This window comes from Hylobates moloch, unplaced genomic scaffold, assembly GCF_009828535.3.
Source record: "Hylobates moloch isolate HMO894 unplaced genomic scaffold, HMol_V3 SCAFFOLD_9, whole genome shotgun sequence".
Taxonomy (NCBI): domain Eukaryota; kingdom Metazoa; phylum Chordata; class Mammalia; order Primates; family Hylobatidae; genus Hylobates; species Hylobates moloch.
In genome coordinates, this window is record NW_026652284.1 from 55,318,232 (window position 1) to 55,390,320 (window position 72,089).

At 35.9% G+C, this 72,089-nt stretch overlaps 1 protein-coding gene across 2 annotated transcripts; it reads left to right on the forward strand.

The window, feature by feature from the left end:
* The first annotated feature begins 3,612 nt into the window (after nt 1-3,612).
* CRISPLD1 (cysteine rich secretory protein LCCL domain containing 1) lies at nt 3,613-54,162 on the forward strand. Of its 2 annotated transcripts, XM_032759880.1 has the most exons (15): nt 3,613-4,028; nt 5,036-5,355; nt 32,075-32,193; nt 32,527-32,659; nt 33,629-33,744; nt 34,457-34,557; nt 36,213-36,353; nt 36,524-36,584; nt 36,690-36,756; nt 36,959-37,089; nt 39,547-39,590; nt 39,684-39,756; nt 45,186-45,261; nt 49,047-49,177; nt 51,820-54,162. In XM_032759880.1, exons 2-15 carry the CDS (start codon nt 5,098-5,100, stop codon nt 51,869-51,871), a joined length of 1,503 nt encoding a protein of 500 aa, XP_032615771.1. In that variant the 5' UTR covers nt 3,613-4,028; nt 5,036-5,097; the 3' UTR covers nt 51,872-54,162. The 2 variants fall into 2 exon arrangements, with proteins under 2 accessions (XP_032615771.1, XP_032615772.1); XM_032759881.2 differs by lacking the exons at nt 3,613-4,028; nt 5,036-5,355; nt 32,075-32,193; nt 33,629-33,744 and having other exon boundaries at nt 32,592-32,659; nt 51,820-52,855.
* The last annotated feature ends 17,927 nt before the right edge of the window (nt 54,163-72,089 follow it).

Sequence of the window (72,089 nt, forward strand, 5' to 3'; positions counted from 1 at the left end):
TCCACCCATCTCGGCCTCCCAAAGTGCTGAGATTACAGTCATGAACCACTGCACCTGGCCAAAGTTTTTTTTAAAATTGGTCATACAGCTATTGCATATACAGCTACATACAACAACAGGAATAAATCTCACAAACATATTGAAATAAAAGAAAATAGACACGAAAGAAGCCAGAAAATGGAATTTTTATAGACCACAGACTCTTTGGCTTCCAGTGTAATGAAAGTTAACACGGGCCAAACAGATTTCCCAGACAAGGCTTTTATTTGGGGCTTGTGCTTGAGTATAAGGGAGACAGCAGAAGCAAAAGAATCCTCCAGCTGACTCCCTGAAAAAGCTGGTGTGGATTTTTTTAATTACGCAGAGCAAGAGAATTGACATCATGTGTAAGAAGTTATGCAGGCTAGGTTGGGCAAACCTTGTGAGGGGTACCGGATGCAGGTCAGCATCTGTGGTTGCGATGGTTATCTTGAGTAATGGGCCATCTGGAGGCCTGGCCAGAGGCAGCAAGGATGCAAATCAATTTTTCAGCATTCCTTCCTCAGATGGGACACTCCACAACCTTGATTCCATATTTGGGTCTTCTAAGGCCCTTTTCTGGACTTAACATTTACCCTATTTGAGTACTTTCTACTTACTGATATGTTTTAAACGCTTTCATGCATTAACTCATCTTAATACAAAAGTAACAGATGAGATAGCTACTATTATTTAAAGAGAAAGGATTCAGGGTTGCACAAATTCCAATGACTAGTGGCACTTCATGAATCTAATTTAGGCAGCTTAATTTAAATTCCACGTTTTAAAACATTGCCCTACACTGATTCTACCTCCTAACACAACAGGAATTCTATTCTTACACCTCCCCAGTAGAGGATGTACTTACCAAAAAAGTGGTGATAGAACAGACATGGAGTCATGAAATTATACAGTGAACAAAATGTCTATATATACCCACTTTTGCAAATTCAGGGATAGGAAAACACGTAAGAATAGATTTAAAGATAACTATGCACATAAGCAGACAATAATAGCCACATGGAAAAAATATGATATTGACAGAAAAATGTATCTTCTTTGTAGAAAGGTATCTGTTAGAATGCTTTGTGGTGCACCTAACTGAATACCCTAATCAGTGTGATGTAAACATTTATTATTTATTTTAGCAAGAAAAATGGAAGATGGGTGTTGCAGTGATTGGTCAACGGCAGGGAGAGTCAGGCCCAGTTGGTCTTTTTGTTTGGCCAGGGTAATGGGTTTCTGCCCTCAGGCTTGTCTGTCTTCTTTGCAAAGTAAGAGCTGCATCTTTCAGTTTCACAGACTTACACACTGGTACCTAAGGAGACATTTTCTCTTTTTGTATCTCTTTTTATCACAGAACAAAATCCTTGCCAACCCTCCTCCTTATCCCCAAGTCTTCCTTTCAACAGCTAGGGTTGCATGACATGCCCATGCTAAATCAGTCACTGGTGGCAGGGATAGATTGTGATGACTGGCTTTGACTGATCAACATTCGCCTCCTGAAGATGCCAGTTTGACAGCATGTGAGAGGGTGGATATCCCCTGTAAATTGGAGGCTATGGGCTTTGAAGGAAGAAAGGGGTGGAAGGCTGGTTGTTGGTAGGCAACCACCAGTGTTTGCCACAAGAAAGTAGTAATGCTAAAAACAACCAGGGCTTTACAAGTAACAGCCTTAGCCACAAACCAAAGTGCCACTTTTACGTGAATTCTGTGTGAAGAAGATATTTTCTTATGTCTACACACAGATTTCTCAACAACAAATAAAAAATGTGAACAGTATCATCTTTGAGTATTTAAGAATATTGTGTTTGATTTTACTGTTCAAAATGGCATTTCCGACATATATACTCAATCAGGAATGACAAGATGTATTATTGAAATGCTAACATGATGAATGTTTAAATCACCTGCAGTACCCAAATTGGAAGCCAAAAGAAATGCTGAGTCAAAGGATGTTTTTTCCTTGTTTAGAGAAAGATTTGGAATTAAAGACTTAAAACAATTTTTATTTTCTTTAATGTAAGCCTTTAGGTGTTGGATTCATACATTGTGTAAGAATGTTTATAACTGAAATATTCAAGAGTTACAAATTCATTTAACTTCACTTCCCTATCATTTTAATTCCCTTCTTCCTAATTTGAATTCTCTTTGCAAATGTTTCAAGTAATATTATTACTTTCAACGGCTCTTTATTCAATATTCAGTATACTTTTCAATGCCACATGAACATTGCAGTATAAAAACATAGTCTTCATCTGCTGTAACAAACGATAGTTCTTTTACCATAAACTTTGGAGGTTTTCTATCAGTTTCTAGGAGGGAAAGCCAGTTTTCTCAACCCTGTGCATGGAAATTATGAATAGTTATTTGAAAAATACAAAGTTAAGAACTTTTTTGTACTCAAAACTGCTATAAAATTGCAAAATTACACTTCTATAAAAGTCTTATGTGCATCAAAACTTTTCACCTTCTGCACCTTTCTAATAAGTGATGCTTCCCTTTTCTTTGTGACAGGAAGCAAGGTCTCACCTTCGGCTGAGGCTTAGAGTTGAGTTTTTAGGTTTGATAGATACGGTGTAGTTGAATGGTGGAAAGAGACAGGCAACAGCTTGGGATGATTTGAGTTACTACCATAATGTTGTACTTTATTTGATCATATGCTAGATACTCTAGCATTTAGAAAGAAGGAAAATTGAGACTATGATTCACCACATTAGGGAAGCAAACATAGATGGATTAAATAATTAAAAATAAAAATAAAAAGCCCCACACTCGGTAGGGTAAGCTGTTGTGAATTTAAAATTAGTAATTTCTTACCCCAGATTACAGCATGAACAGAGGAACGGCCTCTCCTTTCACTACCTATTCTAGCGCTGGTGTTTCAATTCCTGTCAACAATCCCTGATAAATTAATTAATGGAACCCTTTATATCAACTCCTTAAATGTATACATCATCAGAAAAAAAAGTGCTATGGCCACCTTGAGAAGACAATGCCTCATATTTTATGAATAAAGAGGGGGTCTCAACTGTCAGGCCATTCTGAGTCACATATTGACCCCAAATTCTATTGAACATCTTCCCCACCTGGTCCTCATCAAGGATGCGGACCCCTGGGAAAAATAAAAGGAAAAATCTTTCTCCATTTCGTCCCCTATTTCCTCTTTTGTGTCTTCAAGATTGAAGGTGTTAACCCCATCCCCCACCCACTCCATGCTCTCTGGGGCAGCCCCCTCGTCTGTAAGGGCCCTTAAAGGCATTTCAGCATCTCAGCAGAAAGGAACTGATTGGGAGGAGGATCTTTTAATGCAGGAGAGCTGGAGGATTGAGGGGGGTTGGGGCCTTCCTCGCACACATCTCCCACCAGGGGCCAGACCTTCCCGGCTTGGGTCTCGGGAGCCCAAAGCACGCCCACAAAGGCCGAGCGCCCTGGCTTCGCTGCGTTCCGGAGAAGCAAGAGCGGGCTGCTTCTCTCGGATCTGGCGGGCCTCTGGCCAGGGCTGGTTGGAGGTGGGGGTGGGCGAGGAGGGGCGCTCAAGTCACGTGCCCGCGCTGGGGCCGCAATAAATGCTCGCGAGCGCGAGGGAGCGACGGAAGCGCTCGGCGTCTGGTTCTGCGCGCCCCGGCTGTACAGAGCAAGAGCAAGAGGTCGCCGCCAGCCTCCGCCGCCGAGCCTCGCTCGTGTCCCCGCCCCTCGCTCCTGCAGATAATGCTCAGAGACGCTGGGGCGCCCACCCTGGCAAGCTAACGAAGCAGCTCCCTTCCCACCCCAACTGCAGGTCTGATTTTGGACGCTTTGCCTGCCACTTCTTCCAGGTTCAGGGATCCGCAGAGGCGGAGGCTCGCGTATTCCTGCAGTCAGCGCCCACGTCGCCCCCGGACGCGCGGTGCTCAGGCCCTTCCCGAGCGGGGCTCTGCGTCTGCGGTCCCCTGTGAAGGCTCTGGGCGGCTGCAGACGCCGGCCGTCCGGTTTGACTCACCTCTCCCAGGAAACTTCACACTGGAGAGGTAAGGGCGATTCTAAAATGCATCGCTGGGTCGTCAAGCTGCCATCCTTTCCTATCTCCCTTTGCCTTCTTAAACTGTACTTTAAAAAAAAAAAAAAGCCAACTGTACAGAGTGGTTGGGCACGATGGGTGGGTGGGCTACTCAGAAAGCAGCGACGACAGAGATTAGCGGGAGCTGTAGTTCTTGTAAGTGACTTTGTTGGTTTCACCTACTTTCTCTGTCGCGCGCTTTCCATTTGAGTTCAGAGAAAGAACAGTGTGTGCCTTCACACTTGAGAGGAAAAGCTCTCAAGTTGCCGGGGAGCTGCTGGCTTCTTCGGGTGCAGGCCACAGATTAGTCACAGACTTTCCAGGAAATAAAGATTGAGTTCTTGACCTGAGCCTGAATAAGAAGAGACTTACCCCAGGGACCCAAACCATTCATTTGCAGTAGTTCACGGGGCCCCCTAGATGTAGCCATGCATGCGTATATGAATAGCCTTTTGTATTTCTTTGAAACATTCACTTTCAATTTTAGAATGCTGTGGACATTCTGAGTGTGAAACAGAGATGGGCCACTGGAATAAAATAATACCAAATAAAATATTAACAATATTAACTCTCTTCATAGAGAGACATGAACCTCTAGATTGAAATCAAACGTTCTAGGTAGATATAACATCCTTTGCAGGATATATGTAATGTATAGTCACTTAAAGTCTTGCAATTCATGTAGTATTTTCAAGCTTTGACTCTTCTAGGCTACTTTTGCCATTTACTTTTGGCCTCAGGAGTATTATCTTGGATAATACAGTTGTCTATTTTGTGGAAACTTATTTGTGAAAAGTCCTCTGGAAGAAAAAAAATGGGTTGGAGATAAGTTATTTCAAAATGTGAGTGTCCATTTTCTGCTGTTAAATAGACAAATCAAACTGGCACACTTCCTTTGTAACTATTGTTTTGCTCGTGTTATTAGAAAATTCATATCTGCTGGAATTTTCATCTTAATCACATGACATGTCGTTATAGCCAAAAGGAGTGGAAGAGCCTGTCTTGGAGATTTTCCTGGGGAAATCCTGAGGTCATTCATTATGAAGTGTACCGCGCGGGAGTGGCTCAGAGTAACCACAGTGCTGTTCATGGCTAGAGCAATTCCAGCCATGGTGGTTCCTAATGCCACTTTATTGGAGAAACTTTTGGAAAAGTACATGGATGAGGATGGTGAGTGGTGGACAGCCAAACAACGAGGGAAAAGGGCCATCACAGACAATGACATGCAGAGTATTTTGGACCTTCATAATAAATTACGAAGTCAGGTGTATCCAACAGCCTCTAATATGGAGTATATGGTAAGGACATTTTTCAAGTGGTATGTACAAAAGAAATGTTTATTCATGCTTTCAGTCATGCTGTTCTTTAATCATATGTTTTATATGAAGTTAAAAAAAGATTTTCTTTGAGGGTACTTTCCTCTGCATATTCGTCTATTAATGTTCCTTTTGTTTCTAAGAGCTCTTGACATTTCAGTGTAGGACTAAATGCCTTTAGATGCAATGTTCCTAGTAAGTGCTGTAAATTTTACTCTTACCAGGAAGGTTAATATAGTGAAAATGCAAAACAGGTGATATATTTGCTGTTAATTGACTTAGCTGAAAATTTACTTCCTAATTCCTGTAGAACCTTTTTATGAATGGTGGATCTGAAAAATTCAGACTAATAATTGGAAGAAACTTTCTGGATTGCTGAAATATATTGTTCCTGGTGGGTCTTTGTTTCTTATAAACATGTAAATGACATTGTAAAGGATACGTTTTTATGGTTGCTTTATGTTAAAGAGTGCTTTGGCAATGGCTTTTTTCTCCCCTTGGATTTATTATTTGTGAACTTGAAGCATGAAAGTAAGCCTTGGCAAAGGATTAATTTAAAATATTCAGCTTATCCTTAACAACCTTATATTTACTCTGAGTAAATTTGCAACTTTATGGGACAAAATTACTTCAAGACTACTAGCATGTAACTCATGAGTATACTGCCATTTCATACCCTAAACATTTAGAAAACTTTTCAAAAATCTATTATATTCCTTCCATGAATGAGGAATGCACTAGCAAAGCCTGATAATAAATAGTTATTGGTGATGGCAAAACTTATTTAACAAACATTGGAAATGGCATTTTCATTGCAGTTAATTTTCATACATTCTAATTTTTTTCTTCATTTACCTTAGTTTTGGTGGATATTCTTTATTTAGATAATTTTCACAAAGCATGGAAGTTCTAAGTTTGTATTGCCCATTATAAAGTATGGCATTACACTATTTTAACTTTTACCAGAAAAATTATTTTACCCTAAAGAAAGTAGGTGGCAGGCACTCAAGAGAACTAATCAGGGATTAAGAATTGAGACTCAGGAATGAGGCTGTCTGGGTTAAACTTCTGGCACTGACACCCACTAGCTATGTGACATTGGGCACTTGCTAATTTCTCTCTACTTCAGTTTCCTGGTGTCTAGTATTATATACTCACCTCAAAGGATTATTTTGAAGATAAAAGGAGATAACCTGGACAAAGTTTAGCTCATTATCAAACATACTTCAAGATCTCACTAAATGTTACGAAGACATATATAACTAATTTTATGTTTCCTTATATAGTTTAAATATAATATCTAAGGAAATTGTTAGCTCTTCTCAAAATACTGTGCAGGATATGACATCTGTAATGTCTCATATTTCTGCTTCTTGTATAGTGTTTGTCTAAAGTGAAAAATTCTATCACTTCTTCATCTGTGAGACTTCAAAGAGAGTAGCCAGTTCTGGAGCCCTTCCAACTAGGCTACTGTATGCTTATTCCATGTGAATACGTATTCAGTTGCTTTTTACTTAAAATAAGGAAGACTTGGGAGTTCCAACCCACAAAATGAAATATCAGAATATGTGTGTATGTTTTAAGTAGTATGGAAATCATGAAAGAACAGTTCTGTGATTCGTTTTCATGTCTGGCTTCCAAAAAAAAATAATAATAACTGCCTATTGTATGATGTCTGGTCTGGGATGTTTATATGAGTTTCTTTTTAGTTTCACTGGTTTCAGTCTATCCTTGAAATGTAGATTCAGAAACCAGCCAGGGTTTATGTTGTGTTGCCCTTAGATACTATTAGCACTGGAACTGTGTCTTGGCCATTAACTGGGCTGCAGAGAAGTGCATTGCCCAACTGTAATACACATTTTCTAGAGTACACATTTAAGGTGAAGTCTAAAATACTATTTTATTTAAAATACTGTTGATTTAGGCATTTTAAAACAATGTAAATGAGATGTAGATCATTCTTATAAAAATCCAATTTATTCAAATCGTTATTTAAAATGTATTTATTCTGAGAAAACCTTTAAACTGGCTAAAGAGCTATTTTCTGTAAAATCTGCAGTGTCCTATGGTAAGTACTGCTGATTTTGGCCCCTTATACCCTATGTGTCTGTCATTTCGTGTTAAATGTTTGAATAACCAGTTACCTACTGGTGCATATTTTAGTTAACTCTTTGTCCTTAAACCTATGGGAGCCAGGCTATATCCAGACATTATTAATATTACATTTCTACCCGTATTCTTTTACTCATTTAACTTTTAGGGTTAAAAATTGAGTCTGGGCTGGGCGCAGTGGTTCACATCTGTAATTCCAACACTGGGAGGCAGAGGTGGGAGGATCACTTGAGGTCAGGAGTTCCAGACCAGCCTGGCCAACATGGTGAAACCCCGTCTCTACTAAAAATACAAGAAATTAGCCAAGCATGGTGGCATGTGCCGGTAATTCCAGCTACTGGCGAGGTTGAGGCACCAGAATCGCTTGAACCCGGGAGGGGAAGGTTTTAGTGAGCTGAGATCACGCCACTGCACTCCAGCCTGGGTGACAGAGCGAGACACTGCCTTAAAACAAACACAAAAAACTTGAGTCTGGAAAGCCTTATTTTCGTTTAAAGAGCTCATTGGCGTTGAGAATAAAGAAATAGACTCATTTGAAAATTTGCTCAAAAGCAAGGACACAAGAATTCTTTGTTCATGTCTGTGAGTAATGCCAGAGGAGCACAGAACAAATGGAACATTTCTAATTTTGAGAGCTAATCAGTGGGTGAGATGAGGTACATATTGTTTCTGAAGGTGGTCAGAAACATGAATCGTAGGAAAGAGTTGGGGGTATACGTCAATTAGACAAAGAGGAGGAGAAAAATGCAGGGTGGCAGGAATTGGCAGGCTGGTTGTGGGGAACTGGAAGCAGAGTAAGTTCATGGAAGCAGATTAGTTGATGAAAGCACAGACCTTGTGGCAGAGTCAGGAAGGGGAGAAATAAGTTATTGGTGATAGAAACCAGTAATCCTAAGGAAGGAGATTACCTACATTTAATTTGGGGTAAATGGAGAAACTGGAACTTTTAGGTCATTCAGTGATACTGTTGTTGAAGTGGCAGTAGGTTTTGGAGGAAAAAATATTGGCTTTGGATCTAGATTTCAGCAGGTTCACATTTTGCTTCTGCTGCTTATTGGCACATGAACCCTGATAGTTAGCAACCATTCAAGGCGTTGTTCTTCTCATTGGCAAAATAAATGAAAGAATATAAACCTTATATGTTTATTGGCCATTTTTATGTGTTTTTTTATTTGAAAAATATCTGTACATGTCCTTTGCACACTTGTTAGTGGGGTTTTTTTTTTCTCATTGAGTTGAGTTCCTTGTAGATTCCAGATGCTAGTCCTTTGTCAGATGCGCAGTTTACAAATATTCTCTTCCATTCTATAGGTTGTCTGTTTACTCTGTGATTATTTCTTGCTGTGCAGAAGCTTTTTAGTTTAAGCACCATTGGTCTGTTTTTGTGTTAGTTGCATTTGCTTTTGAGGTCTTTGTCATAAATTCTTTGCCTGGGCCAATGTCTAGAGTTTTCCCTGGGTTTTCTTGTACAATTTTTCTAGTTTCAGGTCTTACATGTAAGTCTTTAATTCATAAATCATGCAATATCGCTCAGCCATAAAAAAGAAGGAAGTCATGTCTTTCGCAGCAATGTGAATGGGACGGGAGATCCTTATCTTAAGAGAAATAACTCAGAAACAGAAAGTCAAATCTCCTATGTTCTCACTTACATGCGGGAGCTTAAATACTATGTGCACATGGACATAGGAAGTGGACTGATAAACACAGGAAACTTGGAAAGGTGGGAAGGGTGGCAAAAGATGAGAAATTATGTAATGTGTATATTACATTATGTAATATATGTAATTATGTAATGCGTATATTGTACATTATTTGGGTGGTAGTTACACTAAAAGTCCAGACTTCATCACTACACAATATATCAATGTAACAAAACCACACTTATACGCTTTAAGTGTATTAAAAAAAAAAAAGGAAACAAACCTGATAGGTTGTAGTGAGATAAGACATGTGCTACTGTGGAATAGCTTTGCTTTCTTCAAGCGTTTGCCTTATGAGTTTTAAGATCCCATTGCTTGGTTCTTCCATATTCCCATGCTCTTGTTTCCCACACATCTCTGAAAAGTTTGTTTCCCAAGTTTTCACTTCTGTCTTTTTCCCTTTCTGGAGGGACTTCTCTACTCCTTTGACTTTAAATATCCTATATTTGTGGCTCCATATTCTGTATCTCCAGCTGACAGCCCTGTCTTTGAGCTTCATTTGAGCTTCATTTTTATATTTCCTACTGCCCATTGGACCATCTCCATGTAATATTACTCCACAATGTAATACTGCACACTGCAAGTGTCAAAAAAAAAAAAAAAAACTGCCTTATCCTTTTCCTCCAACCTCATCTGCCAACCTCTTTGTTGTTGATGAATATCACTAACATCTTCTCAGTACTTTCTAAGAAACATACAAAAAAAAAAATCCAGAAAATTGGGCACATCCTTAACTTTTTACCACACATTTCCATATATCATACATACACAAACATCAATACACCATTACTTGCCAAATTGTGTAGATTCTGTCTTCAAATGTCTTTTGAATCCCTCTCTTCTATTTCATTCTAATCTTTGCTCTTTTTTTTTTTTAGAGACGGAGTCTCACTCTGTCAACCAGGCTGGAGTGCAGTGGCACGATCTCGGCTCACTGCAAGCTCCGCCTCCCGGGTTTGCGCCATTCTCCTGCCTCAGCCTCCCTAGTAGCTGGGACTGCAGGCGCCCGCCACCACACCTGGCTAATTTTTGTATTTTTTTTTAGTAGAGACGGGGTTTCACCGCGTTAGCCAGGATGGTCTTGATCTCCTGACCTTGTGATCCGCCCGCCTTGGCCTCCCAAAGTGCTGGGATTACAGGCGTGAGCCACCGCGCCCGGCCTTCTTTGCTCTTTTTATACCTACATTGGTACCACAGCTTCCCACCTAGCAGACTATACCAATCTGTTCCTATTTTTTTTTTTTTTTTTGAGATGGAATCTCACTCTGCCAGCAAGGCTGAAGGGCAGTGGCACAATCTCAGCTCAGTGCAACCTCCACCTCCAAAGTTTAAGCGATTCTCCTGCCTTAGCCTCCCAAGTACCTAAGATTACAGGCGTGCACCACCATTCCCAGCTAATTTTTATATTTTTAATAGAGATGGAGTTTCACCATGTTGGGCAGGCTGGTCTCAAACTCCTGGTCTCCTTGGTCTCCCACAGTGCTGGCATTACAGACGTGAGCCACCATGCCAGTCTTTGTACCTACTTTATTTCTAATTTAGCTCACTCTCCTCACCATTAGTAAAGGTGACTTTTCCCTCAAACCAATCTGTGCTGGTTGCTTAGTTGCGCAAAAGTTCTGTTGACTTCTGGCTGCTCACAATTTAAAGCCCACCATGATTAGCTTATAAAGGGAAGCATGTTGTCCAGTCTGCCCCAGAGTGGTCAACTCCGTTGTGTTTATTTGAACCTGTGCTCACATTGAATTACTCAATGTTCTTGAAGATAGGCATAACTCCTCATGCCCTTGTGCTAGGCTGGAGTGCAATGGTACTGTCTTGGCTCACTGCAATGTCCACCTCCCAGGCTCAAGAGATTCTCCTGCCTCAGCTTCCCGAGTAGCTGGAATGGCAGGCATGTGTCACTTCGCCCAGCTAATCTTTGTATTTTTGGTAAAGATGGGGTTTCACTGTGTTGGCTAGGCTGGTCTCGAACTCCTGACCTCAGGTGATCCACCTGCCTCAGCCTCCCAAAGTGCTGGACAGGTGTGAGCCCCCGCGCCCGGCCACAAACTCTTACTTTTCCCTTAAAACTCAGCTTAAACCTTGTCTTTCCTATAAAGCTCCCTCTGCTCTCGCCATTCCACTGCTGCATTCCTACTTATTTAAGCCTATTTATAGTATTAAAGCCTATTTTTTTTGCAGTGAAATATCATATTTGTTTTCCTTTCTAAGACTGAATTGCTAGAAGGGTAAGTATCATACCTTATTTATCTTTATAACTGAGCTTGGTGAATAGAAGGGCTACTCAGTAAACATTTGTTGATTGAGTATTGTCGAATGCTCAATAAATACTTTTTGAATGAGGGGATAGATGGATGAATAGGTAAGATTACATGAAACAAATATGGAGGACAGGTAAGACGGAGAAATTAAAATAATAAAAGTTCTGGAAGATAGGATATCACCAAAACCAGAGATATCGATGTGGGAAATTGGAAACACTTGAGAACAAGGTATAAATGCTTCAAATAATTCGGGATTTTTCCTCTAGTTTTTCAAATTTTCATGAGCTGCTAAAAATTGTCCTATAACATAGAGCTACTAAACTATTAGTAAAGGTATTGAAATGTTGTGGAATTTAAATAATAAAACAGATTAATGAGTATTTACCCCTTGTTACATATTTTTAACATAGAGTCTCTAAAACATTATAGATAAAATTCAAAATAGTTTGCTACTATACAAAGTGTACCTAAGTGTAGAATGTACTTCAGCAACCAGGGAGGGCACCTGACCTAAAAAGGACACATAGGTCAACTATGTAAACTGTTTCTTGCTGTTATTACTGTTTCCCTGTTTTTATGAGAAGTGTTGGCAGACACTGTACTGGGGGGTTGATTGCTATGCATGCCTCCTCTCCCCTCATGTATTGGAGAGGCTATGGGCAGAACCTTCTCATGACTCTTTTCTAACTGTAAGATGAAACACATCTGAATACCTCTCCTTTCGCTAGGCAACCGGAACCTAGGGGCCAAATTGCTGGTGGTACTTTCAGTCCTGGGTGTATGTTGATGCAAACAATGTCTTGGTTTCAATTGGTTACTTATGTTCTTTCTAAAGCCATGCTTATAATTAGAAATTATGGTTTTTTTTTTTTCCTTCTGTGCTTCAGTACAGAAGATAACTCCAGAAACTGGACATGGGACAACCTAGTTTGTTGAACAGGTTGATGCTAATCTGGAATATGCAAAAGTGATCTTTAGCTTGTGAATTGCTTCATTTACTCTTATAAATTCATATTTTCTAACATTATTTGCTATCAGCGGTATATGTCCAGAATAAATGTAGATAAAGAAATGATGGCTTTATAACTTATTTACCCGTAACTTGTTTCCTAATCTCGGTACAAGTGCCAGGAATTCATTGCAATGAATATTTTATTGCAATTAGTGTTTAATGGCAATTAAGGTTATTGCAATTCTTGATTCCTAAAATAATAGTTTTCTCTCTGTACACTGCTGCTTGACTGGTCATTTTCAAAAATTAAATATTTTTTATCTCTGTGACATATAGTATCTACACATACCTAAAGGTATATGAAATTTCTGTTTACTTAAAGAATATCATTATTACTTAAGATTACTAAAGTTCCCTTATTCTGAATTTAAAATAGCTTATTTAATTTTCCTAAGGGGTTTTTGCTTTAATAGTATTATTGAGATACAATAAAGTTGTTTTAAGTGTCATTTTCTACAGAATTTTAAAGTTTACAAAACCTTAATTTGAATATTTTTAAGACTTCGACCTTTAAAATGAATTTATTTTTCTTTTTGAAAATTGCACCATAGATGGCAATACCTATAGAAAGAAAAGTGACATTACAACCCAGTTCTATTCTCCGTTAAATGTTAGCAACATATCTAGGGGCTTAGAAAGACAAGAGAAGAAAAGTAGTTTCAATAGGAGAATGGAACATCCAGAGCCTGAGATATGCCACAAAATTTTGGAATTGTACTTTTATTCATTCCTTTATTCAGCATGTATTGGGAGTTTACTAAATGCCAGGCACTATCTAGGGTCCTAGTAGTAAACAGAACAAACATTCTTCCTTGCATGGAATTGATGTGAGTCTCCAAACAGCCAGGGTGCCCATGTGGCAGACAGAGGGAGCGTGAGAAGTGTGGTAGGAGATGAGGTTACAAATTTAACTGGGGAAGGATGCAGATCATCGTAAAGACTTTCTTTTAGTTGAGTGATAAGAAGCCATTTGAGGCATTTCGACATATGAATAGCATGATCTTACTTACATTTACTCAGGATCATTCCGGCTTTGTTGAGAACATACTTTAGGCAGTGCGAAGAGGACTTTAGGTGGTGGGAGGAGCACAGCTGTGAACAGGAAGACAAGGCAATTGCAGTAATCGTACAACAGTTGATGGTGGCTAGGAGTGGGGTGGCAGCCATGAAGTTAGTAAGAAATGGAAAGAGTATGAATATAACTCCCTATGTGATCATAAAATTAATCTTGAAAAATTCAAGGAGGCCTTGTTGCAAAATGAATGAAATTGACTTGGCTGGCCAGGCAGCCAGTAGGCTGGGATTTCCTGCATTTGACGCAAGATCTAAATCCATCCAAGCCTTGGCTGTCGTGTTTTGAAAACTGATGGCAGTTTCCACTCTGGTTTGAATATCAGTGGAGAAGATTCTGGATCCTTCAACTTGCAAGGACTTCTGGAATGGTTGCAGAGATTCCAGAAACCACTGGTTACCCATTTTACCCACACAATTTCAAGAGATTAGAGGAGGTGGAGCCCAACCTCTGTCTCTTCCCTTCCTGGGATAGATAACGCCTGCTGTTTCCTCACCTAGTCTGCCTTCCCTCTCAAAACGCAATCTCCTTCCTCCCTCCTTAAAAACAGAAAATGAGAACTTTTACATGAGAAATAGAACAGGAAATTGTCCAGTTTCTGCCCAGCAATCATTATTAATTGCACTATCATGGGGAATGTCTTTGGGATTTTATTTCGTTTTGGAGGGAGTGCAGATAGATTTTGCATATGGGGTATAGCTGTACAGTTTGTGCCATTGGAACTTGGAAGCACTGTAGTTGTTATTTTTTCTAAGATGGGGAAGAATATGGATAGACCAGCTTTAGGTAGAGAAAGCTGGGGCTCAGTGTGAGACATATTAAAATTGAGATTTAGCTTAGATATCCAAATGAATGTGTCAAGTATGTCATTAGATACAAGGCAGTTAATATATGGAGGCCAATCTTGAACATGAAATTAGGACCCACCACCATTTAGATAGTATTTAAACTCCTGAGGAGAGATGAGATCATCAAGGGAGTGAGTATAGATAGAGATGTTCAAGACATGAGTTATTGACACACTTCAAAGTGTAAAGGCAGGGAAGGTGAGAAGGAAAAACACAAAGAAAATTGAGAATTAGGAAGAAAACTAGAAGAACATGATGACCTGGAATTCAGATGAGAAGCAGAAAGGGTGATCAGCTCTGTCAAATGCTGCTTATAAAGCTCAAGTAAAATACAGATATGACAATTTTATAACGTATTTGACAATATAGAGGCTACTGAAATCTGATAATACAGTTTGGATGAAGTCATAGTGGTCCAAGACTGGTTCAAGAATGGGATCAGAAAAATTAATTCATTACTTATTTATCAAACATGCAACATCTCCTGTGGGTCAGGTAGTACCCACAGTCCTTTGTTTTGAGTCAGGGTCTCTGTCCCCTAGGATGGAGTGCAGTGGCACGATCACAGCACACTGCAGCCTTGACCTCCAGGGCTCAAGCCATCCTTCTACTTCAGCCTCCTGAGTAGCTGAGACTACAGCAATGTGCCACTAGGCCCAGCTAATACATAGTCTTATCTCTCTTCCAACCTGAAGTTTTCTACTTAGTTTTAGAAGAGATAATTCAATTAGGGAACATATCTCAATTAATAAATTGATAAATAGGAAAATGTAATTTCTTTGCATAATTTTTGCAAATTATGCCTTATTTAAAATGAATGCCTTTATTTAAAAATGGAAATATTAATTAATCATATAATCCCAATTAAGAATTACATTTAGTTCAGGAAAATTCTCTGTTTGCTATTGTTCAGGCTGTGCTCTCTCACTTATTCCTTATGGGAATTTATACACCAAATTATTGCATATGCTTTAAAACTTAAATTCTCTTATTTTTAATGATTTTTACTAACGCGAAGCCAAGTGTTTATAAAAATGGCAATGGGCCATTGCTTTATATATACATATATATACACACACACACACACACATACACACACGTGTTATATATATATACATACACATACATCATGGATGTTTATACATATATGCATATATAATACATGTATATGTATGATATTTAGTTTACAGAAAGAAAAATGTGAAAATTCAAGTGGTAATGAATTATCTGGTGAAGATATTACAGTATTTATGTCTAACCATGTTCTTACTTTCCTAAATATTTGTTGCCTTCATAATTTTTAAAAGCTACTTGTAAGGCTTTTATAATGATTAAAGTGATTTGTTGTTATTGATAAATTTATGTTTAAAAAGGCATTTAAATCAACAAATATTGATTGAGCACTTATGTGACAGACACACTGTTCTTAATGCTGAGGAATGCATTAGTGTATAAAAAGTTTGAAAAGTTAATGAAAATAAGCAGAGTGAGGTGATAGAGAATGAGGGAGGTGGAGCTAATCATATTGGGTAGTTGGAGAAGGCTTTCCTGAATTGGTGAATTAGAAGGAGTCAGCTAAGGAAAGATACAGAGACCCATCATTCTAGGCAGGAGAAATACTAGGCACAAAGTCTTTAAGTTAGGAATAAGGTTGGAATTTAACGAAGAAGGACTGTGCGACTGAATTTTATTCCATAACAGGGTAAGTATTAGAAAATAAGGTAGACATATAAGCATGAGCCAGAATCTTTTTTTTTTTTTTTTGAGACAGGATCTTGCTCTGTCACCCAGGCTATAGTGCAGTGGCGCAATCGTGGCTCACTGCAGCATCAAACTTCTGGGCCCAAGCAATCCTCCACCTCAGCCTCCCGAGTAGCTGAGACTACAGGCACATACCACCACACCCAGCTAATTTTTAAATTTTTTGTAGAGATTGGCCTTGCTGTGTTTCCGAGGCTGGTCTTGAACTCATGGGCTCAAGTGATCCTCCTGCCTCGGCCTCCTGAAGTGCAGGGATTATAGGCGAGAGCCACTATGCCTGGCCCCGGAATCCTTTTTGGCCTTTTAGGTGAATAAAAATTTGTTTTATTTTGAATGAAATGGAAAAGCACTGGACAGTTTCTCACAAGGGACTGACTTGCTCTTATTTCCAGTTTCAAAAAATTACTCTGTCTACCTTATAGGGAATCATCTGAAGGAGGAGAAAGGCTGAATGCAGAGTTAAGAGGCTGTTGCTATATTCTGTGTGAGAGATGGTGGTTACTTGGATCAGGGTGATAGGGGTAAAGATGGAGAAGGTGAGTGGTTCCACGGTATGTTTTGATGGGATTCCCGATGGGTTTTGCTGAAAATAATGTGAAGGGTGAAGGATAAGGAGGAATCTGGGATGTTCTTAGGTTTTTACAAAGCTCTTTGGTGGATAGTTGAAGCATTTGCTGACACAGGAGGAGAAACAGACAGGAGAAAGTGAAGATGAAATCGGTAGTTTCTTTTTGGCTGAAGTTTGTTTGAGATGCATGTCATCCTTAGTTATGTTTAGTGGTCAGTCGAGTGGTGGGACACAGGTAAAAAATATGGAAATAATGTAGCTATTAGGAACTCTCTGAACTGACTGAATAATAACACCCAAGAAGAAGATTTTTTATAGACAAGGGTTGAATGCCTTAGACTGAGCTGCGGGGCATGCAGCTATATAGAGGTCGAGCAGAAAGAAGTTAGCTGAGAACCAGTGGTCAGCAAGGTAAGAGGAAAGGATAGGATAGGCTGGTGTCCCAGAAGCCGGCAGGAGAGTTCAACAGGAAAAAGTTAACCTTTTTCACTATTGCTGAGAATGAGATGAAGAAGGAAAGTCTGCAATGGTTTTGTCAATATCGAGGTCACTGATGACCTTTCTGAGAGTAATTTCAGTGGTGGGGAATGCTCAGAAGTCTTGTTAAGCAAATAAGAGAATGGGAGGCAAGGAAGTAGAGAAGTAACTATCTCGAGATGATGTTGCTGTGAAGAGATCAGAAAAATGGGATAAAGCTAGAGGGACATAAGGGAAAGCTTTTGCTTTTTTAGAGATGTTTACAGGTTGCTGGGAATAAATAGGCTGAGAAAGCACTTGGCATAGGAGAAGAAAATATAACTTATTCTAACAGGAAAAGCTGAGGTTGTTCGTATTGAAGCAGGTAGTTCAGAGCATTTAATGAAGAAAACAGAAGGGAATTATGTGAAATCTTCTCTTTTGCCCAGACGCAGTGAACTATCAAGATCATCAGCTGAGTTGAGAGGGCAGGAAAGAAGGGGGTCTGAGGATAGGACATTATGAAAAATAGTTTTGGAGAAATTGCCTTAAGGATATTTGTGGAATCAAAATGTGTGGGAAGTTTTTAAGTGCTTTAAATTAACCTGTTTTACCATGCTTTAAAGTTCTTAGGTTTAGGTCAGCGCCGTGGCTCATACCTGTAATACTAGCACTTGGTTGCTGTGGTGGGTGGATCACCTGAGGTCAGGAGTTCGAGACCAGTCTGTCCAACATGGTGAAACGCCATCTCTATTAAAAATAGAAAAATTAGCCAAGTGTGGTGGTGCATGCCTGTAGTCTCAGCTACTTGGAAGGCTGAGGCAAGAGAATTGCTTGAACCTGGGAGACGGAGGTTTTAGTGAGCCAAGATCGTGCCACTGCACTCCTGCCTGGGCAACAGAGAGACTCCATCTCAAAAAGAAAAAAAAAAAAAGTAAAGTTTGGAGGTTTAATAGCAGTGAAGAAGTTTACTATATTATTTCAAGGTATTGCCAAGAATCAGAGATTTAAAGTAATAATTTCTTCTCTGATTTGCCATTGGTCGCACCACTCTGTCCAGCCACTTTACTTGGTGTCTCCTGCTTGCCCTTTGGAGACATTTGACTAGGCAACATCTGGAGACTAGAAAGAGATAATCAGACATGTTAGTAACGGATTAACTTTTTAAGTATTCAGATGTTAGATAATAAGGATCAAGTACAGATACATACCAAATAGGATGTTTGGGGCTCATATTGCAGATTGAATGCTAAATACAGATGGTTATACAGGAATCTAAATTATGAAAATTATGGAACTGTTGACCCAAATATGTAACTTGGATTACTGGGTTATTAAACTGGCTAAAAATAAGAACCTGAAACTGATCTGGCGAAGGTTACTTTTTTCTTCTTTTGACTTGTTAACAGAATCAATAAGGTGTGGACTTGTTAACAGAATCAATAAGGTGTGATTAAGTCAACTACTTACACATACATACATACATAAAAGACAGCAGATTTTCTATATTGGCAGCTCATAAACCTCAAAGGCAAACATTTGAACAAGGACACAGTCTATTTAATAAGCCATGCATGCTTTATATTTTTAGTTTTAAGCCAAAAAATATTTTGAAATCGGCAGGATATTAAAGATAGAAAGCATATGTTTGTCATGGCAAAGCAAGTAGGTATGATTTTGGGGGGTAGAAATAAGGGGTGCTTTAGTCAAATACTACTCAAACTTTAATGTGCCTATGAATCCCCTGGGAATCTTGTTAAAATACATATTTTGATTCAGTAGTTCTGGGAACCCCAATATTCTGTATTTCTAACAAGACCCCAGGTGATGTGGTGGCCACTGTTCTAGCAACCTTGTTTTAAGTAGAAGGCTTTAGCCTTCCTGGAGGAAGTGGGGGTTTAAATTGGGACATGAATAATTGTAAAATACAGGTTCTTTATTTTCTCCCTCCTCAACTGTCACATTCTCCTCCCTTTCTATAAAGTAGTAAGTGTAACTATTAAGGCAGGAAAATGGAATTTCGTTTTCATTTTCTTTTTTTTTTTTTTACAAAGTACTTATAATACACAATGTTGGAGAAGTTTGAACAATAAGATTCTCTCCTCTAAGGCCAAATGTTGAAGTCAATCTAATTGGAGGAGAAATGGGAAATGAATCTCATAACTAGTTAATGACAAAATTCTGCTGGATAGTGAAAGTGAAAAACAGCCACTTACAGAATAAACCTTAAAGGCCATATGAGTAAGAAGGGAGGAAGTAGAATTTCAGTTGAGTAACTATGAGGGGTTGGAAGGCAGCAACTAGATACAAGGATAATGAGCTATTAGGCGAGACCAGGAGTGAACGTGGGAGTTATTGTTTCTAGAATGTCCCCTGTATGTTGTTGCAACTCAAACAATATAAAGTAACCACCAGAACGCTGGACAATCCAGTAAAGGTGCTGCTGGTAATAAAACATAAAACTATATCTTACGCTTGGCCAAGACGTGTCAAATCTGTATCTGAAATAATGAATGAATGAGATCAGATGTTGTCCAGAGAAGGAAAATCCAATGATAAAAGTGTTGAGGGAGGGGCAGCTCTTGAAGGAAGATGGAATAAGAACCTGGAAACTCCTGTGTGGAAAGAAAAGGCCAAGAGGTCTGCTAAATCAAGAGTACTGTGAATAAGTGAGTACAACCTGAACAAATACAAAGCAGTGCTATTTCACATGAACATCTACCGTGTTATTCCATATGCCTTGAGATTTTTGATGCTGAACAGATCTTGCCAAGCCTGCTGCCATTTGCAGATGTGAGAATGCCGATTACCCTCCTTGTTTTCTTTGTAATGAATTTCTACTTTCTGCTTCCTTTAAGACTCACTTAGAGCCTAACCTGCTTTTGTCTAAACCCTCCATACAGAGTTAGGTGCCCCCAGACCCAGTTCCCTGGCTTCCATAGCCTCATTTACATGCCTCTGCTTGCAGTGTTTACATCCTTGTCCCTTTCTCTAGCCTCACATTCCTTTGTAGGAAGGGACTGTGCCATGGTAATCTTTGCATTCCCCAGTTGTGTGGGTGACACATGCCCTAAGCTCAGTTTATGTTAGCCGGAAGGAAAACAAAATGGGATGAATGAAAAAAAATGAAAAGATGACGAGATTTTCAACAACAATTTAAAGTGGACAGAATGAAAAGGATTTAATTCTGTCTTAACAAAATAGTTTTATTAGAAAATTGCAAAAACATTCTTTTTAGTGAAAGCTTTTCACTAAAATGTTTTACATAATTACATATCATTGTAAGTTTGATGTGATATGTAAAATACTGTTTTACATATCCTGAAGTACTCTATTGAAAAATATAACATTATGTAAAACATAATAAAAATATAAAGTTATGTAAAACAATTTTATATATTTTAAACATAAATTATTTTATGCAAAACAATTTTACATAAAACAGAATTTTATGTAAAACAAAATTTTGTGTTTTTAAGTAGAATACTTTTTGGCTTAGGGCAAACTTACTCATTTTGGGTTAGTGCAAACTCATTCTTTAATAAACATGACAGGTGGCTAAATTATCACTGGATTTCATTGACTTTCTGAGTTGCGCTGGGTTACTGACATCTCTGTCTCATGATTTGGGGGTGGCCAGAACCCCTCTGAAGTTCAGGATAGGATCTTCCAGGAGATACAGTGATCAGAATGCCAAGACTCTTGATGAACTGTTTTCAAGATGTAAGTCACAGTGTGGTAAGAAGTACAAATTAATATACTTTAAACTGCATGTAAATCATGAAGAATTTCAGAATAAAGCAGTGACCAGTAAAGCTTCTTAAAAGAGGTATGTTTTGAAGTAGTATTTGGTAGAAGTTACCGTCCTTGTGTGGAAGGGAATATGGTGAGACCCTTATCAGTAAGGGATTGTTGTGAAAATATGTGTCCAGCTGATTCAATAGGGAGGAAATGGCAGTCACAATCTGTGTGAATTGATCACAGCCTCAATTATGGAGATATTTAGGCTTGGTCAGATTTTCCCAAATGGTGGAAACAACCTTGTTCTGTCAAGTGTGAATCATGGCAGACTTGAGCAGCATAGCACTATTCCATTTTCTTATCTGCTTACTTATGATGAAACATTTTATTTGAGGTAATATGACAGTGTTAGTCTGATTTTTTAAAGCGAAACATTTATTACAAATTATTTCCAAACTTTGAGTTTCTTGACCTTTCTTGACCTCAAAAATGTTTTACATATATATATGTATGTTAGTGAAACCTGAACTTCAGGGGTACTTGGAGGCTTCAGTTGGAAATGAATCTCAGAAAGATTTGTTTTTAACAAAGGTCTTAAATTACTTAATTGTTAAGAATTTACAGCAAAGCTAGGAGTAACATGCTCCAGCCTTTGTTTTGTAATTCATGTTGTCTTAAATATGAATTATAAGATTATTTACTCTCTCATTGGAACTTTAGATAGCAGTGATTATCTTATTTTTCAATCATTCAAAATTTTGAATTTTAATTTCTCTCTTACTCATATAAATACCAGCAATGTTCCCAAAGTGAAGAGACAGGATACATTAATTACAGCAAATCAAGCAGATTCTTATAGGAGCAGGGGAAGAAGAGAGCATTCATTAAGATCTAGTATGTGTCAGGTAACAGGTTGTTAGGCAGTTTGCTAATCAAAATTCTGTGAAAGATTTTTATTTTCAAATATTTGTTTCTCAGCAGGAAACAAATACCACAATAACTAGGGTTCAACAGTAAAAAAAAAAAAAAATAATAATAATGAAGGGCCTATATGCAGAGTTGTGGGCAGGATTAAAGCGAGCCATGGGGTGTGGCAGGGTGCTCAGGCTTTTGTGGTCCTGACCCAGGCCGGTGAAGACAGGCGCCTGGAAGCAGGGTTGTGTGAGAGGACCCAGTCACCATCGCGGTGAGGCCAAGAGGACTCAGAGGGGCAACAGGTTCTGAAATTCACCTCCCACCCTCGGAATTCCTGTTTGTGTGTTTCATTGGCCAAATCTAACCAGAAGCCAGGGAGCAGGAGAGCCTGAGGTAACTCAGTATGTGGAGCTATCTTGTGAGACATAGAACTTGGCAGTAAGGGGCTGAGATGGCTGTGTGGGGTAAATGAATATTTAACACCGTCTTCTTTCTCAGAGTTTTAAGTAAGGACTTTTGAAAACCATTCTTTAAAAAAATCATCCTTTTAGTCATTGTTTTAATATTGAGGAAAATAATGCTATAGTCATATTCCTGAGGAATGTCTAAAAATCTGATTGAGAATGCTATGGTTCATAAACCAGCTTTGAGCTTCATAGCATTCAAGGAAAACAGGAAACCGTATGTTGTTTGTAGCTCTCACTGCCTGTTTGCAGGCACAGCAATTTATCATTCTTGAGGCAGGAATTATTAGTGGAAACTTATCACAGAATTCTTAATATAGGAATATAGAGACACTGAGCAATGTAACAGCAGTTTCATTAAAAGTATGTAAATATACATTTGAATGTTTCTTATATTAGTCATCTTTGGTTTAAATTCAAGTTTGGATGTCAAATTGTAGATTTCAGTTTCAGTGTGTCCATTCACTTTCTTCTTTTGTCCAAGAAGTTTTTTACTTTTTAGATCTTTTTTTATTTCATTTTGAAAATTTGGTGTCCCCACATAAATACACAAAAGCAATTATATTTTACTTACTTTCAAAACCTAAGTTATGGTTATTTTGATATTTGAATATAAAACATAAACTAATTCATAAGTAGATACTGCAGAGGGATTTTTTAATGAGTTTTCCTATCATGCATTTTTATAGACTTGACTTTTAGATCAATCCTGCATCTATATAAAATTTACTGGGTTATGAATAAACTAAACACAGATGTTTATTCTTATAAAATGGCCTAATGTCTATAGATCAAGACTTAAAGATCAAGAAGTAAAGAATATGTATAGATCAAGACTTAAAGTACCATCAATTATATGATACATTTGCAATTACTAAAGATTTTCTGGATAAGTGAGTTAGGTAAGGTATGGCCAAACTTGGGGAGGGGGACCTTGACACTGAGATGAGATGAGCTTAATCAGTAGAAATTCTATAGAAAATGTAAGGATTGTAATTCTATAGAAAATTAATGGCTTTTCTGTCCCACAAAGACAATAAGCCCCATGACATGCATCTGATGTAATATTAAATATGATATCTTTATATATTGATACAATGGGTTTAATTGAAATAATCTTTTGAGTATATCTGCATATTAAGTTTCCATTACAAAAGTTATTTTAATTTTAATAAAATGTAGAGGAGTTTCCTAAATTGTTAGGTTGCTATTTTTTTAAGGTTTTAAGCCTTTGTTTTAGATTGTAAGTGAAACACTGCCACACGTGCCTCACATCTCTGAATTTGCAGGAGACCCTAATTTGTGCATTGCCTTAAGGTAATGCTTCTTTCTCAGTAGCTGGCAAAGTCACTGTGCCCTGTAACACAAGTGTTTCCTTTGAAATCTGAGCCTCGTGCATTTTCCCTATAACTACAAAGTCTATTCAGAATGGGTGAAGCACAACACTTAAAATACCTGGAGTAATTGAATTGTAAGGAATGCAATACAGCTGCTTGCCATAGTGCATTTAATACCAGATGATTTAGTCACAAAAGCATCTCACACTCTTTCAGCACAGATTTATTTACTTATTTATTTCATTGATGCATGGGAGAAAATTACGTAGCTTTACAGATTTTATAATGAGTCATTATATTTGGAATTTGAATCTGATGTATTCTGAACTGTTCAATGTATTATTTTCATAGACTAACAAACTATTGGGATATCTTGGAAGTCAGGTTATTGCTGTAGTTAGGATCACGTGGACAACTTTATCAGAATCTTGGATTGTAGTTTCTGATTTAAATGGGAAAACACTAAAGATTTGGGAAGGGATCGAATTAAGATGGATGATTTGCAAACCTATTTTATTTCAGAAGTGGTAGCATAGCAAGAATTATATTTTAAAGCAGTATTTTTAAAAAGACAATTCTGTATGTTTCATGCGCATCCATGTGAAGAGACCACCAAACAGGCTTTGTGTGAGCAACATGGCTGTTTATTTCACCTGGGTGCAGGTGGGCTGAGTCCAAAAAGAGAGTCAGCGAAGGGAGATAGGGGTGGGGCCGTTTTATAGGATTTGGGTAGGTAAAGGAAAATTACAGTCAAAGGGGGTTTGTTCTCTGGTGGGCAGGAGTGGGGGTCGCAAGGTGCTCAGTGGGGGTGCTTTTTGAGCCAGGATGAGCCAGGAAAAGGACTTTCACAAGGTAATGTCATCACTTAAGGCAAGGACCGGCCATTTACACTTCTTTTGTGGTGGAATGTCATCAGTTAAGGCAGGGCAGGGCCTTTTCACTTCTTTTGTGATTTTTCAGTTACTTCAGGCCATCAGGGCGTATACATGCAAGTCACAGGGGATGCGATGGCTTGGCTTGGGCTCAGAGGCCTGACAGTATGTCTGATTTTCTCAAATCACTTCTGCATTTATGAGCTTGAAAAATTCTGGTGTTCCTGATAGCTGTGCAAAAAAGTGTATTTAGAAGTCTGTGCTTTATTTTCAAATATTTTACCATCATAATTTCAGGACTAAACTGAAGAGAGGCCTGGTTTTAACTTTTTATTAAGATTATCTTCTTATTCAACTAAATGGAAAGTTTTATTGAAGGTTCTATGTTGTATTTATCTGTTATGAACAATATCAAAAATACTTCGAAAAAATTGAGCTCTGCTCTCATGGGCTCATAATTAGAAAATCTGAAATCTCCTTGGTTATCACAAAACAGCTTCTCAAACAGCAGTTTGATAACAGCTTTTGTTTCTTAGGTAATTGAGATTCTCTTCATTGTCATTTTAATTGTCATCAGATGCCTTTATTTGTCACCAGAAATATTATTTTACAGCTAATTCTTATGGGATACTACAAGCAATACAGGGTATCATCTAGAGACTGTGAAGTACAAACAATGGAATTGGAAAGCTAAGTCTTTTCGATTTAAATACAAAAGAATTTGGAAAGACTTATTTCAGCTCCGTAATGTTAGAGATAAGGAAATAGAAACCAAACTTGATATAATCAAAGATATAAATTTGGAAATAAACAATTTAAATGGGAAAGAGAACTCTTCCAGGGTGTTTCATGTATTTTATGGTTTGAGTCATTTGAACAATGCATACTTTTGTCTCTGTATAATAAAAGAAGAAGAAAATTGATCACGAATGTCCTTGACTTATATAGGTCCAGAACACACAGCACTAAAGAAGGGGCATTTTCAGCACCATTGAAAACTAAAGCGTAATTCTGTCATTACTTCTGTCAGCCCTTGACTGCTCAGAACCGGGATAGGTAGGATTAGAGATATTGGAGTGCTTTTCTGAATTAAGCATGCACATTTGTGTGTCTCAAAAGAAAGATGTTTGGGGAATTCATTGTTCAAAACTCATTGCAAATGCTAAGACAGTTTTAAAAATAATTTTATCATTATTTTCAGCTTTCACTAGTGGAAAGGTAAGACTTTAGAGCCTCCAGCCTAGATCCGGACTTCCAGCATAACTGCCTTTGCAATGCCACCATATTTTCATTAGATTATTACTTTGCCAGAGAGGAATGCATACTTTATTTTGCTTTGTAGATTCAGGGGGTACACGTGCAGGTTTGTTACATGGATATCTTGTGTAATAGATATCTTGGGCTTCTAGTGTGTCCATCATCCAAATAGTGAACATTGTACCCAATTACCAGTAGGTGATTTTTCATTTCTTATCCTTCCCATATTCCTCCCTTTTGGAGTCCCCAGTGCCTGTTATTTTCCTCTGTATGTCCATGAGTGTGCCCACTGTTTAACTCCCACTTATAAGTGGGAACATGCAGTATTTGACTTTTTGTGTCTGAGCTAATGCATATTTTAAAAGCCCGTAGTGTGAATTATATCATGGGCCAGTATTTGTCATCTAATTAGACTACTTAACGGTATAATAGTCCAATTAGGAATTCTTTTGGGCATTTATCTTGGAAGTCCATTAAGGCTACATCAGTTTTGCAAAATGTTGTACAACAAATTAAATCATTTCTATATTATTTATACTATATACAATTTTTAGATAATTAATTGCAATTGTTGCTATTTTCCAATTTTTTTGAGAAAGGTTTATGTTATCTATTTAAGGCATTTTTCTCAGCATGTCTTTAAAAGTCTCATTGTAGCTTCATCCAGTTTGGTGAAAGTTTCTACAGTGGCCAAAAATCTTGCAATCTTTATATAGGGACTAGCATTTAACACTTATGAAGTTATGTAAGAGTTTCTAGTCAATAATTATTTCTGTGTAGTGGTTAGAGGTGTTAAGCTATCCATGCTGGTCAACTTTTTATTAAAATTTCATTATTTACTAATTTATTTTATTTATTGAGGAATCTAAAGAATTCTGTAAAATAAACTACTTAACAAATTCAGTGTCATGCTGGTCTCTGTGGTAGACTAATTACAACTTAACAAACAATTTTGTGGATAAATGAAGGCCTCATCACCTCCACCCCACCACTAATCTTTGGGGGTAGTTTATGTGTGAAAGTCTGATTACACAAATTTGCATCAAGCATATAATCTCATAAAACTTTATATCCTTTAATGTAATCCAAAACAATGCTAATTAATGGAAAACATATTTAACATTAGATATTCTTTGTGAAATTAATGTTTGATATTTATATGAAAAATAATAACACCTTCCATTTTAGTTTTTCATTAACATTCTTGAAACCTCAATTATCAGAAAATACTCTCTTCAGACAGATTCTTAGTTATTAATTATTGGTCTTCAACTCTTGTTTAATGTAGTACTGTAATAATTTTGAAGTTATAAAGAGTAAACAAGCCCCAGGAAATGAATTTTCACATTATGTAAATCTGGGAAGAGCTATTAATTTTACTATGGCAAGAAGATATATTTGAAAATCTTTAAATCTTTTTAAGAGAAAAAAACTCTGTGTCAAAGAGAATGAAAAAGTTGTATCACTAATTATTGTTTTTGCATAATATACAGTGATACAACCTACTGGTAGGCAATACTGCTAGCCTAAATTACATTCTTGAATGATTTCCAGCTGTCATTGACTCTTATTCGAGCAACATAGCAGGTGTTCTGGTGGGAGCTCATTCATGTTTCACAAAGGATAGCAAATTTTTATGTATCTAGATAGCTACATAATTTCTCATTTCTGTGATATTTTAGTACTAAAATTACTATGTATTTATAGGTTTACCAGTTTTTAGTTTTTTTGTTTGTTTGTTTTTGAGACTGAGTCCCGCTCTGTCACCCAGTCTGAAGTGCAGTGGCGCTATCTTGGGATTACAGATGTGAACCACCGCCTTTTTTTTTTTTTTTTTTTTTTTAAGAGACAAGTTCTTACATTGTGGCCCAGGCTAGAGTGCAGTAGTATGATCATAGCTGTCATAGCTCACTGCAGCCTCAAACTCCCTTGATCCTTACAACTTAGCCTCCCAACTTGTTGGGACTACAGGCACGTGACACCGCACCAGCTAAATTTTTCATTTTTTACTTTTTGTAAAGACAGGTCTCCGTATATTGCCCAGGCTGGTCTGGAACTCCTGGCCTCAAGTGATCCTACCACCTTCGCCTCCCGCAAAGTGCTGGGAATGTGGGCATGAGCCGCTATACTTGGCCTGGTTTAATTTTGAAAGTTCTCTGCCAAAATTTAAAATTTCTCATACACACACTTGAGATGAGAAAGCCTTCATGCTGAACTAGTTTAAAAATATCATTGGAGACAAAGAATGTCAATAGTATTCTAAATATTTCTTTCAGTAATAAAACTTCATTGAAGACTTAACTATGCTCTAAGAAGGAACAACTTTCAGATGTAGTTGGGAAAAAGAGTTGTTTTCATTTTTGCACACCTCAAGTGTATAGAAGTGGGTACCCAAGTACTCATTTTATAGAGAAATGGTAATGTAGTGTGGTTTGACTTTAAATTAGTGCTGGGTGAATAGTTTAGAGGAAGAAAAAAAGAAGCTCTTTGGGCCATCTTGATTTAATTTGTAAACCTGATTTTAAATAGAAATGTGTAGGGACTAACCTACACTTAATGGGATGGGTATAACTTCTTGGCAGTTTTAAAACGTGAAATATGTTGTAGCTTTAACAAATATGTACCATGCTTATCGTTAAGTCATGATAGAATTTCTTTTCAATAAGTTTTTAAGACTTGATTTGTATTATTGAACTTGACCTAAACAGGTATTCTTTATTCAATTCTATAAATAGATAATTACTTTTAGTCACTAATATTAATATTGATAAAGAACTAAATTTTAGTTGCATGCCTCTCTGCTTCAGCACTTATATTAAAATAATGTATGCCATTATTTTATCAATATTATAGTTTATTCAGTATGCTTTTCCCACTATTTTTAATGGATTAAATAAAATCATAAGTCATACCTTAAATACAGCTTATGCATTGTATATATTCAACATTGAATTTTAGTTCTCAAAGTGATCGGAGTTACCTTCTATTTCAGCTAACAAATTTACAAATAAGAAAAATTAGCTTTAAAGTATTTGAATAATATGTTTTACATTTTATTCCGATTTCTATACAACAGAAATATAAGCAAACTTGAAACACTTAAATACACTGTAGTATATTAAACTAGTTAGGAACTAGTTGTATATCTTTTCTAAAAAGGATCCATTTTCAATTTCATAGGGAAAACTGACACCTAAGATTGTAGAATCACGTGTGAAACAAGAGTAAATTGAACTTGAGTAGAGGCCATAAGGATTCTTCTAAGAGCTCAGCTGGATGGTCCTCACTTGAGGTGTCTCATGATTGCCCTGACTTGAGTTGCTGTCATCTGAGGGCTTGCAAACTCACAGGTCACATGCCTCGGCTGGAAGAACTCACATCTCTGGAGCTCTCTCCATATTTTCTTTCCAGCTACCTATTCATGGTAACTGGACTCCTAATTCATTGGCTTAGGTCTATCATGATGTGTCTTAACAGAAAAAAAAAAAAAGAAGCTTTCTTTCCTAACCTAGCTACCGAAGTCTCCCAGCCTCTTGCTGTTTATTAGAAGTGAGTCACTATTTAGCTCAAATTCAAGGGAAGAGGGGGGAATTCAACTCCACCTTTGGTGGAAAGGGTATTTTAAAACCATCACAATTGTTTCAAAGCAATTATTTTTAGCCTTCCAGGAACTGTTTCTATTTTTCCTCTGTTTTCTGGCTGCTCTTTGAATATGAGATTCATATATTAAAAAAAAAAAAAAAACAACCTAGAGATAAGTGTAGTTATGTCCTGTGTATAACTAGAGTACTCTGCAAGAATCTGATTTCCTGGATTGCAGACAATAATTTGTCTCTTAAGGACAACCTATGTTTTTATGGACTCCATCTGGAAACCTGCTTGCTTTTGAGAGACGATTACTTCTCCAACTTTCTAGATACAAAAGGAAATCAACATTTTGCCCATTTTCTGGGACTTCAGCCAAATTCAGTGTTTCTTACTTAATTCTTCTTTGGACAAATAGTGACCACAACTTGAATTATACTTTTGTATAATAAACATTATATGTAATTATAAAATTAGGTCAAAGTTAAATGGTAAAGTTAATTAATAATATGCCTGTAATTGGCAAATAAAGTGCTTACCTCATAGTACTTGTTTATAGCATTTGTTTCTGATGTCCATGTCTTAAAACCATTCATCTTGAGTATTTGACACTAATTGAAAGTAAAATTAAAACTTTTATGAAAAGCAGCAACTCTTGCTGCTCTTATATTTTTAGTAGCATGTACACTGTTTTTTATTTTTGCTAGAAAGTTAAGATACACTAATGATAATAATTTATTCTAATTTTGTATAAATTTTCCTTTGTGATTTGATCCATATTTCAGAGCCACAATGGAATGGGGAGGAATATTCACCAATGAAAAATTACATTAATGAATTAGGAACTTCTTCTCCTCAAACATACATTTCTTTTTCCATGGCTGTTTGTCCCTAGAGTGTTTTCCTTTTGGCGTATTGACGTGATTAGATTTCCTGTATCCTTTAAAAATCAAAGCAAGTGAACAAATTCTCTCTAGACTCTGGCATCTCATCTATAGCTTCTGCCACATTTCTCTTCCTCTCTAAAGTATTGAGAAAGTAACTCACATTTGTTTTCTGTACTTTTTCTTTCTCTTCACTTATTAATGCTCTGTGTTCCGATTTCTTCACCCATCATTGATCTGAAGTTGCTTTTAGTCATGAATTAGTACTTAGGGAATCTTGGTTTTCTGTGTCATTCACACTTGTTACCCATTCTCGACTCCCAAAATATCTTCTCTCTCTCATTGCTTTATAATTTCATATTAATTAGTTTTTCTTTAACCTCTTTTATCCTGTCTTGCCTGGCTTCTTTTGTTATCTTGTTAGGGTTTTTTCCCTTTAGATTTTGATAACCCCAGAATTTTCTTTTTTATTCCTCTTCTCATTCTATATAATATTCCCGAATAAATTTATCTCTGGGTGAATAACTTCAAGATTCATATCTTCAGAGCATATTTTTCCTCTGGACCCCCAGTCATGTAGTTCTGCTCTCTACTTGGCATATGTGCCCTCATACATCACCGTTGAAATATGCATGGAAATACCTAGACACACACTTGTATTACAACCATCTGTTTCTCTTTCCCTATTTCCTTTCTTCCAATTTGGTAGTATCATCGGTCTTCACCTTTTCTTTCCCTTATCACCTACTCCAGCCATTATCAAGTTCTAGGAGTTTAAATTTCTAAACATCATTTCACTGTCTACTCTTCAGCTTCATCGCTGTCACTTGGGTTGTGTCCTCAGGTTCCATTCCCAGATTTGTTTTCCTGTCTTCATAACATGCCTGGAGTCTGTAATTGTAGTGCTAAGATTGAACCCAGGTCTACTTAACTCGGTGTTTTTACCAGCACACATACTATACTGCATATTTTTCAAATTAATAAGTTGAATACTAAACCCAGAACTTGCAAAATTATTTCAGTAATCATTTCACTAAAATAACTTAATCAGTGATTTAAATTATTTCTTTTTAAATTATTTTAAAAGAATGAATTTGTCATTTAATTTTAATTTTATGTCTGCATATATTTTATGAGAATCAGATTTGTTAATCATTCATGTATTTAACAAGCACTTATTAATCACCTTGTCCAGATGATAGACACTAGAAAATAGACCAAAGATACCAGCAGCACTGTCCCATTCAATTTACAGTCTCATGAAAGAGGTAGATATGTAAGCGAATACTAATATTACAATGTAATAAGTGCTAAACAAAGGAATGTAACAAAGCCTTAAGAGTCCCAAAGGGATAGCTTACATCTAAGAGAATTGATACCATGTCACAGAAAAAGTATTTTATAAAGCTGGATTGTGAAGGAAGAAAGAGTAGGGACTTGTCTGACAAATAACTGGGAGAAGGATGCTTAGGGAGAGGAAACAATGTCAGCAAGAGCAAGGACTTGTATGCTTAATGATAGGGAAGAGTGGGACCCCGGACCTTGGACTTTATATATATGGGGATTTATTTTATATGTTTAGACAGAGGGATCACTTCAGCATATTCGTGTTCACTAAGTAATTCTAAACACGTATGGGGCAATTTGGAGGGTTAAGAGATAGAGACGGGGAGATTGATTTGGAGGCTAGTGCAGAAATTTAGATGACTTTTGAGTCTGATGAGAATCCAGACTATGATATTGACTTTGTAAAGAAAGAAAGAAGAAAATGCAAGAACTGCTCAACGCTGTGTTCTGAAGAAGTGTCCAAATGCTACATGTGCACATTTTGCTTTTGTTTTAAACTGTAGACATGGGATGTAGAGCTGGAAAGATCTGCAGAATCCTGGGCTGAAAGTTGCTTGTGGGAGCATGGACCTGCAAGCTTGCTTCCATCAATTGGACAGAATTTGGGAGCACACTGGGGAAGGTATCTTAAAGCACAACTTTTTCTTTCTGAAAACATAAGTGTTTAAAATGAAATCCTTATTAATTCATCAGTACAATTTTTCAGAGACTTGGTGCCTGAAAGAAAAGTAATCACGAAACAAGTAACAAAAAACAAATGCCACACCAGAACAATCAGCAGTTTTTTAGACTTTAATATAAATCACCAATTTATTAGTAATGGGCATAAATATGTAAGTTTAATAATTTACGCCAAAGTATCTTTCTACCAAATTATACCAACGTATTTTGCAATATTTAGTTTTGTATTTTCTCCAACTTTGCTTGCCCTCTGTGACTATTTTCTTTCTAATAGATATAGGCCCCCGACGTTTCATGTACAGTCGTGGTATGATGAAGTGAAAGACTTTAGCTACCCATATGAACATGAATGCAACCCATATTGTCCATTCAGGTGTTCTGGCCCTGTATGTACACATTATACACAGGTATGTTTGGGGGGTATTATACTTAATTCCCCCAAATTGAGTTAATGTAACTATGAAAGAAATTAGGCTAGTGAACGTGTCTTTCTTATATCATTTAATATGGTTATTAAAAAAATTATATGGATATTGATTATGTTGAATTGGCTTATGAAGTTCCATAAATAATGAAAATAATTATTATACAAAAAAGTCCAAACATCTACTTTAATAGACATTATTTCAGTGATTTTGCATATCAAACATTTTTAATATAGCCCCAGTAACATGGGGAGAAATTTACCATCTTCAATGTCAAAGTTTTATCTCAAGGAATAAAAATGTAGTTTTATTTACCAATGACATTCAATATTTACATGTGCAACATATATATATATATATTTATATTTTGTGTTCACAATTAGTGTATTCTAAACTTCCAAATCAAACAACTAAAGGCAGATTGATAAAGCTCACTGCTGATCAGACTTCTTATTGGTGAATATAAAGCAGATTAATTGTTCTGTATGCTTTTGCATGTGATAAGATTGGCCAGCATGAAACTATCTGATAATCAGTGGCATGATGAAAAGATCATGTTGTATAAGAAATCTGAACATGTAAATTTTTGCTCCAGTATTTGCTGTTTAGGATGTGATTTTTCTGTTCCTTTGTCGGAAAAGTTTCTTCATAGAAATGTTAATATGACATTAGGTTTGTGAGGATGTAACTTTTGAATTATTTACTAAATTTGCATTTGAAAATGCTTGCATTTTATAACCAGACAGTTATTTTTCTGTAGCTCTCTTTTTAAAATTGAATTAGGTATTACTCAAAGTCTCAGGAAAAAGACGCTTTTTGATTTCATCTCAGTTCATTTTGAGTGATAAACGTTGGCTTCTCACATTCAAATTTTATGCGTTTTTCTCTCAGAAGTGTTATCCTATTTCATTTCAGCCTGCTTTTTCTGAGCCTTTCATTTTTCTAATATAGGTTGTGTGGGCAACTAGTAACAGAATCGGTTGTGCCATTAATTTGTGTCATAACATGAACATCTGGGGGCAGATATGGCCCAAAGCTGTCTACCTGGTGTGCAATTACTCCCCAAAGTGAGTAGACAAAACACTACATTCAGATGTACATTTTTCTTAACAAAATGAATATACTTTATGTTCCTGATTGTTCCCCATTTTCAGTGTGTATCACTGAATGAAGTGTATTATTTTAATTCTGCTTATTTAATATGGCAACAATTGTAGTTGCCTAATGCATAAAATAAATGCATAAAGAGGGATATGAAATATGAAAGTATAATCTTTGTAAATATGGGAACCATGTTTTTATGTCTTCGGTTTTGCTCACTATACTATCCATAAATATTGAATAATTGTTATTTATTAGAGATTAACAACTATACATTAATTGAGAAATGTATTTTCATCTGTGTAAAGACCATTTAAGGGATTACGTTAACAATGTGACACAATCATATTTAGGGTCAAATTCAAGTTTAATAATGTGTTTTTATTAAAGTAAATGGAATATAGTGAATATTCCATGGCAGAGTTTGGCTTTCTGCAAAAGTTTGATTTTGTAATTTTTAACAATATGTGTTATAAATTACTTTGGAAATTTTCAAAATGAGGCAGTAATTTATATTTAAACCTAGTAACCAAAAGGGCTCTGTAATAAATTATATGAATGTCTTAAATCTATACACCAAAATAATTACTTAGAATGTTCATATATAGTGATGTTTCACAATATTTTATAAATTATGCCGTTAGACTACTTTTTAATAGAGCGTATCATCTCTTAAAGGGGAAACTGGTGGGGCCATGCCCCTTACAAACATGGGCGGCCCTGTTCTGCTTGCCCACCTAGTTTTGGAGGGGGCTGTAGAGAAAATCTGTGCTACAAAGGTAAGTGCTATTGTATTGTAGTGTTCATGTTGATTTATATTTTAATCCAGCTCCTGCATTACTTATGTTTAAAAAAGCCAGAAGTGCACTTAATGATTACACGAAAAGTATCTAGAACTCTATTTCAAATATTTTGAAGAAATCTTTTACAAATATTTATATTACTAATAAGTTGGTTATATGAAATTTTTAAAGTTCCATGGTTATTTCAGGTAACTATTTCTGATTCTACTTTGAAATTACCCCAGAATGACAAGTATGTTTATATTCTTAAAAAGAATCATCTTGATGTATGGTTGACTAGAGTTATTTCTGTAACTGTCATCTTTTTTTAAAGGATTTAGCAATTTAACACAATTTATTTTTAGTGCTTTAAACATTTTTAACAAAATACCCCTTTGTGTATTGAACCATGCTCAATGAATTAATTATATTGATTTTTCACCTCTCACTGCACACTATTCAATTTGTCATGCTAAAATAATAAGAAAAGTATAATAGTAATATAAAACTACTATAAAAAGTAGTACTCTCAAATGCATTTGATGTTTTAAAAAGTAAATATGGTGTCCTGTTTATAGCACATAAAGATAAACTGTTATGACAAAGTTTTGTGAAAAGTCATGCACTTGTGCATTCAAGTGAATATTTTTTACTGCCTTGTACTTTTTTCTTGACGACTAAAGGAGGAATAATGTAGACGAAGTATTTTAGGAAATATTTGAACAATTGCAGCCCTTTTTTAGTGCTCATAATGACAGGTGTCTCTTTTTTTACCCTTAATGACTCATTAACTAAAACGAGTAGACAAGAAGGGCCCATGTATGTCCCTCTGTTGTATAAGCCATTTTAAAATTCCTGGAAGCATTTGCAGCATTTTTTCCTTGTGTGGGTGTTTTTCATATTCTCTATGTCCAAACCTCCAACCTACCTGCCTCTTCCCCGGTGACCATAATCTTTTACTTAAAGCTGACTTTCTTGCGACTTCATACTTTTTTTTTAGGTTCTGAGTTCTTGGGCATGCATCAAAATAATACGCCTCTCCAAAATGTGCCATTGTCAAGCCTTTGATAAAGGCCAGTCTGGAAATAAACATTAAATTCAAAGTTTGAAATTACTCTCCATACTCGTTTAAATTTCTGCACATTGAATTTTCTTCTAAAGGAAAAAAACTTTCTATGGACATGGATTTCATCATAAATAATAAGGGCATGTGAATCTTTCTTTAGGCCACATTTCCATTTGGGAGAAGTCTAAATGTGATCCTCCTGAAAATATTAAGAATATTATTTTAATTGAAAACAAATTTGATTTTGCTAAGCCATGACCTTATTAGATCACTGTGTAGATTTCATGGTGTTATTATTGAAAATCAAACAATGATATGTTGAAATGTAAGCAAAGTTTAGAAGTGGCTTCATTGAATATCAGTCGAACATTAACATAAATGAATCAAGGACTTAAAGGCTTATGTGTGTTCATTTATTCCACTGGAGTACCTAAGATCACCACCTTAAGCCAAAACCTGCACAGAAAAACAGTACTGATTTTTCTAGTTCTAAATGTTAAATAGGAGTATCAAAGTATGTTATTATTTGATAATTCATGCACATGTAAAATAGGTTAATATTTTCTAAATCTGCTTTCTCTAACAGAAGGGTCAGACAGGTATTATCCCCCTCGAGAAGAGGAAACAAATGAAATAGAACGACAGCAGTCACAAGTCCATGACACCCATGTCCGGACAAGATCAGATGATAGTAGCAGAAATGAAGTCATAAGCACACAGCAAATGTGTAAGACCTCTATATTACTTATAAAAATTTTTAAAGTACGTAAATCGTATATCCATCAAGATTGTATTAATTTGAACATTTTTAAAACGGAAAAAGTTTTGTCATTAGGCTGTATGTAATGAACTACAACTGCTTTTATATTATTTATTTAGCTATTTTTTTCTTTGTAGCCCAAATTGTTTCTTGTGAAGTAAGATTAAGAGATCAGTGCAAAGGAACAACCTGCAATAGGTAATATTTGTTATTATTTTGAAAATTAATTGAATATAATAAATATTTTTATTTTGTACTGAGATTCAGAGAAACTAAATTTTGTGCCCAATTACTTCTATTTAGGTACGAATGTCCTGCTGGCTGTTTGGATAGTAAAGCTAAAGTTATTGGCAGTGTACATTATGAAATGGTAAGTGTTATAAATGTAATTATTTGAGGATAGAGTCATTCCATGTAATATTTGATTTTTATTGTGCAAAATAACACCTTACATAAGTATATTTTGCTCAGAAATGTTTATTTAATTGAAAGTCATATAAGTGGCAAATCGTTGGGACTTATGCAGAACTCTAATATTTTTAACATCTGTTTATCTCCTCCTTTTTTCCAAGCAATCCAGCATCTGTAGAGCTGCAATTCATTATGGTATAATAGACAATGATGGTGGTTGGGTAGATATCACTAGACAAGGAAGAAAACATTATTTCATCAAGTCCAATAGAAATGGTATTCAAACAATTGGGTAAGTACCCAAATAATCTTTTGGACCAGATAATTTTAAATTGTAACAGTGAGCTAACACATTTTTTTTTTTAGAGCAAAGCATAGAATAATTTAAGAAGAAAGAATTTGGTTATTTTCAAGGTTCATTTTAGCTTGTAGTTTTCTTAGACAAAAAGAAGATAAAGCATTTAAGGTCAAAGTTGAACTCTTTTGCTTTTAATGGGCATGCTAAAACTCCAAATTTTTGAGTTTCATTAAAAATGTATAAATTTACAGTGAATTCCCAATGTAAAGCAATACATTTTTTAGCTTGACAGAAAATACCCTGAGAAGGGTAAGTAATTCGCATGTTCTTCCTGTCCTATTTAGGGAAAATGGCTTATTTCATGCAACAGTAACTTTGTTGATAAGATAAATTACATTAGAGAAAAGAGCATTTTGAAAAGTTCTCTAAATATGTATTATGCTATGTCATCTTTCTTTTGTCCATTTAAAAGTATCCCAATATAAAAGCATTTAATTTTATTAATTTTTCTCCTATTAGGTGTACCAAATACCTTATTACAGAACGCTGTGCATTTTTACATGTACCGTATAGAAAGTAGAAAAATGGGGGCTTTTGAAATACCTTTTTAGTGTCTTTTTTTTCCCCTAAGTAAAACAGGAAACATTACTGAAGTTCATACAGAACTCCTTGTCTTAAGAAATTTGACATTGTCTCTTTTGTTACAATACAGTTGCATGAAACTTCACAGTGGGGTTAAGTTAGAATTAATACATGTAAAAAACTATTAGGAACTCTCAAAAATTTGTGGAATGATCTCCTATACAGTCTTTTTTTTATGGTTGTTTTTCATTTGTTTGTTTTGTTTTTTGTTTTTTGTCATCCAGACTGGAGTGCAGTGTCACCCAGACTGGAGTGCAGGGGCGTGATCTCAGGTCACTGCAACCTCCACCTCCCGGGCTCAAGTGATTCTCCTACTTCAGCCTTCCGAGTAGCTGAGATTACAGGTGCGTGCCACCACGCCCAGCTAATTTTTGTATTTTTAGCAGAGACGAGGTTTCACCATGTTGGCCAGGCTGGTGTTGAACTCCTGACCTCAGGTGATCTACCTGCCTCGGCCTCCCAAGGTGCTGGGATTACAGGTGTGAGCCACCACATCTGGCTTATACAGTCTTATTAAAAGGCTTGAAGGGTGGGTTTTAGCTGTTAGTGATAACTCTTTTTAGCCAAAAAAAATTTTTTTAAGACAGTCTCACAAGTTCAGCTTTTCCTGCCTCAGCCTCCCAAGTAGCTGGGACTACAGGCATGTGCCACCGTGTCCAAATAATTTTTGTTATTTTTAGTAGAGATGGGGTTTCTCCAGGTTGGCGAGGCTGGTCTCAAACTCCTGACCTCAAGTGATCCGCCAGCCTCAGCCTCCCATAGTGCCAGGATTACAGGCGTGAGCCACCACACTTGGCCTGAAGTTCTATAGAAATATTCATTAATTAACCTTTCACTTGGAAAACATTTATTATTTTCAATAAATATTAGTTATTAGCTTTAGTAAGCCAAGCAGTGGGTGTCCCATTAAAGGACATTTATCCTGTTATTTACTTTTTTTCCTCTTAATTTTTAATTATCTGTATTATAGAAATTCTCTTGAAACTTGAAGGCTATATTTAATAGATTGTATATTTTATGCCTCAAAGAATGTTGTTTCTTTTGGACACATTATAGATGATGAATATTAAATATTGAATTTGAAGCTGATGGAAATAAAGAATTGTTGAAATTTTACACCTTCAGTTCTGAGATAATGTATTCAGAGAGTGTACCATGTTAAAGTACCATCACAAATAAGCCTTACGTTTTGCCATAGATGTCATATAAACCTATTAAAATTTTGATGTATAATTGTGTGCCTAATCTTATATTTCAGCTTTTTAATAATGCACGTAATGAGGAGAAATTTATTCATTTTACGTATAATTTTGCTAGATACTAGGGGGAACAAAAAAGGAATAATGGATGCTCCCTTAGGTACTTATTATTTTGTAGTCTTTTCACAGCATTGTCTTCTATTTCCTGTTGTGAAAGACTAAATAGTTTGGTCCCGTGGAGTCAGGAAATTAGTATTTGAGGGTTTTAATTTTGATAGGAATCAAATATATATATATATATATATTTGATTCAAATATATATATATGGCTCAAATATATATATATATGGCTCTATGCTATTATCTATACGTTTTTGAGTTTAATAATGAAAAGAGATCACCTTAAGAATGGTGTTGATTTGGTTAATACCTGATGGTAATACAGATTTAGTATAAAACTGATGATGTATTCTTATATTGCTACTTGCCTATTTTAATAAGTGTTTAAAAAGAAAATTAAGTGTTCATAGACTTGAAAGATACCAGAAATGATGCTGCTGTTGCTGATGCCTATATGAAAATAATTAACATTTCTGTATTTTTACCTTCAGCAAATATCAGTCTGCTAATTCCTTCACAGTCTCTAAAGTAACAGGTTAGCACATTCTTCATCTTATTTTCTTAGTACTGTGTAGTATGTTATTGCTTTCAAAGGATTCACTCATTGTTTTGTGTTTTAATTCTTCAGTTCAGGCTGTGACTTGTGAAACAACTGTGGAACAGCTCTGTCCGTTTCATAAGCCTGCTTCACATTGCCCAAGGTAAACCAGTGTACACATAGGGGGCTTTGGCCCTGTGATAACTGTTTTTGTCTGAAATTCTGATGTCTTTGGGATTCAAAAGTTGTATAATCTTGAACTGCTAAGCAGGAGGGAGCAATGAAACATCATAAACTACATGCACTCCAGGCAGGCCTAGTGTACTTTCTCCAAATGCAAAAGTATTCTCTGCTATTTCATAATGTCAGGGTTTATGCATGTAATCTGTATGTTCATCTGTGGTACAAAGAGTCCTTTATTAGTCTGCTGTGGCTGCTGTAACAAAATAGCATAGACTGGGTGGTGTAAACAACAGAAATTTATTTCTCACAGTTCTGGAGGTTGAGAAGTTGAAGATCAAGGTGCTGGCTGATTCAGTTCCTGATGAGGGCTCTCTTCCTGGTCTACAGATGGCCACCTTCTCTGTGTCCTCACATGGTGGAGGGAGAAAGAGAGCTCACTCTCTTACATCCCTTCTTATAAGGACAGTAATCCTATTGGATGAGGACCCAACCCTTATGACCTCATTTAACATTAATTACCTTCATAAAGGCCCTGTCTCCAAGTTAGTCAAATTGGGGATTGAGATGTCAACGTATGAACTTTGAAGGGACAAAATCATTCAGTTCATAACAATTTCTTACAACAGAAACTAAAGTGGCATAACTCATATTTTTAACATCATTATCCAGTTTTTTAAATTAGATCAATCTGATTGCATTTGTTAAGTTAAAAAGCCCATCTTTGCCTTTCTTTTATTTTTTTATATTCTCTTTTACAAGATTATAATGGAATTTATGTACTATAAAATAATGAAAAAAGCTTTATTTATCTTGGCCAAGCTAAGATGAAAACTGTTAGAAGTATTATGGTTTAATCCATAATCAGTAGATAGGAAAAATAAAGTATGTCTGCATATATCCAGTCTTAGTTCTATACACACTATTTCCATTAATGCAAATATCCACACTACTAAAAGCTAGTAATGAGATTTAAAGATATAATTGGAATTTGACAAAACATTTTAGTCTAAAAATTTAAGGAGCTTAATTTTTATGGAAAAGTTTATCTACTTTGGAAAAACATCATTACTTACCCTTTTAAAATGAAAGCAACGTTTCACTTAAAGAATGGGATTGGCTGTTCACAAGGTACATAACGGAATCTTTATAACAGAAGACTGTGATCTTCATATAACAGGGTACTTCATTTTCTGTCAGTTTCTAAGTTACAGATGTGATATAAACAATAAATGCCCTCACATACAAATAGCCTGTTTCCTTTCAAATCATTTGTCTCTACTAAGGCAAGACTGCTGTTGTAATATTTTTGGTCAGCTAACCTGGTGCATGCTAATTGAGAATTTTTAAATTCTTCAGCTTGTGTGTTTGCTGAAATCAGCAGATTACCAAGTATGTAGGATAATTTGAGGACCTCTTACTGGGTGAAGTGCATCATATGCTTTTTACCATTTGACCACCAGTGAATTATATGCTGAATATTTTTGTGATAAAAATACAATCTCCTGTTACTAGAGCTTGACTAATTATCCTCTTATAAGGCTCACATATTTGATTAAATCATTGTTTGCTTTGTAGTCTTAGTCAATTTTGTAGAAATATTTTTTTTCAGATTTCTCAAGACCTCTACACTTACAGATTGCAGTTTTATAGAAAAAAGTAAAGATGTATTGCTAGGTGAAGCTGGTAAATTTTAGCATCATAATAATGTGAAAAAAACCCAGGAACTTTAGAATTTAAATTTGTAAATATGTATTACATACCTACTAAGTACGAATATTATGCCTAGCCTTATGTCAGCCATGTGACCAGGTTTATGAGGACCAAATAATAAGGATAGTCTCTGTAGAGCATTCCAACATAAAGGCCCTCACTAGTAGATGCTCAATAAAGGGTAATTTTATAACTACAAAACAAACTATATCAATATTATTGCAAAAGGGATAAATCAAGTAAAGCATTAATAAACAAGCTCCCTATTTCTTGGCTTGTTTCAGAAAGCAAAACATAGAAATAAGGAAAATGATATAAATTTTTAAAATTTAATTTTAGCCTTTACTGTTACCAATATAATAAATCCATAGAAATGACAATTTATGCATAATATTGACCTTAAGTAGTCTGAAAAGCTTCTCCCTTTTTTTCTATTTCAGTGAAACAAAATTCTCATTTGTTTTTCCTGTATAAAATTTTAATAGTTTCGGCCAGGCATGGTGGCTCACGCCTGTAATCCCAGCACTTTGGGAGGCTGAGGTGGGTGGATCATGAGGTCAGGAGATCGAGACCATCCTGGCTAACACGATGAAACCCCATCTCTACTAAAAATACAAAAAAAAATTAAGCGGGCGTGGTGGCGGGTGCCTGTAGTTCCAGCTACTCCAGAGGCTGAGACAGGAGAATGGCATGAACCCAGGAGGCAGAGCTTGCAGTGAGCTGAGATCGCGCCACTGCACTCCAGCCTGGGTGAAAGAGCAAGACTCCGTCTCCGAAAAAAGAAAAAGAAAAAATATTGTAATAGTTTCATAAACTGGGTTATAATGATATTATTTATATGACAGGTTATAACTTTTAGGGAACCATGTAGTTGGTATATTTCTTTTAGAATTTCATATCACTTAAGTAGCCTGAGGCATAGTCTATTCTGGAGAAAAAATGACAAATAAATTAATGAAATTAGCTCAAGAAGACCTTGAAGAAACAAGATTCCTGCAAGTCATGTCCTTGAAAGTTTCCATGTCTGGTAGAACAACTCAAAATAAACCAACTATTATTTAGTAACCATTTGGTTACTATGTAGTAATTATTACTTAGTGTCTTATAAAAATTGTAAGAAATGTTATCCAGTTTTACATATATCTATAAACAATTAGATCTTTAAAATTTATTGAATGCTCAAGATGTAAAAGTAGATATTAAAGTATGTCAGCATTTTCATTCAAAGTTTACTGGCAAATTGTAGTTAAAAAAAAAAAAAAAGCTTACTTGACCAGTACCTACCTTCTCAGTAGTATGTAACAAGCTGTTAAAAACAGATTGGAATACAAACAAGCAAAAACTTCCCCTAATCTTTGTTTTACCTGAACTCATCTAAGTAGAAACTAACTCAACTTGGACTACTGAGTTTGGCATTCTGCAAACCAACAGCTGAATATGGGCAAGATAAAGTTTGCAGAACATGCAGAGCAAGTGATTTTATAACCATAAGGATGACGGTGAATGCCTAGCAGTTCTCAAATACAGTAAGATCAGTTTCTAGTCAAAGGGGACACCCTTCTTCCTGCAGAAACCCCAGACAGCATCTTGTACAACAGTCAACGCTTTAATTCAAAGTTATAGAAACTCAGATGGATTTATTATATTTAAATGGTTCTGGTTTCCATGTTATGTGAAGTATATACACTCTAGAGTATACAGTGTTATACAAATTTTAGAAATAAAAACTATAACTATTTCTTAAAAGCTATGTTAAGGAAGATCTGCTTCAATTGGCAAGGGTAGTTTCAACTGAAGTGTATTTAGAATACTTTCAGGAAAATTGTTGATGCTATCATCCACTGATGATTATCATGTAGTTATGTTGACAGTCTCATTTACTACTTAAAATTGTGTTTTTTCCAGTTTTAGTTTGTGTTTCCTTTTAGTGATGGTTGTGTATGTGTGTGAATGCAGATGAGCCAGCCACTTGATTAAAAGTAAAGTGCCATTTGACAGTTTCTTGAACTTTGGGGGTAGATTTTTAAAAATATCATGTGATTGATTAAATATTGATAATTGGATCCTATGTTTAAATAAATAGCTTTTGGTCATATTGTATTAGAGCCCGAACAACAAAATAGTGTTTGGAAATGTTTTTTAAGTGAGCTAAGCCGACCAGATATCAGTAAGGCAGTAGGATTTCTGGAGGAAGAGCATTCCACGCAGAGAGGAAGATAAATGCAAAGGCTCTAAGGCAGAAGCCTATTGTGTGTGTTTGAGGAATAACCATTAAGCAAGGCCGTGTGACTGGAGCAGGGTGAGAAAGTGGGAAAGGAGTAAGATATAAAGTTGGAAAGGCAGTGAGGATGAAGATGCAGGGCTTATTGACCTTCCTGAGGCCCTTGTCATTTACTCTGAATGTGATGGAAGCCACTGGAATATTTGGAGCAGAGGAATGATGTGTTTGGACTTGTACATTTGTTGTTGTTTTGTTTTGTTTTGTTTTGAGATGGAGTCTTGCTGTGTTGCCCAGGCTGGAGTGCAGTGGCATGATCTCAGCTCACTGCAACCTCCGCCTCCCAGGTTCTAACAATTCTCCTGCGTCCGCCTCCTGAGTAGTGGGATTACAGACACCCAGGACCATGCCTGGCTAATTTTTGTATTTTTAGTAGAGATGGGGTGTCACCATGTTGGCCAGGCTGGTCACAAACTCCTGACCTCAGGCAATCCACCCACCTCGGCCTCCCAGAGTGCTGGGATTACAGGCATGGGCCACTGCGCCTGGCTGGACTTGTACGTTTTAATATAAGTATGGAAAACAGATTGGAGAGGGCCAAATTGGAAGCAGGGAGACCATAGAAGAAGCATAGAAGAGCCTATTGCAGTAAGTTAGACAGTAGATGATAGAGCCCAGAGTTACCATGATTGAGGTGCTTGGGGATGCTCTGGTCTTGGATATGTTTTCATGTATAGCCAATAGAAATTGCTGATGGGTTGAATGTAAGGTGTGAGATTAAGGGAGGGATTGAGGATAGAAAGGTTTCTGGCCTGAGCACTTGGAATCATGGAGGTGCCATTTATTGCAATGGGAAGCCTACGGAAAGAACAGATTTGGGAACTAGAGAAGGAGATTAGGAATTTGGTTTCATACATGGTAAGCTTGAGATGTTTATTATACCTAAGTGGAGATGTTGAATAAGCAGTAGGATATTCAAGTTTGGAATTAAGAAGATGTCCCAACTGGAAATGTAAATTTGGAAATCAGCCATTTAAAGATGATAATTAAAACCATGAAATTGGATGAGATTCCAAAGATGTGAATATAAAGAAGAGAAACTGAGGTGTATGAGGCAGACAATGATTCAGATTTTCCAAGTTATTGGTTTACTAAATTCTACAGATACATTGGGTACCAACTTTTCAGATACATTGAGATGCTTTCTGATGTTTCCTTTGGCTTCAAATCCCCACATTAGAAAGCTTCCTAACTAATTTTTTTAAAATCACATTTATGCCAAAAGATAGAAACAGATAAACAGAAGCAATTGTGTCTACTGCTTGGGCTTGTACAATTGACTTATTTCAAGAGAAAAAATGAGAAGGGTTTAGAATGTCGAGCTTACTTTGTGTATGCATATCTGTGGTTTTACTAATAAGAAAGACTTAAGTAACCAGCTTACTTAATATATATATATATATATAATATATTTTTTTCAGAGTATACTGTCCTCGTAACTGTATGCAAGCAAATCCACATTATGCTCGTGTAATTGGAACTCGAGTTTATTCTGATGTAAGTATCCTAATTTATACAGCTCTCAACATTCATGTATATATATAAATGTATAGACACATTTAAATGTATATATGTACATTTATATACAGAGCAAAGAAATAGACTTTGTTAATATGCATTCTCAGAAGACTTAAACATCCATATCACTGAAAAATTAATATCCATATGTAAGATATGAGTGTATAATTATTTGACAAAATTTTTCTTCACAGTCTCCCCATATGTTTTATATAAGACACATAATGAAATAGTCTGTAGTCATTGTTGGGAAGGAAAATGTGTTTTGTTTTTCTTTTGCTTCTTTAGTATTTGAAGTCTAAACTAGATAATTAGGAATTTGTCAAAAGTTGAAACAATATCTTCACTGCCAAACGGCCATTTAAAATGTAGCATAGAGTCATAGAGATGCTACATTAAAATATATGCAAAAGAGAACTAGTCGAGGGGATGTTGTAAGAGATGATTTTAGTGGGGTTGGACAAGGAATATGAGCTGTGATGGCCGAGGCTGGAGTGCAGTGGCATGATCATATCTCAGTTTAACCTCAAACTCGGGCTCAAGTGATCCTCCTGCCTCAGCCCCCCAAGTAACTAGACGAACAAATACATGACACCATGCCTGGCTCTTTTTCTGTTGTTGTAGAGATGGGGTCTCACTGTGTCGCCCAGGCTGGTGTGGCCTCAAGCAGTCCTCCTGCCTTGGCCTTCCAAGGTGCCAGGCCTGTTAAGTGCTTGCTGAGCCAGGTTTTTAGTGTGGGTTGGTAAAGAGGATCAGGGAACATGTTCTAGTGGGATAAGTGACATTTACGAAGTAATGGAGTTAAGAGTCAATGAGCTGCACATCAGTCTAGCAGATAGCTTTGTCTCTAAGCTGCTGAAAATCGGAACAAAAAGAGGCTTCAACCAAGTTAGTCTGAGAGAGAGAGGAATCCAGCTCACATCAGTGTGTAGACAAAGTCTGAAAGTGCTTGCTGATGAGTTTACGTTTTATGAGGCAAACACTTAGAAACCATTACAGATTTCTAAGCCAGAGAGTTACAAATGCAAATTTAGGAAATGTCTTATGCACATATTCAATAGAATATTAAGGGAATTTGATCATGTAAAGAGGCCTGAATATGTACATTACCACCTGTTTCTCTTGGTGAGCTTACTTACCAAGATTTTTTTCAGTTCAGCTTTACCTTTGCAGTTATTCTCCAATTCTGAGCCTCTCTCAAGCTCCAGATTTGCACTAGTCTTATGTGCCACTGAAATGTCCTGCTGGTATCTTGAATGTACTAGTCTTCACATTTGTGCTTATATTCTTGCCTCTGTTGAAATACAGTATTTTTGAAAATTTTGTGTCAAAACTGTGGTCATTCTTCAAAACCTAAATTATTGCCACTTTCTCTGTGAGGGTGCGTTGCTGGACCTTCCAACCCAAGTATGAAGTTGCCCTTATTTCAACCCCTATAACTTCATTTTTTCCTTTTGGCACTTAGCCTGTTGTATTGGGTATTATGATTATTACCTTATCTCTTTTATTAGTTCGTAAGTTTCTCAAGGGCAGCAGCTGGGTTATTCATTCATCATTTTTTGATCACTAATTTGATGTCCGCCAAGCTGTGAACAAGACAGGCATGTCCTGCCTGAACAGAGCTTAGAGCACATAGTTACGTCAGATATTAACCAAGTACCTTGCACATAAATATTTGTTGAAACAAGTAGATTAATAAATATATAGGAATATGCATATCTGAACTCAACAGAGATTTCCAAAGAAATCATACTTTTCAGATTTTCCCTTTAAGCAGGAGAACTTTTAATTTTAGTCATGTCTAGTGAAAGTCTTTCAAAATATCCTGTATACTTCTATATCTTTAAAGTCATCTATTTGCTAGAGTTAAGGTTTTGTTAGAACTCATATCTTGAGATCATTTTATCTTTCTACCCTCAGTGAAGTGGGTGCATAATATGTGTCTTATATAGGTCCTTTGAAGAGTAAGTTGGAAATATAAAGGTTACTGTCAAATGGCAAGTACGAAATCAGAGATCCAATCATTAATAGCCAGTCTTCCTGGCCCTACAAAATACATTATCTCTCCAAATAAAGGATGGAAATGTGAGAATCAATCAGCCAGACTCCCTCCCTCTTTCCCTCCCTCCTTCCTTTCTCTTTCTTTCCTTCCATTTGTAGAGCTAGACCTTGTACATTCTGTTTCTTTGAACTTTTATTTATAGTTTATTATATATTTCTGGATTCACTAAAAAATTCTATTTTTACAGATAATTCTTTTCATCATATATTAATTTTTTAAAAGTCTATGAAAAGAAAATGTCTTCTGACCTTTGAACTCAAATAGGGATGCCTGCTGAATGCATAATTGCAGGCAATACAATAGTCTCAAAACATATTAAATACTTGGACTTAGTAAATGTTATATCTAAGCACTTTTGTTGCCTTGGGAAAAATGCTGATTAATATCCTTTTAACAGAACAAATACTGAAATGTGCACGTAATTATTTTTAATTCCATCTGTTAGGAACCATATTGGATGCAAATATAATTCAATGGAACTTTAAGTGTTGAAGAAAATGCCTTTGAGTAAGGATGCAGGTTTTAGATACATGGTATTTTGCGATACAGCAAAAGCATGGAAAGGATTAAACAGCTTGGCATTCAGACTCTGATCTAATAAATACTGACTGATGCTCTAGAGTTCACAGCACAGTAATAAAGCAAGGTCATGTAAGATATACATGCTTATGTGAACTTTAAAAAGCATATTAAATCACTCACATGTGCATAGAGATAAGAAAAGAACACAGCAATGGGATCAGAAAAGACCCATGGGCATTTGACATGGATTGCTTCATACTGAAACAGTTCAAATATTGTCTTTGGTTGGATTTCCTTGGATTGTACTTAGTGGTTGACAAATTTTGATAAAACATTTGGAGTAAAGCAAATGTTAAAATCTTGAGAAGATTTTAATGGGCCAAAAGAAATGATCTGACTTTTAGAATTCAGTAGTTTTAAAAATTCAAAAGTATTGGACCTGAAACAATAATTTTCTTCTCCATAGAAATCCCATTCAATTCAGATTATATGACTAGTACAATGTAATCATAGGACTTTCCTAGTATTTCATGTCAGACCATTCAAACTAATTTGACCGGCATTGCAAATCTAGGTAGAAGCTATGATGATTCTTCATTTTTTTCTTTTTAGGGTTATTCTTTTAGGCAAAGTTTCTCTGTGTAGATTATATTATTTACTAAGAAAAAAACTGCCCCATTTCTTGTATTTTGGAAGAGGGGCCATAGTCATATGCAGAACTATGGTGGAGTTTGTATTAGGCAAGAGTGAACATACATGAGGGATGAATAATCTAACCTATGAACATTTGGTCAGAGTGAGCCCAGTATAGAACAAAGGCTAAAATTTAAGAATGACAAACAGGACCTAGAAGAGATAAAAGAAGCTAATTTGCTTTTTATTGCTTTGATACTCTAAAGCCTACTGTTTGGACAGAACAGGTGTTTGCTAGATTAGATTGGGGAGGGGTCTTACCATTGCAGTCACCTTTAAGGTTGGCCTTCAGACTTGCTCCAAATTGGCTTTGACTTTGTGACGTTTCAAACACTCTTTTATGCACAAAACCTCATCCTGTAGCTGCTCACTGGCTGTGCATGACATCAGGATGTCAGCGACTTCAGTCTATTAATAATAGAAGAATAGGCTGGACAAGTCCGGCAGGAATTTTCAATAATGGCAGTTTGTTTCTTTACCTTCTCAGCTGTCCAGTATCTGCAGAGCAGCAGTACATGCTGGAGTGGTTCGAAATCACGGTGGTTATGTTGATGTAATGCCTGTGGACAAAAGAAAGACCTACATTGCTTCTTTTCAGAATGGAATCTTCTCAGAAAGGTAAAAACAAAACATATGTATGTATACTTTTAAATACCGTCTATCACTGTATTCATGATTGCTTTACAGTTGACTCACTTTAATATTTTTATTTTTTTTCAAAGTTAAGTGGCAGAGCCAGTGTGTTCCTTTGCAGTCAGCCTTCCAGGGATGGGAGAAGCTGTAGTACCAGAGGTGCCTGTCTCCTGCAGGCTTATAAAAATCAACATGAAAATCGGATTACAAGTTAGAACTACTCTTTTGTTAATTGATCTTATAATTAGGAACTTTCTTTCATCCTCTTTTGGATTTTCTAGATTAGTTTTTATATTTAATTCTTTCTAGGTGAGCAAGGCACAGAATATTTCTCTAATCCAGTTATCTGACAAAGTATTTGACAAAAACAATGTCTGATTTTCCCTAGAACCAAATTCTCTTATTGATTTGAAATTGGACGCCTAGTGTGATATAAATGAACTCTTTCAGGTCATTTTTCATATTATTTAACCCACCCACCAGTGTCATATTTTGGTGATTTGAGAAAATTCATGTAACTCACTTTATCAGGTATCAATAAATATTAAAATAAATGAAGCAATGGTGATTTTTAAAATCATTATTACTTATAAAAGTAATATTAAAAGTCCTATTTATTTGTATATAGAAAAATCCCTAACTTTTGGGTATTTCCTGGGTTCTTCAAAATTGCCAGTGGAGAGCACACACATGTACACCAAAGGATGTATCATATGGGGTATCTAGGTTATCTTCAGCATAACCATCTGGGTGTCATCCTCACAAAAATACAAATCTGCATTATCTGTTTTCATATTAGACTATATCAAGAGGTAAGTGTTGAGAAAGTGACATCTCTACAACCTGCTCATGGCCTCCTTAAGCAGAATAATATATAAAATGAATCTTTGAGTTATAAAATTGGATATGCAATTTTATAAGCTAAACTGATGCCTCATAATTCTTAGATTTATTTTAAAACTATAAAATGATAGGTGATATCCTAATAAAACAGTATAATAATTATTTTTGAGTACCTACTATGAAAATTCCAGATGTTAGATGCTCCTGAGCACTCTAAGTATGTTAGCTCAGCTTCGACAGCCCTGAAATGTCAGGCCTATACCCGGAGAGATGTGTGTGTGTGTGTGTATGTATATGTGTGTGTGTGTGTCTGTGTATATATGTATGAGTGTGTGTATATACGTGTGTATATGTATATGTGTGTGACTGTATATATGTGTGTGTGCATATGTGTATGTATGTATATATGTGTTTCTGTGTATATATGTGTGAATGTATATATATACACACATATAGAGATACATATATATATATACCTCTATATACACATATACATACATGTATATACATATATACATATATATATGTTAACTGAGACTCTGAGGGGTTAAATAATGTGCCCAAGTTCATATAACTTGTAAATCTCAAAGCTCAGATTCAGTCTGTAGGCTCAGAGATATGTGTTATTCCAGTATTTGTGTACAAAAAGGAAACACACCAAACACATTCACTTCCTAAAGCACTCAGTCAGTTTGTTTCTCATACGTAAAATGGCTTTGGATTGGCCATCTACTTGCATGAAAAACCTGGCATGCATGCATGCACATGTGTGTATATGTTGTGTGTGCGCACTTGTCATACCCTTATTTTTGCTCACTCTAAAATTCTCTCCCTTTTTTCTTGTATGAATAAATATATAAAAGATATTTCACTTTGTCTCTTTCTTAGCATTTATTTTATTGATCTCCAAAAGTCTTTTGTAATTATTAAGAAAATAAAACTTTATGTAAAAGTTTCAAAAGCTTACAGTTGATTTGAATAAATAATGATTAATGGTACTACCAATCTGTTAACTTTTAGACATTTAAACAAAACATATCTAGATTTATGTTGCTAAATAAATATACACAATTTAATAAAGAGTAAAATTTATGAGTCTGCATTACTTTTAACTTCTATTTAAAAGTACTTTCAAAATGACATTGAATGCTGTGTGTGTGTGTGTGTGTGTGTGTGTGTGTGTGTGTGTGTATTTTTTCATCTCAGTGAAGATATTCTTAGGTCTTTCAGAATTGACCATTAAATATCCTTACTAACATTTTCCTTGAAATTATAGATGTTAAGAGTATTAATCTGTATGATAGCAATGTAATTTAAATTTTGTCAGACTTGGGCAATGATAATAAGCTAGTGCTCTAGAGTGTTGCCTAAGTATCAGCTATCTTTTTAGCTTGTAACCATGCATATCAGTTTTAAATCTGAGTCTCAGTATTCCCCATTAAAATTGAATAACAGCTGCTGAACTCTGCTTTATTAGAATGAAAGTAGGTAATACAGGAAAACATGATCTAGAATCTGTGAAGTTCTGTGGAGACTACTGTTATTACCATTACACATCTTAAATGTCATTAGTAAACTTGCAGCCCAGCATAGAACCAAGAGTTAAGAGTTAAGTCATCCTCATTCAAGCTTTCCAATAACTCTAAATTATAGTAGCCTAAGAAGGTTGACCATCTGGATTCGTAGAGCTGCTTTCTTGACTGTCATAAGAAAGCATGATTTATAAGAAGGATTATGTATAGAGATGACATCAATATACTTTTTGTATTTTTTTTTTTTTGCAGTTTACAGAATCCTCCAGGAGGAAAGGCATTCAGAGTATTTGCTGTTGTGTGAAATGGAATACTTGGAAGAGGATCATAAAGACTATTCCAAATGCAATATTTCTGAATTTTGTATAAAACTGTAACATTGTACATCAGCTATTTTCAGCCCAAAAAGGTGCCAAATGCATATAAATCTTGATAAAGTCTATAAAATAAAACATGGGACATTAGCTTTGGGAAAAGTAATGAAAATATAATGGTTTTAGAAATCCTGTGTTAAAGATTGCTATATTTTCTTAGCAGTTATTTCTACAGTTAATTACATAGTCATGATTGTTCTACATTTCATATATTATATGGTGCTTTGTATATGCCACTAATAAAATGAATCTAAACATTGAATGTGAATGGCCCTCAGAAAATCTAGTACTTTTAAAAATAATCGACTCTAAAACTGAAAGAAACCTTATCACATTTTCCCCAGTTCAGTGCTATGCCATTACCAACTCCAAATAATCTCAAATAATTTTCCACTTAATAACTGTAAAGTTTTTTTTTCTGTTAATTTAGGCATATAGAATATTAAGTTCTGATATTGCACTTCTTATTTTATATAAAATAATCCTTTAATATCCAAATGAATCTGTTAAAATGTTTGATTCCTTGGGAATGGCCTTAAAAATAAATGCAATAAAGTCAGAGTGGTGGTATGAAAACATTCCTAGCAATCATGTAGTAAATGTAGGGTTAAGCATGGGCAGCCAGAGCTTTCTATGTACTGTTAAAATTGAGGTCACATATTTTCTTTCGTATCCTGGCAAATACTCCTGCAGGCCAGGAAGTATAATAGCAAAAAGTTGAACAAAGATGAACTAATGTATTACATCACCATTGCCACTGATTTTTTTTAAATGGTAAATGACCTTGTGTATAAATATTGCCATATCATGGTACCTATAATGGTGATTTATTTGTTTCTATGAAAAATGTATTGTGCTTTGATACTAAAAATCTGTAAAATGTTAGTTTTGGTAATTTTTTTTCTGCTGGTGGATTTACTATTTCCCATAAACATATTAAAATTAATCATGTTTCAAAGTTTTATTTTCAGTTCCTTTTGCATGCCTATTTTGATTTAGAAATCACTTTAAGATAAATGAACAAAATTATTGTAAGTCTTCTAAATTTGGTTTATTGACATTAGTATAAATAACATACTCAATACCAGATGTCTACAAAATTGACCTAATTATTTAGGTATTTGTATGTGAAAGAGAAACACATATTTAGAAACATAGCAAGGGAGATTTTGAATAAAGAGAGATAAGAATTTATAAAGTAGGAAAAAAGAATCTGAAAGATACAAAGTGATTATAAAAGAATTGACAGGACAATAAATACTTCAAATACTTTTAGAAAGTAAATGAGTAGGAGTTTAGGAGGGATAAACGAGATAAAGTCCATGCAATGATCAAGGAAAGCAAGAGAGCAGATAATACAAAAGAAAAAGAAGAAGGGTTCACATAAATAGCTTCTGGAGTACAAATTATAAAGACATCAACATTTTTGATCATATAATAAGTATTGGCTTAGAGCTAAGTGGTTCCAAATACTCTTAATTAAAACAATGATGTATACGTTAAAGATTGCAAAACTTAAAAGCAGATTTTTATGGGAAAATTTTTTCAAAAGGATACATGACCACCTTTTTAAATAGTATGACTTTACATAGACTGTTTTTCTGGTCCTTCCTGCTCCTGCCACAACAGGGAAGCCCCATCAGTTCTGTCAGCATAAGGTTTTCTTCTATTTGCCCTTAGTTTAGATCTTCATCGTCAATTCCACTTACTATTGTAATGTCTTCAGCTGGAGCCTCTTTGTGTCTTTCTCCATTCCTTTTTAATACATTCGTATTTCCCAGCCCCAGAACCCTTGAAATTAACTCTTCCATGAGTTTTCATTGCTGAAGAAAAACCAAACACCCTTGTAAAAACATTTAAGAACTTCCATAGTCTTGTTCATATTGTTTACCTATCTTCTACACAAGGCGTGTCCTCGGGTAAGTTATTTAACTTCAATTTACCTTACCTGTGAAATGGAACAAAATATCTCCTTAAGATTGCTCTACGAATTAATTGACACATTATGTGTGATGTACTTAAAGGAATAATAAACACATAATATGTGGTCAGTGGATGCCATTTTCTATTATTAGAATCATTTTTGTTATTTAATTTGGGGAAACTATTCATCTGTCATATACTATTGATCCTTTGGCACTTAAAAAAATATGAAATCCTCCAGGAATTTTCCTGTGATTCTTGTAAGAATTAAATGCTCTCTAATATGATATCCTTTTAATTTGACCATTGTAATTATTTAATTTGTGTTTTATTATATTCTTTAAAAGATAAGCTCTTTGAGAATGGTAATACTCTTACTCATCTCTCTACCCAAGAGCACAATTACCTCAGTGATTTTTACTTCCTTGGACTCTACAAATGGTATATCAGTATTGTTGAGTGAGCATTCCAACAATTCCTAATTTTATTTTTGATGAAAATGAGTATTTTTTCCACATTATAGTGTGAGGTCAACACAAACATAAAGTGCTATAGCTAGTGAAAATAGTTTATTGATAGACGTGGATTTAAAACCGATCAATGCTTGTAGAATAGTATTAATATCATTATTTTAGCATTTAAAGTTTACCAGACCATGTGTTACTTTAATACTTTTCATATATTAAAAAAATAATTATGTATTTCAAGCATAGTATTATGAAAATAACTCTCCTAACCTTAGATAATTTGCATATTACAGGGTCCACTTTTCAATATTGTCCTCTAAAATCTTGACTGTTCTCTAGCTGTTCTAAAATGTTTTTAAAGAAATGTAAACTCTTCTAAATAGCATGGTGAGCCAAGCAAAGAAACAGCTATCATTTTTGCAAACATACCAAATTTCAGATTTGGACTTTAAGCTAATTCATTGCACAAAGAATTACATTGTTAGAGTTGATTTTAAAAACTTATCTGAGGTGACATTTCTACCCTGGCACCATAATATTCAGGAGCTAAAGAAATAGTTTAGTGAAATAATCTGATCCTCTTTTATTAATTTGTTGTAATTAAGTTGAAATTGTATCAGTTTGAGATTTAAAAAAAGCAGGCAAACTCGTTAGAACACTGCTCTTATACTTAACAATTAGATATTCTCTACTTCCTTTTATCCTCCAATCCTTATGTCACCTTGCACGGAATTATCAGAACGTGAAACAATGCTGGTAAGCAAACATCTTGCACTAGACCATTAAGTTATGAAAACTAATTTTCCAATGGTTACTAACAAATATTTTCTGATTAAAACCACAGTGAGTTGGCAATTATTACCACTGTACTGATGAAGATGAAAAGCAGAGGGCCTACACATGACTGTATCTGATAAGCTCAGTTTAAAAAAAAAAAACGTGTACGGAAGATGAAGTAGAAATTAGAGATAATTATTTAAAAGGCATGAACTGATAGCAAATATCATTAGAGGCTGGATGTGGTGGCTCAAGCCTGTGGTCCCAGCACTTTGGGGGGCCGAGGTGAGCAGATCAGTTGAGCGCAGGAGTTTGAGACCAGTCTGTGCATGATGAAACCCTATCTCTACATAAATTAGCCGGGCGTGGTGGCGCCTGCCTCTAGTCCCACTGACTTGGGAGGCTGAGATTGGAGGACCATCTGAGCCTAGGAAGTTGAGGCTACAGTGAGCCGTGATTGCACCACTGCACTCCAGCCTGGGCAACAGAGCAAGACCTGGTCTCAAAAAAAAAAATTTAATTAGAAATGCTTTTAAAAAGCCTAGGCTGATTGAATCCTTCTGCTAAGACAGATAAGAATTTTTTACAAAATGATATGAGAGCAGCATGATTAGGGACAATATAACAAAAAACAGCCCCTTCTGAAGCTTTCTGCTTTCATTCATGCAAAAATTACTGAGTTCCTACAATCTGCTATAGATTTGCGGTGATCACTGTAGATATGTTTATAAACAAAAATGCCCTCAGGAAATTAGATTCTCTTGAGGAACACATACTAATTAGATAATCATATGAATAAATATAGGAAACCATGGAGATTATAGAACTTTGTTACTACAAAGAAAATATTTATGGTACCATGGCAGTGTTGAAAAGAAGGACTTGACCTTGCAGGAAGAGTAAAGATGACTTTCCTGAGGAACTGACATAAAGTTTAGAAGAACTTAAGGATGAGTAGAAGTGACTTGGAAGGGGAATAATTTCTTACATAAATAAACACTATGCAAAATACCTTATGGCAGGAATAGTCTAGAAACAACAGCAACAAAAAGCTGAAGGCATGCTGTACGTGAGTCTGGACACGTAAGTGGGGGAGCAGAGGAAGGTTGAAAGAATCTCTTTAGGGTTAAAATGCACTGTTGGTGCTCTAACAGATGCCACATGAATAACATGACACATAACAGTATACTCAAAAGCCACTCAGGAATTCAGAGTTTGAGCACAGGAGCAAAGTATGAGATACATTCTGTATTAATAACAAACTTACAGTTTTATAGCCCCTTACAATAAAGTTATTTAATACTCCTGGGATCTAGAGTTTGATTCTTACATGATTAATATGTCTATAAGCAATGAATTGAAGATGATTGAGAGCAGGAAGAAGGATGACGTGTATTGAGAACCAACAATATTTTAGAAACACTGCTATACATTTAACGTATTTGGTTCTCACAACAAACTTGTGAGACAATATTATTTTCCCATTCTTATGTCTTAGAGTGTAGATTCTAAAAGATTAAGCAACACGGTCTAGGGCCTTGAGTTTGGGAAATGTGATTCATGTCTCCATCTCTCTAAATCTAAAGCCCATCTCTTGCTACTGGATCACTCCTGCTGGACATTTCCATGGGGACAGGGAATAATTTCACTAGTTCTCCTTACATCAGGTTTAGAAATACTCTTATACAGAATTCTGTAATCTTTGAATATGCCATACATTTGCTAGATGTAGAAAGATCTGTAGAAGAGGAATAGAGATTTAGCTTTCTTTAAAAGTAGACTATAAAAAATTTTAAAAAGAACACTGACTCAGGGAACACCAGGAAAGGATGAGGTTTGTGTTCCATAGATTTTGAATTAGTAAACTAGTTTTTCAAGAAAATAGACTGAATTACTTCTCTTTCATCAATTCATAAAAAGGGAAATAAAGACAAATAAAAATGTTATGCTCATAAAAGCATGGATATCCTGAAAGTGGATGGCAGTTGAAATCATATTGACAATTCAGAACACATGGTGCCTCAGCTCAGAGCCCACCCAAGAGAAGGGTGCAGTTGAGGAGAAGGCTTCTCTTTATGGTACAGCCATAAAGCAAAGTGATTGAAGAATCTGCCTTCTGATTTTCATTCAGGTGACCTCCTGGATTTCACTCTACCCTTCAACCCCACCCTGCCCACATACCCTCAAATGAGTCCACCTTATTGACATGCAATGATACACATAAAGAACTTTAAGTCAGACCTCTCTTATCCAGGTGACAGGTTGGCAATGAGAGATACCTACTTTAATCAATCCAGTTCTTCAAACAGATATAAAAACAGACAAAATGAACTGTCAGACATAAGCACAGAAAAGCAAGCATCACATCAGCTGACACCAGAAGAAGCAGATGTTTCAGAGAAAACAAAAGTACCTCTTAAAATCTTACCATCAATATCCTCAGGGGATACAGTACACCCATAAAACAAGAACAGACTAATATAGAAAAGAAACCATCAAAGAATAAGAAAACCATATTTTGGAAGACATTATAGTAGTTAAAACTTAGCCATTGGACTTCAGGAAGCAAGAATGATGACATGCTTGGTGGTTGTGCCTAGAATGTAGGAATTCTGGGAGAAGCATTGAAGTGGAAAACATAACAAAATTTCTTGTTAAAGATAAAAATACAAAATGCATATAGATATCCACATACATGATAACATTAGATATCATTAATAATTATGTAAAATTAGGCATAAACTGTGATATTGCATTTGTAGTGAAAAACGTTGTGTTTCCATGTCAACTTTGCTTCTTTCTAGTTGGCTAATGCCATTGAAGTTTCATTAAACTTTGCTTAAGCATAGTTTGCTCATATGTAATATGGGAATTATAATTACTTCCTCACAGGGTTGATAACAGAATTAAATTAAATGATAGAACATAGTTGAAATTACCTAGCATTTGTTGAACACTAACTAAATGATAGTTCCATTTGTATATTGCATTTTCTCAGAGGTTGTGTGGATTTTATTTCAGATTTTCATGAACCATGTTCAATCATTTTAAATCAAATTTATCGAGGTATAATTTAAATAAAAAAGATGTGTTTTCTAGAGTTTTATATTAATATATAGTATTACCGTCTTCTGCCTTGCCTTTCTTGCTCAGCATGTTTTTGAGATTTGTTCATATTGTTACATTTAGCAGTAATTTTCTTCTTTTTATGATCGAGTGGTATTTTATTATATGAATATCCATCAATTGTCTTATCTTTCACCTATTAACAGAAACTAAAATTGCTCCATCCTTTAGTTAATACAAGTAGAGCTGTTATAAACATTCACGTGCAAGTCTTTCAGTATACATATATTTTCGTTTTTAGAGTAAATAAGTAGAATTTCTGGGTCATATGGTAAATATACAATTAAAAGATTTTGCTGAACTGTTTTTCAAAGTGGTTGTGCCGTTTTACATTCTCACAGTAAATGTAACAGAGCTTTCATTTGCTCCACATGTTGGCAAACTCCTTTTTCTATTTTAATTAATCTTTTATATCTATTAAAATAATTTAAATAAATTAATTCTATTTGATATTTTTGATTTTAGTGATTCAACTGGTGTGTAATGCTATCTTACTGGGGTTTTATTTGGTGTTTACCTGATGAATAATACCATTGAGTATCTTTTCATGTGTCATTTGTATACCTACTTTGTGAAATACCTGTTTTAATATTTTTCCCATTAAAAATTGGTTATCTTTTTATATTTAGAGATAAATACATAAATACATATATAAATATATATGTATATCTTTTTAAAAGTTTATATATATATAGATGAACTATATATAGAAAGTTTGAATATTTTCTTCCAGTTAGTGGATTAACCCTTTTTTAATGACATCTTTTGAAGAGCAAAAGTTTTAAATTTTGATGAAGTCCAGTTTATCTTTTTTTTTTTTCTTTTTGGGATTTACGCTTTTTGTGTCATATCTAAGAAATCTTTGCTATCATCAAGTTGCAAGAATTTTTTAATATGGCTTTCTCTAAGAGTTTTATAAAGTCTATGATCCACTTGAGCTAACTTTTGTGAATAGTGTGAGGTAAAGGTGGAGGTTTATTTTTTTCCATATGGATATTCAATTTTTCAAGTACCGTTTGTTGAAAAGATGATGCTATCCTATTGAATTACCATTACTGTCTGTTAAAGAAGTCAATTGATCACTAGTATGTGGATCTATCCTTGGACACACTATTCCAGCACCATCCAATGGAAATTTAATATGAGCCACACACGTGATCTTAAATTGTCAAATAACTACATTAGTAAAAGAAAAAAAATTCATGTGAATAATACCTTTTATTTGATCTAACATATCCAAAATATTATTGTTTAGCATGTAATTTGTATAAAAATATTTGGTAATAATTTTATTCTGAAGACTATTTGATATTAATCTTGCCACTCCAGGATTCACATGATAGTGGCTGAATAATTTCCATCCATCCACTTACTTTTTTTTGAGACCCAATTTTTATGCATTTTAGTGTATACATTGCATAATTTGTAGTGTTATTCTCAGACTATTGGCACATGCATACAGTCATCTAGCAAGCAACACAATCAATTCAAAAATTCTTTGGTGCCCCATTATCTTCAATGCTGTCTCCTGTTCTCAGTCCCTGTAACCCCTGTTCTGTTTTGTCAGATAGTTTTACTTCTTTCAGAATTTCATAAAAAATAAAATCAGTGTAATATTTTGAGTCTGGCTTCTTTCACTCAGCACAAATGATTAGAGATTCATCCGTGCTGTTGTGTGTCAGTGGTACATTGCATTCTTCTTCCGAGTAGTATTCCATAATGTGGATGTACCATATTACATCATTGATTTACCAGTTGAAAAGCATTTAGATTAATTTCAGATTTTGGTGATCATAAATAAAGCTTTGTAAGGATTCCCTTATAAGGGAAATTGTATGCCTAACTTTAAAAAAAACAATATTCAATGTGGTTGTACCATATTTTGCATTCCTCCCAGCAATATCTGAAGGTTCTTCCGCATCCTTGCTAGCATGTACTGTTAGCATTCTAACAGGTGTGCAGTGGGATCTCATTGTTAAAGACTTACTTTTAATCTTATCATTTCTTTATATTTAACATAGTTTTCTTGTAGGTAGCAGAGTTGGGCCATTTTTTAAATCCTGTCTGACAATTTATCCTGTTAAATATTTATGTCATTTACATTAAATATAATATTGAAATGATAAGGCTTAAATCTCTCAGCTTGCTATTTGCTTTTTACCTGCTTTAACTCTTTCCTATATTTTTCTTGATTAATTGAAATTTTTAAATATTCTGTTTTATCTCTGCTTCTTGCTCATTTGCAAGTCCATTTATTTTAATTTTTTAGTGATTTTGTTACTTGAAAGGGGCCCAGATCCAGACACCAAGAGAGGGTTCTTGGACCTCATGCAAGAAAGAATTCAGGAGAAGCCCATAGAGTAAGTGAAAGCAAGGTTATTAAGAAAGTAAAGGAATAAAAGAATGGCTACTCCATAGGCAGAGCAGTGGCATAGGGTACTCAATTTAGTATACTTATAGTTATTTATTGGTTATATGCTAAACAAGGGGTGGAATATTCATGAGTTTTCCGAGAAAGGGGCAGGGATTTTCTGAAACTGAAGGTTTTCCCCATTTAAGACCATATAGGGTAACTTCTGAACATTGCCATGACATTTGTAAACTGTCATGGTGTTGGTGGGAGTGTCTTTTAGCATGCTAATTCATTATAATTAATGTATAATGAGCAGTGAAGACAACCAGAGTTCATTTCATTGCCATCTTGGTTTTGGTGGGTTTTGGAGGGCTTCTTTACTGCATTCTGCTTTATCAGCAGGGTCTTTGTGACCTGTATATTGTGCTGACCTCCTACCTCAGCCTGGGACTAAGAATGCATAACCTCCTGGGAATGCAGCCCAGTAGGTCTCAGCCTTATTTAATCTAGCTCCCATACAAGATGGAGTCCCTCCGATTCAAATGCTTCTGACAATTTCTTTAAGCTTATCATATGCATGTTTAAGTAATAGTAGTTATTCTGCAAAACACATTATTCTATTTGTATGTAACATAAAAGCCTTACAACAAAATGCTTCCATTTACCCCTTTTCATTCTTTGGGCTACTTGTGTCATAATTTTACTTTTGCATTATTATAAATTTCACAATTTATTATTATGTTTGTTGAAACAGTCAAGTGTATCTGAAATTTTAAATGATAAAATATATTTACACACAAACTTATTATTACAGGTATTCTTCCAAGGTTTTTATTTTGCTTTCACTTTTGGGAAATATTTTCACTGGATGTAGGATTCTAGGTTGATACTTGTAGCTTTTAGTACTTTAAAGATGTTATTTCATTGTCTTCTTGCTTATGTATTTTCTGAAGAGATATCTGTAGTCATACTTTTATGTATTTGTCTCTAGAAATGGTTCTTTTTACTTTGGCAGCTTTTAGGACTGTCACTTTATCATAATCTAGAGATAGTTTACTCTCATATTAAGATCTCTATTTACTGTTTCAGGTGATGAGCCAGGAATATCCATTCTTGTTGATCAGAGCTAGGTTGTCTCCTAGTCTGGGGTGAGCTCTAAAAATGGTTCTGTTTATTCTTCTCTTATTACTGTTTGTCAATCGTTTGGAGTATTACATTATGCTTGAGTTGCCTGGTATTCAGCCAAACCTGAAGGTGACCTCATGCAAATGTTTGGACTTCTTTCTTTGAATAGCCTCCTCTTTTCCAAAACTCTGCATTGCAACTTCTGATAGTCTCAGCGTTCTTGAACTTAATTCTTTGTCTGCTCAACTCACACAGTGATGCTCTGCTTGGGAACTTCCTCTCTGGACTACAGGTGGAATGATTCGCAAGACCCACAGGCAGGTGATCATGGGGATCACTTTGCTTGTCTCCTTTCTCTTAGGCACTACAAGTGTTGCCTGGTGACCAATATCTGAAAACAATTTTATCATAAATTTTTCCCTCCTTCATATATATGTATGTTGGGAAGAGAAGTTTGATCCTTGTTATTTCACTATAGTAAGAAACAGAAATCTTCAGTTTTTTTTAATAAAAAGAAAGATAATCTAAGAGAAACTCTCATATTTTTCACTTTGATTAGCTTAAAAAAATTAAACAATAGTGTCCAGATTATCTTTGAAAAATAGTATGATTTACAAGAAGTTTTGGTATTATTTCAGATATGTGGATTCCTAATTCCGCTCAAATGTTAGTGGCTTCTCACAGAATTTACAAGCTTATTAGATCCAATATTTTGATAAGAAAAGCAGGAATGCATGCTGGAGGCTTAAGAGCTTGGAAGAACACAAAAAGTATGCTCAACATGATAATTTGACCTCTAAACAATGAAAAATGTTGCCTTACAAATAAGCTAAAGGCATAAGCTGTGAACCACAAATGCTTTGAAATATTATAATCCTGAAATGGAAAAAATGAAAAGGGCAAAACTAAAAAGAGCTAAAATATATTCGATAGGGTTATTTTAAGAGCTTAGAAGTTGAGCTGATTTCTTTAATATGTTTTTGACATTTACAGTATTATTCCTTTATAACGCCATCTTGAATATTTGATACTATAGATATATTAATGTCTTTCCAAGTAATGCCGATGATGTACCTTTTTAATCTTGTGAGAATTTACCCAATTTTAGGTTTTTATTTTTTTCTATGTAAATGGTATCAGAATGGGTAAACATATGATCTAATTCCTAAGATAATAATAGGACAATTTAATATGTCCCAGATGAGTTATTTTTGCCAGGAGGATTTTTTTTCTTATAATCTAGAAAATATCTTCAAATAATAGAGTTCTCTGCTTTTAATGAAAACTTTATTTTTCAAGAATGACTTCCCAAATGAATAGGAAAAAGAATCCACTCCAAATGTTCTCTGGAAGCCTGCCTAATTATTTTCTATACGCCTCTTGTAATAATATTATATCTACAGAATAATAACACTTCTGCAAAATTTCACAATTATCTATGCACTGGAAACATAGACCAAATTGGATAGTTCATGTGGAGAACATTATTACCAAGGCATGTAGTCACTAGACTGTCCAAGGTCAACATTAAAGAAAAAAATCTTAAAGGTAGCTAGGGAAAAAGGTAAGATCACTCACAAAAGAAACTGCATCAGGCTAACAGTGAACTTCTCAAATAAAACCTTACAAGTCAGAATAAATTGGGGACCTATTTTGTTTTTTTAAAGAAAAAAATGCCAACCAAATATTTCAGATGCACCCAGACTAAGCTTCATAAACATAGGAGAAATAAAATCTTTTCCGGAGAAGCAACTACTAAGGGAATTTGTTACCACTAGACCAGCTTTACAATAGATCCTTCAGGGAGTTCTAAACATGGAAATGAAAGAATAAAACCTGATAACACATGAAAAAAACTACTTAAATACGTAGCCCAAAGACCTCACAAAGCAACTATACAATCAAGACTATGAAGAACTGATGGGGATAGACCCCCAAATCTGGCCATAAACTGGCCCCAAAACTGGCCATAAACAAAATCTCTGCAGCACTGTGACATGTTCATGATGGCCATGATGCCCACGCTGAAGGTTGTAGGTTTACCAGAGTGAGGGCAAGGAACACCTGGCCCACCCAAGGCAGAAAACTGCTTAAAGGTGTTCCTAAACCACAAGCAACAGCGTGAGCGATCTGCTATTAGAACATGACCTTAAGGACATGTTCCTGCTGCAGCTAACTAGCCAGAGTCCATCCCTTTGTTTCAGCCCATCCCTTTGTTTCCCATAATGAATACTTTTAATCTATAATCTATAGAAACAATGTTTATGACTGACTTGCTGTCAATAAATATGTGGGTAAATCTCTGTTTGAGACTCTCAGCTTTGAAGGCTGTGAGTCCCCTGATTTCCCACTCCACATGCTATGTTTCCATTTGTGTGTCTTTAATTCCTCTAGCGCCACTGGATTAGGGTCTACCCAAGCAAGCTGGTCTCAGCAAGTGGTGTCCATACGTGGGGCTCAAACCCAAGTCGAAGGGTTGCTGGAGCAATGGTTGGAGAACGTGGATCTAAGCTGGAGGACACCTGAGTACTCTTAAGCAATCCCTGTGGTGAGTAAGAAGTGGAGCTCTGAAGCATCAGGGTAACAATGGGACAAGTGTGGGCTCTGGCTTGTTCCATGTTGGAACCTTTTCACACTGATAATAAGGAAAAAGGAAAGTATAACGAAGTAACAGAAGAGGTAACAGAGCAGGTTTGTTTGCCAGCCAAAACTAAAGTGGCAAAGGAAGAAGAGGTTCATCTCTACCCTTCTGTACCCCCTCCTTATTATGAAGAAAAAGAGTGGCCTGTCCCTCCAGATCTTTCTTTTCTGGAGGACACTGGGTGAAAAGTAGTTGCTCCAGTGACTATTTAAGCAGTGCCTCTAGTGACCACTCTCAGTTCTATTCAGGCAGGAATCCAGTAAGCTAGACATGAGGGTGATATAGAGGCTTGGCAGTTCTCTGTTAGAATACATCCCCCAGATCAACAGGGAAATAGTATAGCTATGTTTGAGCCTTTTCCTTTTAAATTACTCAAAGAATTTAAACAAGCTATTAATCACTATGGACCAGGTTCTCCTTTTGTAATGGGACTGTCAAAGAATGTTGCTGTCTTCAGTCAGATGCTGCCAGCAGGGTCGATAGGATTACTTCTAGGTAGATCTAGTTTAAATTTGAGAGGAGTACAAGTACAAACAGGAGTCATTGATTCAGACTACAATGGGGAAATTCAAATTGTTATGTCTACTTTGGTTCTCTGGAAAGCAGAGCCAGGAGAGCATATAGCACAGCTCCCAATTGTGCCATATGTGGAAATGGGGAAAAGTGAAATTAAACAAACAGGAGGATTTGGAAGCACAAATAAACAAGGCAAAGCAGCTTATTGGGTGAATCAAATTACTGATAAATGTCCTACCTGTGAAATAACTATTCAGGGAAAGAAATTTAAATGTTTGGTAGATACAGGAGCAGACATTTCCATCATTTCTCTACAGCACTGGCCATCTGTGTGGCCAATTCAACCCACTCAATTTAACATAGTTGGAGTTGGTAAATCCCATGAAGTATATCAAAGTAGTTATATTTTGGATTGTGAAGGGCCCGATGGACAACCTGGGACTATTCAACCAATAATAACTTCTGTACCTACAAATTTATGGGGGAGAGATTTATTACAACAATGGGGAGGACAAGTTCTAATTCCAGAGCAATTATATAGCCCTCAAAGTCAACATATGATGCATGAAATGGGGTAAGTCCCTGGTATGGGACTAGAAAAAAAATTTGCAAGCTTTGAAGGAACCACTTCAAGTGGAAAGACAAAGTTCCTGCCAAGGATTAGGATATCATTTTTGATGGCAGCCATTGTTAAGCCTCCAGAACCTATACCTTTAAAATGGTTAACAGATAAGCCAATTTGGATAGAACAATGGCCACTGAGTAAAGAGAAACTGGAAGCTTTAGAGGAATTAGTTACTGAACAATTAGAAAAAGGACACATAGCTCCAACATTTTCCCCTTGGAATTCTCCAGTTTTCATAATTAAGAAAAAATCAGGTAAATGGAGAATGTTAACTGGCTTAAGAGCCATTAATTCACTTATACAACCTATGGGGACATTGCAGCCAGGACTGCCCTCCCCTGCTGTGATTCCAAAAAATTGGCCTTTAGTAGTCATAGATTTAAAAGACTGTTTCCCCTTAGCTGAGAAAGACTGTGAAAGATTTGCATTTACAATTCCTGCAGTAAACAACCTGCAGCCTGCTAAGTGTTTTCATTGGAAAGTGTTGCCACAAGGCATGTTAAATAGTCCAAAAATTTGCCAGCCTTATGTAGGGCAAGCAATTGAACCTACTCATAAAAAATTTTCACAGTGTTACATTATTCATTATGTGGATGATACACTTTGTGCTGCCCCCACTCGAGAAATATTACTCTGTTATGATCATTTGCAAAATTTGATTTCTCATGCTGGTTTAATTACAGCTCCTGACAAAATTCAGACTACTGCTCCTTACTCCTACTTAGGGACCTTAGTAAATGACACTACAATTGTGCCACAAAAAGTAACCATACATAGGTATCAATTGAAAACATCAAATGACTTTCAAAAATTACTAGGGGACATTAATTGGATATGACTTGCTCCAGGCATTCCTACCTATGCCATGAGTAATCTATTTTCTATCCTTAGAGGAGATTCTAGTCTCATTAGCCCTCGGCAATTAACAAAGGAGGCTGAGGTAGAGTTACAGCTAATTGAGAAGCAAGTCCATAAAGCTCAAATAAATAGAATAAATCCAAAAAAAAAAAAAAACCCTAGATTTGCTAATTTTTTCAACTCAGCATTCACCTACTAGTGTTATTGTTCAAGAGCAAGATCTTGTACAGGGGCTTTTTCTTCCACATACTAGTTCACAGACTTTGACTCCTTATTTGGATCAAATCACTACTATGATAGGAAATGGGAGAACCCAGATTGTTAAATTACATGGATATGATCCTGGAAAAATTATTGTCCCTATCACGAAGGCATAAATACAGCAAGCTTTTATAAATAGTCTCACTTGGCAAACCCATTTAGCTAACTTTGTGGGTATTCTTGATAATCATTTTCCTAAAATGAAACTGTTTCAATTTTTAAAATTAACTAATTGGATTCTCCCTAAAATCTCTAAATTTAAACCAATTAAAGTGCTGAGAATGTTTTTACAGATGGGTCTAATAATGGTAAATCTTCTTATTCTGGCTCGAAACGTAAAGTTTTTCAGACACCCTATACTTCAGCTCAAAAAGCAGAGCTTATAGCTGTAATTAAGGTATTGACTGCTTTTAATATGCCTATTAATGTTATTTCTGATTCTTCATATATGGTTCATTCCACAGAGTTAGTTAAAAATGCTCAGTTATAATTTCACACAGATGAACAACTGATGACTTTATTTACCCAATTGCAAACAGCAGTCAGGAGTAGAATGCACCCTTTTTACATCACTTACATTAGGGCTCATACACTCTTCCAGAACCTGTAACTGAAGGGAATCAAATGGCTGATCACCTAGTTGCTACTTCAATATCTAATGCTAGACAGTTTCACAATTTAACCCATGTTAATGCCTCTGGTATCAAACACAGATACAGCATTACCTGGAAAGAATCCAAAGCTATTATCCAGTGATGCCCAACTTGCCAAATGGTACATTCCTCATTTTTTACAGGAAGAGTTAATCCTCAAGGATTGGAACCTAATTCTCTTTGGCAAATAGATACCACACATGTTCCCTCATTTGGGAGACTAGCTTATGTACATGTATGTGTGGACGCCTTTTCTCACTTTGTCTGGGCTACATGCCAATCAGGAGAGTTTTCTGCCTGTGTTAAACATCACCTTTTGCAGTGTTTTGTGGTGATGAGCATTTCAGCTTCTGTTAAAACAGACAATGCCCCAGGCTATACTAGCCAAGCTGTAGCTACATTTTTCTCTATATGGAATATTAAACACATTACTGGCATCCCATATAATTCTCAAGGACAAGTCATTGTAGAATGAATGAATCTCTCTCTAAAACGACAATTGCAAAAGCAGAAAGGGGGAAACATGGACTACGGAACACCACATATGCAATTGAATCTAGCATTACTGACTTTAAATTTTTTGAGCCTGCCTAAAGGCCAGATGCTAACAGCAGCTGAACAACATCTACAGAAACCAGCTGCAAAGACAGAAGCAGAACAACTGGTTTGGTGAAGAGATCCAATAACAAATAGTTGGGAAATAGGTAAAAATATAATAACTTGGGGTAGAGTTATGCTTGTGTTTCTCCAGGCTAGAATCATCAGCTGATTTGGATACCATCAGGACACCTAAAACCTTATCATGAGCCAGCCAGACCCTGAGGACCCCCCGGTTGCAGCCATGTTGAGACTGATGCTGAGGAGGACCCCAAGTATCACAAGCAACACCTGTCAAACACAGCCACCTACCTGGGGACAGATTAAGAAGCTGTCACAGATGGCAGAAGAAAACCTGAGGAAAGCAGGACAACCAGTAATTTAATGATAGCTATGATAGCGGTGATTACCATTGCCATGAGTATTCCATCAACAAGGGCTGACACAGAGAATAATTATACTCACTGGGCATATTTATCAATCTTGGCTGGCAGTAATGCCTGCATGTAATCACTCTATGACACAATTACATATGCTTTCTGATCTCAGTATTTACCATAATAAATCTGCTCCTATAATTGAGGCATACCACCCTGAAAAATCTATTTGTAAACAGAATTGGACCTGGCCAGAAATAATGAACGTATTTATTTGGAAAGATTACATTGCAGAACAAGCAGAGGTGCTGAGCAACAATTCCTATGGAATCATTATTGATTGGTCCCCTAAGGGGATGTTTAGCTTGAATTGCACCTCTCAGTCTGCATGCCATGGCCACACTATGTTCAGCTGGTCTAAACAAAATGGTCAGACAGTAGAAATAGTAAGAAATACAGCTAGAGTTCCTGTTATCTGGAAACATGGTGGCATAGTGGCACCTCAACCTCAAATGATATGGCCTGCTGTAGGAGCTAAACATAAGAATTTGTGGAAACTATTAATGGCTCTTAATAAAATCAAAATTTGGGAAAGAATAAAAAAGCATGTAGAAGGACACTCTACAAACTTGTCTTTGGATGTTGCAAAATTAAAAGAACAAATATTTAAAGCATCCCAGGCATACATGACCTTAATGCCAGGAACTGGAGTGCTTGAAGGAGCTGCAGATGGATTAGCAGCTAGTAACCCATTAAAATAGATAAAAACACCTGGAGGCTCTGTGATTTCAATGATGACTGTGTTATTAACATGTGTTGTTTGTCTTTGTATAGTCTGCAGATGAAGATCCCAACTCCTGCGAGAAGTAGGTCACTGTGATAAAGCTGCCTTTGCTTTTATTGCCCTGCAAAAACAAGAAGGGGGACATGCCGGGGATAGGCCCTCAAATCTGGCCATAAACTGGCCCCAAAACTGGCCATAAACAAAATCTCTGCAGCACTGTGACATGTTCGTGATGGCCATGATGCCCGCACTGAAGGTTGTGGGTTTACCAGAATGAGCAGAAGGAACACCTGGCCCACCCAGGGTGGAAAACCGCTTAAAGGCGTTCCTAAACCACAAACAATAGCATGAGCAATCTGTACCTTAAGGACATGTTCCTGCTGCAGATAACTAGCCAGATCCATCCCTTTGCTTCGGCCCATCCCTTTGTTTCCCATAAGGAATACTTTTAGTTAATCTATAATCTATAGAAACAATGTTTATCACTGGCCTGCTGTCAATAAATATGTGGGTAAATCTCTGTTCAGGGCTCTCAGCTCTGAAGGCTGTGAGTCCCCTGATTTCCCACTCCACACTCCACTTCCCATATTTCTGTGTATGTGTCTTTATTTCCTCCAGTGCTGCTGGGTTAGGGTCTCCCTGACAGAGCTGGTCTCGGCAAAGAACTTTGGCAACCTTAAAATGTGTTACAGTCCAAACAAATTTATAACAACTTCTAGAAGCACTCTTCCTGGGTTTTATCTTGATTTCATTGGGAAAGAATGATAAGCTGTAACTAAGCTAGATTGCTAGTGGAAAACAAGGACCAAGTTTTTCCTAGGAGATCCTATCCACTCTCATGACTATTACCTAGCCTACAGTGACGTCCTAATCCGCTTCTGGCCAAGATCTCTGCAATAATATCCAGGCACATAAGTATAACCAACTACTGTATATCTTCACATAGTTGAGGCATCTTAAAGTCAACAAATCAAATATATTCTTCTCTTCCCTAACAAATTTGTGTTGTCTGTATTCCACATACAGCTGAATGGTAATACTTTCCTTCAGCAAAAAACTTGAGTTATTTCTGAATCAGCCTTTTCCTTTATTATGTTTCATCCACCAGAAAATTTCATTGATTCTATGTTATTCTTCTCTCTATTGTCCCTGCTGCTGTCTGACTTTAAATCCTCAGGCTTTCTTGCTTGAATTATAGCAGTACCAACCTAAATGATCTTCTTGCTAGTCTTGCCACTTCCAAATTCATTCTTTACAATATCATAGGAGTTATTTTTTACAATATGTATCTTATATAATTTCTATGCCAGAATTCATTAATGGCACCCCAGTATCTGTAGGATAAAAAAATAAGTTACTTAGAAAGATAAAGTATTTGCTTATCTGGACCCAGAATATCTCTCTAAACTCATCCCTCTTCAATCTTGTCATATATCTGTTCTTAGAATTCTATGTTCAGAAGACACAGCATAGTTTCTATCCACTTTGCGCTTTTATAATACTAGTTTCTTGCCTGTAATACTATACCATTTTTACAACTTGCCAACCCCAATTTGCCCTTCAAGACTCAATGTAGAACTTCCACTTCTGACTATAATAGTGAAACAATGCTTACCAAGAATTAGAATCGTCAGATAACATTTTTAACAACCAATCTGTTTGAAGACAGATTAGAATTGCTAAGGCAGCTAAGATACAAAAGGCCAGACTTCATGGGAAAAGAAAGATTACTGAAGTAAGACAAACTTTACATATATTCCTTTTTCTTATATGACAAGTCCCAACTTTCATGTTGAATACAAAGCTGGACAGCTAGGCAGAGAGTGGCTGTTGAGAGACACAAACTAACAATGCATTTTTTACTCATTGAAGAGAAAATTTCAAGCTTATGGATGCAAAAGCAGCCGAAGTCTGAGGGGTCATGTGTCACAGAGAAGAAAAGCACAAAGTAGTAGTAAACCCTGAATAGTGTTCCTCTTGAGGTCAGGGAATTTGCTGATTATACTCTGAAAGACAAGATGCTGAAAAACCAAAGATGGAATAACTAGAAAGAAAAAAGCTTTTGGCAATATCACAGTGATAGGCAATGGGACTCAAGATTTGCCAATAATGAGGGCCCTAGGAAAATTTGAGACACCAAAAATGCTCCATCCTAGGAGTGGAGATAAACCAGAGGTGGTGTGAGGCTGATGGAGCCAGTCCCTGACAGGTTTGAAATGATCTGCCTTTCTGCTCATTGCCAGAGGATATGGTGAATCATTTCTGAAAGGAAGTAAAAACATCAACAACCTCTATAATTTTAATGCACAACACCCAGCACTTAACAACAACAAAAAGAATGACAAGCCATGAAAAGAAATAGGGCTGGGTGCGGTGGCTCAGGCATGTTAATCCCAGCATTTTGGGAGGCTGAGGCGGGCAGATCACGAGGTCAGGAGATTGAGACCATCCTGGCTAACACAGTGAAACCCTGTCTCTACTTAAAAAATAAAATAAATAAAATAAAATAAAATAAAAGGCGCCTGTAGTCCCAGCTACTTGGGAGGCTGAGATAGGAGAATGGCCTGAACCCAGGAGGCAGAGCTTGCAGTGAGCAGAGATCGTGCCACTGCACTCCAACCTGGGTGACAGAGCGAGACTCTGTCTCAAAAATAAATAAATTAAGAAAAAAGAAAAGAAATAGAATAAAAGGAGAAAGACAGACATACAGCAGACACACAGGTGACTCAGTTAATAGAATAATTAGACACAGACTTAGAAGAACTGTGATTAACATGCTAAAAAAAATAGATGACAAGATGGAGAATTTCACCAGAGAACTAGAATCTGTAAAAGGTAATCAGGTGGCTATTCTCTGCAACAATGTAATAACTGAAGTTAAGATTTAGTAAATAGGTTTATAAGCAGATTGACCACATGATGCTACTGGTGTCTGCCCACAGTTGTAGATATCAGAATGGCTAAGTATTTTAGTAGCAGTAGTCAGCACAGAAGTAACTGGACCATCCATGGCATTTCCCTTTTCCATGTAAAAGTGACTTACTCCATGTAAAGTTCATCCACTT

Coding starts and splice junctions, on each gene's coding strand:
- CRISPLD1 (XM_032759880.1), top strand. CDS start 5,098: ATGAAGTGTACCGCGCGGGAGTGGCTCAGAGTAACCACAGTGCTGTTC. Junction 5,356..32,074: donor CCTCTAATATGGAGTATATG/GTAAGGACATTT, acceptor TTTAAACTGTAG/ACATGGGATGTAGAGCTGGA. Junction 34,558..36,212: donor AGAAAATCTGTGCTACAAAG/GTAAGTGCTATT, acceptor TTTCTCTAACAG/AAGGGTCAGACAGGTATTAT.